Below are 72,089 nucleotides of genomic sequence, written 5' to 3'. Positions count from 1 at the left end.
TGGAATTCTATTACGAAATGTAGTAAAGGAATTTTGCTGTTTATGCAGAAAAACACCTGTTGATGGCGGAAACAGAGAGGATATAAAATACAGTCGGCAATAGCAAGAAAATGATTTCTGAAGAAGAGGAATTTATTAATATATGTTGTAAATTTAAGTAGTAGGAAATTTTTCTGAAGGTTTTCGTCTGGAAATATCGTGTGTCTAGGGCCTCCCGTCGGGTAGACCGTTCGCCGGGTACAAGTCTTTCTATTTGACGCCACTGCGCCGACCTGCGCGTCCATGGGGATGAGATGATGATTAGGACAACACAACAACCAGTCTCTGAGCTCGTGAAAATCACCGTCCCAGCCGGGAATCGAACTCGGGCCCTTAGAGTTGACATTATGTCGCGCTGACCACTCAGCTACCAGGGGCGGACTTCACGATAATGAAACGTGGCCGATAAACAGGTCAGACAAGAATAGACTAGAAGCTTTCGAGCCATGGTATTATGAAAAATGATGACGATTAGATGGTTAGAGGGAATATCTAATGAAGTGGTACTCAGTCAAGTCAGAAAAAAAAGAAATTTTTGGCACAACTTTGGTAAAGGAGGAGGTCGATTGTTGTTGTTGTTATTGTGGTCTTCAGTCCAGAGACTGGTTTGATGCAGCTCTCCATGCTGCTCTATCCTGCGCAAGCTTCTTCATCTCCTAGTACCTACTGCAGCCTACATCCTTCTGAATCTGCTTAGTGAATTCATCTCTTGGTCTCCCTTTACGATTTTTACCCTGCTCGCTGCCCTCCAATGCTAAATTTGTGATCCCTTGATGCCTCAGAACATGTCCTACCAACCTGTCCCTTCTTCTTGTCAAGTTGTGCCACAAACTCCTCTTCTCCCCAATTCTATTCAATTCTTCCTCATTAGTTATGTGATCTACTCGTCTAATCTTCAGCATTCTTCTGTAGCACCACATTTTGAAAGCTTCTATTCTCTTCTTGTCTAAACTATTTATCGTCCATGTTCCACTTCCATACATGGCTACACTCCATACAAATACTTTCAGAAATGACTTCCTGACACTTAAATCTATACTCGATGTTAACAAATTCCTCTTCTTCAGAAACGCTTTCCTTTCCATTGCCAGTCTACATTTTATATCCTATATACTTCGACCATCATCAGTTATTTTGCTCCCAAATAGCAAAACTCCTTTACTACTTTAAGTGTCTCATTTCCTAATCTAATTCCCGCAGCATCACCCAACTTAATTCGACTACATTCCATTATCCTCGTTTTGCTTTTGCTGATGTTCATCTTATATCCTTGTTTCAAGACACTGTCTATTCCGTTCAATTGCTCTTCCAAGTCCTTTGCTGTCTCTGACAGAACTACGATGTCATCGGCGAACCTCAAAGTTTTTATTTCTTCTCCATGGATTTTAATACCTACTCCAAACTTTTCTTTTGTTTCCTTTACTGCTTGCTCAATGTACAGATTGAATAACATCGGGGAGAGGCTACAGCCCTGTCTCACTCCCTTCCCAACCACTCTTCCCTTTCATGCCCCTCGAAGTCGATTAGTAGGTCATATTCTGAGGCATCAAGTCTGCAACAGTTTAATAATGGAGGCATGCGTGGTGAGTAAAAATTGTTTACGGAGAGCAAGGAATAGATGTAAGTAGGTTCAAATATATGTATATAGCAGCAGTTATACATAGATGAAGAGGCTGCCTCGGCATAGAATAGAGAGGAGAGCTACATCAAACCAGTCTTCGGACTGAAGACCAAATCAACATCTTAATCCATTCACAAAGCTGTTCCGATACAGCGCAAGCTACTATTTCGTTCACTGCGCGATAGTGGAGCATTGTAACGAGGGCAGCGTGTAAGTACAGGAACAAGGCTGTGTTTTTGCGATGTGCAAATAGTCCCTGTGGCGACAGCGAGAGCTTTCGCGGACGAAACTCTTTCCCAGTACAAGAGGGGCTTACGACGAACCGGGCGCGCCTCTACGGCAATCCGCTTACGGGATCTCTCTCCCAGCACAGGCGCCGCCAACAATGCTACCTGCCGCAGACCTGCCACACAAATGCATGCTCTGGTTTTTAAAATGCGTCGCCGTACCGAGGCAGGAGCTGCTGTTCATAAAGTTGAAAACCGGTGAAGAAATGGGAAGTCCTATAGAAGGATGTTTTTAAAAGCGGACGACCGAAGCGCATTGCTAAAATAAATACGCAAGAAAAGATATCCGTGGGGAATACCTACCGGGAAATGGTATGGAATTTTCGGAATTTATATGCGTTCTTTTTCACAGCCTACAACGTCTTTGTTTTAAGGTTGCCCAGAGAACCTTGTAATGGATTCCCCTCAAGGAATGCCGCATCTAATATATCGACTACCATATTTGCGACCCACCACCGCCGTAATAACCTACTGTTAAGTACTAATCATCTCGCTCTTTCTTATGCTTTTATTTACGTACGAAGGGCTAATTTATGAGGGGCCTTCAATAAGCAATGCAACACATTTTTACTGGAAGCAGGTGGTTTTGTTCATCACACCAGCGCACGATTTTTTCCCCACTCTTCTGGCTACAAAACCCTATTTTTGAACATAATCTTCGTTCAATACGACATCCTTAAGGGGCCTTACTTAAAGGTCCTGTATGCCCGAATGGTACCACCCTACAGGGTTATTACAAATGATTGAAGCGATTTCACAGCTCTACAATAACTTTATTATTTGAGATATTTTCACAATGCTTTGCGCACACATACAAAAACTCAAAAAGTTTTTTTAGGCATTCAGAAATGTTCGATATGTGCCCCTTTAGTGATTCGGCAGACATCAAGCCGATAATCAAGTTCCTCCCACACTCGGCGCAGCATGTCCCCATCAATGAGTTCGAAAGCATCGTTGATGCGAGCTCGCAGTTCTGGCACGTTTCTTGGTAGAGGAGGTTTAAACACTGAATCTTTCACATAACCCCACAGAAAGAAATCGCATGGGGTTAAGTCGGGAGAGCGTGGAGGCCATGACATGAACTGCTGATCATGATCTCCACCACGACCGATCCATCGGTTTTCCAATCTCCTGTTTAAGAAATGCCGAACATCATGATGGAAGTGCAGTGGAGCACCATCCTGTTGAAAGATGAAGTCGGCGCTGTCGGTCTCCAGTTGTGGCATGAGCCAGTTTTCCAGCATGTCCAGATACACGTGTCCTGTTACGTTTTTTTCGCAGAAGAAAAAGGGGCCGTAAACTTTAAACCGTGAGATTGCACAAAACACGTTAACTTTTGGTGAATTGCGAATTTCCTACCGCCCAGATTCGCACATTGTGTCTGTTCACTTCACCATTAAGAAAAAATGTTGCTTCATCACTGAAAACGAGTTTCGCGCTGAACGCATCCTCTTCCATGAGCTGTTGCAACCGCGCCGAAAATTCAAAGCGTTTGACTTTGGTCATCGGGTGTCAGGGCTTGTAGCAATTGTAAACGGTAAGGCTTCTGCTTTAGCCTTTTCCGTAAGATTTTCCAAACCGTCGGCTGTGGTACGTTTAGCTCCCTGCTTGCTTTATTCGTCGACTTCCGCGGGCTACGCGTGAAACTTGCCCGCACGCGTTCAACCGTTTCTTCGCTCACTGCAGGCCGACCCGTTGATTTCCCCTTACAGAGGCATCCAGAAGCTTTAAACTGCGCATACCATCGCCGAATAGAGTTAGCAGTTGATGGATCTTTGTTGAACTTCGTCCTGAGGTGTCGTTGCACTGTTATGACTGACTGATGTGAGTGCCTTTCAAGCACGACATACGCTTTCTCGGCTCCTGTCGCCATTTTGTCTCACTGCGCTCTCGAGCGCTCTGGCGGCAGAAACCTGAAGTGCGGCTTCAGCCGAACAAAACTTTATGAGTTTTTCTACGTATCTGTAGTGTGTCGTGACCATATGTCAATCAATGGAGCTACAGTGAATTTATGAAATCGCTTCAATCATTTGTAATAGCCCTGTACTTATCGACGTCGGAGCCAACGTCTTACTGAATCAATAACCTTCCCATGTTCGATTTACTGGAAGGTGCGAGTTCCCGGCTGTAGGGCGGATGAGGAAGAACACTGCAACGAAATTGTGTGAGCTCCTCTCGGGAGCGCAGATTTCTGTGAGGCCTTGCGTGTTCATGGAGAAGAATTTCATTTGCATTTTTGGGCGACGAACACGATGAAGTAATTTCTTCAATTTTCTGAGGGTAGCCCAATACACTTCAGAGCTGATCGTCGCACCGTGAGGAGGACACCAAACGGAATGACTCCTGCAGATTCCCAGAATCCTGTCACCATGACTTTACCGGCTGTGAATGCGGTTCTGAACTTTTCCTTTCTGAGGGAGTGGCCGAGAGGTTCTAGACGCTACAGTCTGGAACCGCGCTACCGCTACGGTCGCAGGTTCGAATCCTGCCTCGGGCATGGATGTGTGTGATGTCCTTGGGTTAGTTAAGTTTAAGTAGTTCTAAGTTCTAGGGGACTGATGACCTCAGAAGTTAAGTCCCATAGTGCTCAGAGCCATTTGAGCCAACCGTCGGGGAGAGGTTTTGTGGTCCCACTCTATGGATTGCCGTTTCGTTTCCGCAGCCTTGTTGTGATGTTGATAGATGTCTTGGCCAACGACTCACCATGCTTTTGTTCACTGTCTGGTCTCTGTAAACGTTCTGCAAGCGCCTATGAATATCACGCCGGGTGATACGCCAGTATGGCGATGACGAATACACGCTTCCAATGTGCGTTCACCGCGATGTCGCCAAACACGGATGCGACCATCACGATGCTGTAAACAGAACCTGGATTCACCCAAAAAAATGACGTTTTGCCATTCGTGCACCCAGGTTCGTCACTGAGTACACCATCGCAGGCGCTCCTGTCTGTGATGCAGCGTCAAGGGTAACCGCAGCCATGGTCTCCGAGCTGATAGTCCATGCTGCTGCAAACGTCGCCGAACTGTTCGTGCAGGTAGTTGTTGTCTTGCAAACGCCCCCATCTGTTGACTCAGGGATCGAGACGTGGCTTCACGATCCGTTACAGGCATGCGGTTAAAATGCCTGTCATCTCGACTGCTAGTGATACGAAGCCGTTGGGATTCAGCATGGCGTTCCGTATTACCCTCCTGAAGCCACCGATTCCTTATTATGATAACAGTCATTGGATCTCGACCAACGCGAGCAGCAATGCGTCCATACGATAAACCGCAATCGTGATAGGCTACAATCCGACCTTTATCAAAGTCGGAAACGTGATGGTGCGCATTTCTCTTCTTTACACGTGGCATCACAACAACGTTTCATCAGGTAACGCCGGTCAACTGCTGTTTGTGTATACAGAAAGAACTGCTGCAGTATAACATAAGAAGGTAAAAGAAAGAAATTGCAATGAGACGAATAGATATCATTCTTTTACTCGAAGAGAATAATTAAACTGACGTCATCGTAATTCATGATAGTATCCTTGGTCATTAAAAAATGCGTAACATGGTTCTTAATAGGGTGTGTCTTCATCAGGGACAGCAATGAACGCTCTGTGGCGTGCTCCCGACTGGCCATAATGTTGGTAGAGGAACCTGTGGCAGATCGGAGTACTTAACACCCAACAGTCATTTTGGGGTATAAGACAATTGTGGTAAGCCATTAAATCGATTGAGACCTCTTTATTAAAATACTAAATTTCAAAAAAATTACGCCATATCAATATTTAGTTACCTAGCTTTATATATTGATAGAAAATTTTGAGATATCTTCATTTTCCCCATTTAGCCCCACACTGGCCGGGGGAGGGGGGGGGCGGGGAGGGCAACAGAAAGGAGAGAAGATTGTGGGCGTCTTGGTGGAATAGAGGGTTTTGTAGTGCAGGAATGATAACAGGGAAGGGGATACGTGGGTCAAGAATAATGACAAACGAAGGCTGAGGAGGGTTACAGGAACGTTGGATATATTGCAGGGAGAGTTCCCAGCTGCGCAACTGAGAGAAGCTGGTGTTGGTAGAAAGGATACAGATGTCACAGGCTGTGAAGCAGTCACTGAAATGAAGAACGTCGTGTTGGACAGTGTACTCAGCAACTGAATGACTCAGCTATCTCTTGGCCACAATTTGTCGGTGCACAATCACGCGGACAGACAGATTGTTGGTTGTCATACTCACGTAGAACGCAGCACAGAGGTTGCAGCTTAGCTAGTAGGTCACGTGACTGTTTAATGGGATAGGCGATGCTTGGGATCAGAGTAGGTTGTTGAAACTTCCTGGCAGATTAAAACTGTGTGCCCGACCGAGACTCGAACTCGGGACCTTTGCCTTTCGCGGGCAAGTGCTCTACCATCTGAGCTACCGAAGCACGACTCACGCCCGGTACTCACAGCTTTACTTCTGCCAGTACCTCGTCTCCTACCTTCCAAACTTTACAGAAGCTCTCCTGCGAACCTTGCAGAACTAGCACTCCTGAAAGAAAGGATATTGCGGAGACGTGGCTTAGCCACAGCCTGGGGGATGTTTCCAGAATGAGATTTTCACTCTGCAGCGGAGTGTGCGCTGATATGAAACTTCCTGGCAGATTAAAACTGTGTGCCCGACCGAGACTCGAACTCGGGACCTTTGCCTTTCGCGGGCAAGTGCTCTACCATCTGAGCTACCGAAGCACGACTCACGCCCGGTACTCACAGCTTTACTTCTGCCAGTACCTCGTCTCCTACCTTCCAAACTGTTTTCATTGATGAAGCAACATTTTTTCTTAATGGTGAAGTGAACAGACACAATGTGCGAATCTGGGCGGCAGAGAATCCTCACGCATTCGTGCAGCAAATTCGCAATTCACCAAAGGTTAACGTGTTTTGTGCAATCTCACGGTTTAAAGTCTACAGCCCCTTTTTCTTCTGGGCAAAAAACGTAACAGGACACGTGTATCTGGACATGCTGGAAAATTGACTCATGCCGCAACTGGAGACCGACAGCGCCGACTTCATCTTTCAACAGGATGGCACTCCACCGCACTTCCATCATGATGTTCGGCATTTCTTAAACAGGAGATTGGAAAACCAATGGATCGGTCGTGGCAGAGATCATGATCAGCAATTCATGTCATGGCCCCCACGCTCTCCCGACTTAACCCCATGCGATTTCTTTCTGTGGTTTTATGTGAAAGATTCAGTGTTTAAACCTCCTCTACCAAGAAACGTGCCAGAACTGCGAGCTCACATCAACGATGCTTTCGAACTCATTGATGGGGACATTCTGCGCCGAGTGTGGGAGGAACCTGATTATCGGCTTGATGTCTGCCGAATGACTAAAGGGGCACATATCGAACATTTGTGAATGCCTAAAAAAATTTTTGAGTTTTTATATGTGTGTGCAAAGCATTGTAAAAACATCTCAAATAATAAAGTTATTGTAGAGCTGTGAAATCGCTTCAATCATTTGTAATAACCCTGTATATTGAACTTTGCGCCTGGTTGTATTTTAGCTGTTGTAAGCATATGCCGAAGCAGGATAGTGAGCAAGCTATAGTTCCAGTACTGGAACCACTCTCGAAACTGTACTTTTCCGCCAGCTTTCCTTGCAGCGCCAGCCCTTCATCAGGTGTCCCTACCTGTTACAGGTATGTGTCGCGGGCAGCTGGGTGTGCAGGCACCGGTGTTGGTGCAGGAGCCCCCGGCGCGGCTGCGGTTTTCCAACTCCACGGGGGCGCAGCTCAGCTGTGCAGCAAGGGGCACCCCGCCCCCAGTTGTCGTCTGGCAACACGCGGACGGGTCTCCCGTCACTGCAGTGCCGAGGCTCAGGTAGGAAAAAGCTGCTGGCTATCAGTTATTGTCTCTCCAACACGTAAGAGGAAAATTGCCTCAGTTTTGTCTTATTGGTCATATAGTGCTTCAAAACTTGGGAACTATTAATGTGACTTCTCTTACTTAGAAAATTATATGAGCAATACGAGTCTTGAGGTTTTCATATTAAAGTTGCGTCATTGCGAAGTAGGTATTTGTGTGTATATCTATCTCAAGGTGGTTCACTGGGTAAGAGACTATAAATCTGAAAATCAAAGACTTTTTTACTGTCTGCCGCTTTATTTACCTATTGCATGATTTGTTAAAGCAAAAAATTGCAAACTGCAGCTTGGTTTGGAGTGCATGCCAAACAAAATGATCTGTGTTATCTGTCTGGGTAAGTCAATTCAGAGGCCAGAAGAAAACAAGGGCATACCGCCTGCAGTAAAACCATATCTAGCAAAACCCTGTGGTGTTCATACCAACTTTCAGCTTGAAGACAGATCTTGCCAGTTGTATTTCTCACTTGCTAGCCATCTGCGGTTGCTTCTAGTGCTTATCATGTAGACCGACTGTAGTCTGATATGGGCATATGCACTGGTGTCACATCAGCACATTTCAAATTTGCCACTTGACAAAGTAATAGGTAAAGTATCCGCTACAGTTATCTAATATAGCCCAGCAATGCAATTACTGTTGGGTGAAAAGTAATAAAAATAATTTCCTCAAAGCCATTCAGATTTGCATTTCCGTCACAATGCTCTGCACAGCAAGTTCCTCCCTCTACCCCCTAAAAAAAAAAAAGAAATAAAAAATTCATTTGAGTGCGAATCGAAGCCACAATGAACACCCCATTCTAAAGAAGTCATTTTCAAACGAGTAAGAAATATTTCGTTCTGCTAGAGAACTCCTTTGATCATATTATACAGGGTCAAGAACGTTTTATAATACTATTCATTTATGGCTGTGGTTACTTCAATTTTATGAGATTTCACTCTGGTATAGATCTTCTACGACTGCTATTTGTAGCTCATTTCAATCAAATGGGTAGGCGGTTTCTTCAACATACCCATTTCGATTCCGTGCTGCATGCTGGCACTAATGAATGGCCCGTCAGTAACGGGCCCGCTATCGACGAGACGAGCTCTAGTGTGCTTCCTTTCCTTATTCGACCCTTAATATGTAGAAACGATTTGTGGCAAACGATGTGACATATATTTTGTTCTGGAAATTATACCGGAAGCAAATATTAATTTCTGCAGAAATGGTTTGTGTATCACCAGTATAATCTAGAATTTGTTTTCCACAGCCCGCCTTATTATGTGTGGCGAAGGGTATACAGTGTAATAGTATTATTGCATAGACTTCCAGTTTCTTTTGCGAATGGTGTCTGTTCCCTCCTAGATTTATGGCCACGACACTTTTTGCGCTTATGTCCGAAACCGCGCTGCTGCTACGGTCGCAGGTTCCAGTCCTGCCTCGGCCATGGATGTGTGTGATGTCCTTAGGTTAGTTAGGTTTAAGTAGTTCTAAGTCTAGGGGACTGATGACCTCAGATGTTAAGTCCCATAGTTCTTGGAGCCATTTGATTTCGAAGATCGCATCGTACTTCCTAACAACACAAGCACTGCGTATTACATAAACAACTGAAACATATTGGGAATACATAGACAAAAAGACCCTTTATTGTATGATTACAAGATTGTAGAACAATCACTGGAAGCAGCCAATTCCATAAAATACAGTCATGGAAATGGGTATTCATACAGTAGGTGGTGACAAAACTACGATGGTGTGTTGGGATAGTAAATAACCCACAGCGCCGATACGAGTAGGTACGATGATGTAGCGTCAGACAACAATGTTCTTGGTAATGAAGCTTCCCGTATGCCATGAATCTATACTGGGAAAATAAAATATGTTACACTCCGCACGGTCTACGACAGGGCAAAACGTATTCATACAGCGGACTACTTTCAACCAAACAAACGGCTGACGCAGCCCCGGAGTGCATGCCACACTTGTGTAGTCGTGTGGCGGCCGTGAAGCAACACCACATCGGACGTGGCTACCGTGGAACAGCAGAATGGGCAGCAAGAGAAGGTAACGACCACTGAGGAACGAAACATCGCTGTCGCCCAATATCTTCAACACAAGTCGTATACCGAAACTGCGTACGTCATAAGACGAAGCCGAGCGACTGTGCAATCTATCATTAAGCGATGTAAGTACAGGCATGTAGTAACAAACAGTGAACGACACGGTCGTCCACAGAAGCTTACAACAAAAGAAACCACAGTGCTACTAAGAATCATCAAGAAAAACCCGAAAACGACAGCGTCGGCACTATCCGCATATGTACATGACCACTTCCGAAAAGACATCACTCTAAGGGCAGTTCTTACCATTCTCAATCGTTCGGGCTAGAGAGCCAGGGTCCCGAGACGAAAGCCCTACATCAGCAAAAAGAACAGGAAGTGGCGGATGGAATTCGCAAAACAAAACGTATCCAAGACAGCAGACTTCTTGGATACTGTATTGTTTACTGATGAAAGCAAGTTTAACATCGTGCACAATGATGGTAGGATCTTGGTCTGGAGAAGACCGACTACAGACCTCGAAAGAAACAACACTCAACCCACGGCGAAGCATGGAGGTGGTGGAGTGACGGTATGGGGCTGTATGTCAGCCTCCGGTGTCGGGAAATTAGTGTTTGTGGAAGGTACCATGGACAGATTTGTGTATATGAACATTCTCAAACAGAACTTACAACAGAGTGTTGACGCCTGGGGTCTTCCTAGAAATTATTACTTCCAACAGGACAATGATCCCAAACATACTGCGCAAATTGTCCGGCTGTGGTTGCTCTCCAACACTCCACACACTCTTAAAACACCAGCTCAGAGTCAGGACCTGAATCCCATCGAACCCTTGTGGGATGAGCTGGAAACACGAGTGAGAAGACACGACATCCGTAGCAACGCCTCTTTGAATGAGGCTCTCCTTCGAGAATAGGAAGGTTTGGTCCATTCCATGCCACGAAGGTTGCGAGAAGTAATACATCGGAAGGGTATGCATACGAAGTATTAAACATGTTCTGGCTTTGTTAGAAGTGTCCCTGAGCACTATGGGACTTAAGTTCTGAGGTCATCAGTCCCCTAGAACTTAGAACTACTTAAACCTAACTAACCTAAGGACATCACACACATCCATGCCCGAGGCAGGGTTCGAACCTGCGCCCATACCGGTCGCGCGGTTCCAGACTGTTGCGCCTAGAACCGCTCGGCCACTCCAGCCGGCTTTCTGTTGTTGCTGTTGTGGTCTTCAGTCCTGAGACTGGTTTGATGCAGCTCTCCATGCTATTCTATCCTGTGCAAGCTTCTTCATCTCCCAGTACTTACTGCAACCTACATCCTTCTGAATCCGCTTAGTGTATTCATCTCTTGGTCTCCCTCTACGATTTTTACCTTCCACGCTGCCCTCCAATGCTAAATTTATGATTCCTTGATGCCTCAGAACATGTCCTACCAACCGGTCCCTTCTTCCTGTCAAGTTGTGCCACAAACTCCTCTACTCCCCAATTCCGTTCAATACCTCCTCATTAGTTATGTGAGCTACTCATCTAAACTTCAGCATTCTTCTGTAGCACCACATTTTGAAAGCTTCTTTTCTCTTCTTATGTAAACTATTTATCGTCCATGTTTCACTTCCATACATGGCTACACTCCATACAAATACTTTCAGAAACGACTTCCTGACACTCAAACCTATACTCGATGTAAACAAATTTCTCTTCTTCAGAATCGCTTTCCTTTCCATTGCCAGTCTACATTTTATATCCTCTCTACTTCGACCATCATCAGTTATTTTGCTCTCCAAATAGCAAAACTCCTTTACTACTTTAAGTGTCTCATTTCCTAATCTAATTCCTTCAGAATCACCCGACTTAATTCGACTACATTCCATTATCCTCGAATTTGAAAGAGAGTTTTTCAGTCAACATTGTCAAAAGCTTTCTCTAAGTCTACAAATGCTAGAAACGTAGGTTTGCCTTTCCTTAATCTTCCTTCTAAGATAAGTCGTAGCGTCAGTATTGCCTCACGTGTTCCAACATTTCTACGGAATCCAAACTGATCTTCCCCGAGGTCGGCCTCTACCAGTTTTTCCATTCGTCTGTAATGAATTCGTGTTAGTATTTTGCAGCTGTGACTTATTAAACTTACAGTTCGGTAATTTTCACATCTGTTAACGCCTGCTTTCTGTGGGATTGGAATTATTATATTCTTCTTGAAGTCTGAGGGTATTTCACCTGTCTCATACATCTTGCTCACCAGCTGGTAGAGTTTTGTCAGGACTGGCTCTCCCAAGGCCGTCAGTAGTTCTAATGGAATGTTCTCTACTCCCGGGGCCTTGTTTCGACTTAGGTCTTTCAGTGCTCTGTCAAACTCTTCAAGCAGTATCGTATCTTCCATTTCGTCTTCATCTACATTCTATTCCATTTCCAGAATATTGTCCTCAAGTACATCGCCCTTGTGTAGACCCTCTGTACACTCCTTCCACCTTTCTGCTTTCCCTTCTTTGCTTAGAACTGGGTTTTCATCTGAGCTCTTGATATTCATACTAGTGGTTTTCTTTTCTCCAAAGGTCTCTTTAATTTTCCTGTAGGCAGTATCTATCTTACCCCTAGTGAGATAAGCCTCTACATCCTTACGTTAGTCCTCTAGCCATCCCTGCTTAACCATTTTGCACTTCCTGTCGATCTCATGTTTGACACGTTTGTATTCCATCTCCTGCTTCACGTACTGCATTTTTGTATTTTCTCCTTTCATCAATTAAATTCAGTATCTCTTCTATTAACCAAGGATTTCTACTAGCCCTCGTCTTTTTACCTACTTGATCCTCTGATGCCTTCACTATTTCATTCCTCAAAGCTACCCATTTTTTTTCTACTGTATTTTTCCCCCTTTCCTGTCAATTGTTCCCTTATGCTCTCCCTGAAACTCTGTACAACCTCTGGTTCTTTCAGTTTATCCAGGTCCCATCTCCTAAAATTCGCACTTTTTGCAGTTTCTTCAGTTTTAATCTACAGTTCATGACCAATAGATTGTGGTCAGAGTCCACATCTGCCCCTGGAAATGTCTTACAATTTAATACCTGGTTCCTAAATCTCTTTCTTACCATTATATAATCTATCTGATACCTTCTAGTATCCCCAGGATTCTTCCATGTGTACAGCCTTCTTTTATGTTTCTTGAACCAAGTATTAGCTATGATTACGTTATGCTCTGTGCAAAAGTCTACCAGACAGCTTACTCTTTCATTTCTTTCCCCCAATCCATATTCACCTACTATGTTTCCTTCTCTCCCTTTCCCTACTCTCGAATTCCAGTCACCCCCGACTATTAAATTTTCGTCTCCCTTCACTACCTGAATAATTTCTTTTATCTCATCATACACGACATTTCCATTTATCTGCAGAGCTAGTTGGCATATAAACTTGTACTACTGTAGTAGGGATGGGCTTCGTGTCTATCGTGGCCACAATAATGCGTTCACTATGTTGTTGGTAGTAGCTTACCCGCACTCCTATTTTTTTATTCATTATTAAACCTACTCCTGCATTACCCCTATTTGATTTTGTATTTATAACCCTGTAATCGCCTGACCAAAAGTCTTGTTCCTCCTGCCACCGAACTTCACTAATTCCCACTACATCTAACTTTAACCTATCCATTTCCCTTTTAAGTTCTCTAACATACCTGCCCGATTAAGGGATCCGACATTCCACTCTCCGATCCGCATAATGCCAGTGTTCTTTCTCCTGATAATGAGAACGCGTTGTGGTGGTGTTGGTGTATGAATACTTAATTCCCAGCGTAGTAGAGAACTTGACAGACGTTTTTGTATTTTGTTTTGTAAAGGCTTGTTCATTCTCGTTCTACATACCAGCATAGCTACATTGGTGACTGGCCAATGTGTATAGTGCATATCCAGTTAGTGTTTTTGGTTTCGTATTGTCAATAAAGGCAGTTTACTTTTCCACGCTCTAGCGTATGAATACTTATTTCCATTACTGTATCTTAGAGCATGTGTATGGTGTGAGCTGAAGTGGGACCACCAAAGAAAATTAATAGCGGATTACGCAGATGCCACACTGAGTCATTGAAAAAATCCTCAGGAAATGAAGTCCATCAATGAAAAAGGTTTCTTCCAAAATGCCCGTGCGACCAGTTTATGAATACTGCTCGTCAGTTTGGAATCCGCACCAGATAGGATTGACGGAGTAAATGGAGAAAATTTAAAGAAGAGCAGCACGTTTCATTGGTAATCACGAAAGCGCCACGGAGATGTTCAGTGGACTCCAACGTCAGACGCTGCAGGAGAAGCTTTCTGCTTCACAGTATGATCTACTTTTGAAACACCAAGAGCGTACTGTGGGGCGGCGGCGCTGTCTATTTACGAGAGCCTGAAAACTATTTTTGTGGTCAGTCAGAGAGCGATGGAGAACATACAGCCCACAGTTTCTAGTTTGCAAGTCCCCATTCTTCTTTTGCTGACTGAAAGAAATGCTCCTGCTCTCTATTTACTCGACGGGATCAGGAATTACAAATAAAAGTTTTGAGTTCTAGCTGATTCAATTATATTTAAGGACGTTTCAGACGCACAGCATAGTAATATTCTTGGTAATAATAATAGCAATGATGTCTCTATCCTAAACAGCACTATGAGCAGTTCAGAGACGACCTCTACGGGATGTTCCCATTAACTGGTCTTTCGCCCTGAGTTAATTGCTCGCCACAAAAGTGGAAAATAATCTCACCACTTTTCACGCGGATTTGTTAACATTATTGGCGGCACACAGACATTTAATTCCGCCAAATCTAACCGATTCAGGACGGTGCACAGTCCTCGCGAGTTAAGTTCCTATTCGTGAAACATGAGTTTAATTGCAGCCTGGCTGTGACATACGAGGCAGCGTGTAATCCGGCGTTGGACTGACGCGGAACGATTGATTGCTTGATGCGAAGTGTCTCTTTTTAAAAATCTAAATGTTACAGGACGGTGTACACTGTACAGTCCTCGCGAATTCACTTGCTACTCTTACCGAACACGCGTTTAGTACCAGCCTGGCTGTGACGTCGCCCGGAGGCAGAGCGTTTTCCAGCATCGACTGAAGCGGACCCACTGACAGCTGAGTGCGAAGTGAAGTCTGTCACTTCATCTCAGGCTGTATTTCTACATGGGCGCAACGGACGGCCGCAGGGAACACCTGCCGTCATCCATTCTATGCCCCTGTAGTAGCCTCTAAATGGCCGGTTTCTTGGACACACATTATTTCATAACACTGTCATGAATCAATTTACAATCTTCGTAGTTTTAGTATGAATGGTGTTAAGTTGGCTTTAATAACAGAAGACGTTTTAGCTCGCCTGCATTTAAACTTTATCGCCTAGAATTTATAGAACGGAACTGACAGTAGAACAATACCTCTGAACTGCATCTTTAAGATGTATAGATTGGTATTTGCATCAAAGACTTGAAACTCGTTATAGCTCTATTATTTAATGAGTTTCATCGCGTTCTGCAACCAGAACTTCCTATCATTAATATAAATGACAATCTATTACAAATAAGGACGTTTTTGTTCCAAATTTAGTTTTCAGTAAATTACCAGAAAACTAATAGAGGTAGCTCAGTGGCGTCACATACTTATTGTTTTTTCATTGTGTCAAATACCTCACCACTGCACCCTTTTGTTCGGTACGCTGGCTGAAATTATCAGCGACCAAAAAGCAGCTAATGTCGGTGGATCTTATTCCACTTCTACTGATTTATCCACTTTCTTCAGCCAAACCGAAGATTGTGGTGTGGTTCCTGAAGAGGGGCAGCAGCCTTTTCAGTAGTTGCAGGGGCAACAGTCTGGATGATCCACTGATCTGGCCTTGTAACACCAACAAAAACAGCCTTGTTGTGCTGGTACTGCGAACGGCTGAAAGCAAGGGGAAACTACAGCCGTAATTTTTCCCGAGGGCATGCAGCTTTACTGTATGGTTAATTGATGATGGCTTCCTCTTGCTATTCCGGAGGTGAAATAGTCCCCAATTCGGATCTCCGGGCGGGGACCACTCAAGAGGACGTCGTTATCAGGAGAAAGAAAACTGTGTTTCTACGGATCGGAGCTTGGAATATCAGATCCCTTAATCAGGCAGGTAGGATAGAAAATTTAAAAAGTGAAATGGATAGGTTAAAGTTAGATATAGCGGCAATTAGTGAAGTTCGGTGGCAGGAGGAACAAGACTTTTGGTCAGGCGAATACAGGGTTATAAATACAAAATCAAATAGGGGTAATGCAGGAGTAGGTTTAATAATGAATAAAAAAAATAGGAGTGCGGGTAAGCTACTACCAACAGCATAGTGAACGCATTATTGTGGCCAAGATAGACACGAAGCCCATCCCTACTACAGTAGTACAAGTTTATATGCCAACTAGCTCTGCAGATGATGAAGAAATTGATGAAATGTATGATGAGATAAAAGACATTATTCAGGTAGTGAAGGGAGACGAAAATTTAATGGTCATGGGTGACTGGAATTCGAGAGTAGGGAAAGGGAGAGACGGAAACATAGTGGGTGAATATGGACTGGGGGAGAGAAATGAAAGAGTAAGCTGTCTGGTAGAATTTTGCGCAGAGCATAACTTAATCATAGCTAACACTTGGTTCAAGAATAATAAAAGAAGGTTGTATACATGGAAGAATCCTGGAGATACTAGAAGGTATCAGATAGATTATATAATGGTAAGACAAGAGATTTAGGAACCAGGTTTTAAATTGTAAGACATTTTTTAGGTGCAGATGTGGACTCTGACCACAATCTATTGGTTATGAACTGTAGATTAAAACTGAAGAAACTGCAAAAAGGTGAGAATTTAAAGAGATGGGACCTGGTTAAACTGACTAAACCAGAGGTTGTACAGAGTTTCAGGGAGAGCGTAAGGGAACAATTGACAGGAATGGGGGGAAAAATACAGTAGAACAAGAATGGATAGCTCTAAGGGATGAAGTAGTGAAGGCAGCAGAGGATCAAGTAGGTAAAAAGACAAGGGCTAGTAGAAATCCTTGGGTAACAGAAGAAATATTGGAGTTAATTGATGAAAGGAGAAAATATAAAAATGCAGTAAATGAAGCAGGCAAAAGGGAATACAAACTTCTCAAAAATGAGATCAACAGGAAGTGCAATATGGCTAAGCAGGGATGGCTAGAGGATAAATGTAAGGATGTAGAGGTTTATCTCACTAGGGGTAAGATAGATACTGCCTACAGGAAAATTAAAGAGACCTTTGGAGAAAAGAGAGCCACTTGCATGAATATCAAGAGCTCAGGCGAAAACCCAGTTCTAAGCAAAGAAGGGAAAGCAGAAAGGTGGAAGGAGTATATAGAGGGTCTATACAAGGGTGAGGTACTTGAGGACAATATTTTGGAAATGGAAGAGGATGTAGATGAAGATGAAATGGGAGATACGATACTGCGTGAAGAGTTTGACAGAGCACTGAAAGACCTGAGTTGATACAAGGCCCTGGGAGTAGACAACATTCCATTGGAACTACTGACGGCCTTGGGAGAGCCAGTCATGACAAAACTCTACCATCTGGTGAGCAAGATATATGAGACAGGTGAAATACCCTCAGACTTCAAGAAGAATATAATAATTCCAATCCCAAAGAAAGCGGGTGTTGACAGATGTGAAAATTACCGAACTATCAGTTTAATAAGTCACAGCTGCAAAATACTAACGCTAATTCCTTACAGACGAATGGAAAAACTGGTAGAAGCCGACCTCGGCGAAGATCAGTTGGGATTCAGCAGAAATGTTGGAATACGTGAGGCAATACTGACCCTACGACTTATCTTAGAAAATAGATTAAGGAAAGGCAAACCTACATTTCTAGCATTTGTAGACTTAGAGAAAGCTTCTGACAATGTTGACTGGAATACTCTCTTTCAAATTCAAAAGGTGGCAGGGGTAAAATACAGGGAGCGAAAGGCTATTTACAATTTGTACAGAAACCAGATGGCAGTTAAAAGAGTCGAGGGGCATGAAAGGGAAGCAGTGGTTGGGAAGGGAGTGAGACAAGGTAGTAGCCTATCCCCGATGTTATTCAATCTGTATATTGAGGAAGCAGTAAAGGAAACAAAAGAAAAATTCGGAGTAGGTATTAAAGTCGATGGAGAAGAAATAAAAACGTTGAGGTTCGCCGATGACATTGTAATTCTGTCAGAGACAGCAAAGGACTTGGAAGAGCTGTTGAACGGAATGGGCAGTGTCTTGAAAGGAGGATATAAGATGAACATCAACAAAAGCAAAACGAGGATAATGGAATGTAGTCGAATTAAGTCGGGTGATGCTGAGGGAATTAGATTAGGAAATGAGACAAAGAAGTAAAGGAGGGTTTGCTATTTGTGGAGCAAAATAACTGATGATGGTCGAAGTAGAGAGGATATAAAATGTAGACTGGCAATGGCAAGGAAAGCGTTTCTGAAGAAGAGAAATTTGTTAACATCGAGTATAGATTTAAGTGTCAGGAAGTCGTTTCTGAAAGTATTTGTATGCAGCACAGCCATGTATGGAAGTGAAACATGGACGATAAATAGTTTGGACAAGAAGATAATAGAAGCTTTCGAAATGTGGTGCTACAGAAGAATGCTGAAGATTAGATGAGTAGATCACTTAACTAATGAGGAAGTATTGAATAGAATTGGAGAGAAGAGGAGTTTGTGGCACAATTTGACAAGAAGAAAGGACCGGTTGGTAGGACATGTGTTGAGGCATCAAGGGATCACCAATTTAGTATTGGAGGGCAGCGTGGTGAGTAGAAATCGTAGAGGGAGACCAAGACATGAATACACTAAGCACATTCAGAAGGATGTAGGTTGTAGTAGGTACTGGGAGATGAAGAAGCTTGCACAGGATAGAGTAGCATGCAGAGCTGCATCAAACCAGTCTCAGGACTGAAGACAACAACAACATCTCTATGGTGCGAAAAGTGGCAATTGACCCTGAATAAAGAAAAGCGTGAAGTTATTGATATGAGTAGTAAAAGAAAGCATCTAAATTTCGATTACGTTATAAGTCACACAAATCTGAAGGCTGTAGATTCAACTAAATACTTAGGGATTAAAATTACAAATAACCTGAACTGGAACGATCACATAGATAATATTGTGGGTAGAGCAAACCAAAGACTGCGATTCATTGGCAGAAGACTAAGAAGGTGCAAAAGGTCTACAGGTCTACCGCATCAGATGGGACTGACGGATGACATCGAAAAAGTCGTTTTGTATTATCGCGAAATAGGGGAGATAGTGTCACAGTCATGATACGTGAATTGGAGTGGCAATCGCTAAAACAAGGCGTTTTTCGTTGCGACGGGATCTTCTCATGGAATTTCAATCACCAGTTTTCTCCTCCGATTGCGAAAACATTCTTTTGCCACCCACCTACATAGGGAGAAATGATCATCACGATAAAAGAAGAGAAACCAGGGCTCGCACAGAAAAATTTAAGTGCTCGTTTTTTCCCGCGTGCTGTTCGAGAGTGGAACGGCAGAGAGACAACTTGAAGGTGGTTCATTGAACCCTCTGCCAGGCACTTTATTGCGAATAGCAGAGTAATCACGTAGGTGTAGATGTAGATGAACTTGGAGACCAAAACACTGGATCTCCACAACCAATCCCTGGAAACGCTTCATTTAAACAGTTACGATCGTTCATTCCAATTTTTGGCGGGGTGCCATCACGCTAAAACTACAGCTGACGCCGAAGACCAAGTGGAACATTTTCTAGTGCGTCAGACAAAGTATTCCAAAGAAACGTACGATACAGGGCTCATTCAACTTGTCCAGCAGACGGTAAGGGCCCAACAGCACTTCTCACATGATTCCAGCCCAGAGGTTTATGACAAATCGTGCCTGGAATTCACGTTCATGTTGACTTGTGAATTGGGCTCCGACCAATAATGGCTGTTGTGGAGGTTGAAAATACCTTTACGGGTGAAGTCAGATTCGTCAGTCCATTTTTTGAGTCGTAATCTTCTGGATGATTTGACGCGGACTGACACAAATTCGTCCCCTACATACCACGTCTTTTATAAAATGTTCGTTATCTCACACTGGATGCAAAAGCCGTTCACAAAACTGTACTCACCCAATGTTAGTGTTGAGTTACCGTGTAAAAGATATGGATGCATTTCTTCATTGTTCAACACTTCAACAATCAGTCTTCGAGGTGTCTGGAACTGGCTTGCAATGTCAAGAGTACCTCGCTGAGGTGATTGGTGAATAGTTTTATGAATTGCGTCCTCTGTTTGTGGTTTACGACTAGTCCTTGGATGGACTCCGTCCGTTACTTGTGGACGAAGAAGACCGGTTTCCCAAAGTCGTTGCGTTGCCCCAGACGACAAAAAACCGTCATATCGGAATGCTACCATTGAAGCATACGCAAGAGCAGCAGCAGTAGCTTCGTTATTGGATGCACCCAGCACCTAAAGCACATCGACGTAAGCCTCTTTTTGTGCTCCATCGTGAAGCCGCCCTACAAACAGGACCAGTTAAGTCCTGCTTATAAAAGACGAGAATTAGGGAACGGATGTCGAAAAAACAAAAAAGGAACCTGGCGCGGATTCCAACCATGGCTCCATGGTGGATGTCCCAGCAGTCTACTCAGTGAGCTACGACGGCTGGTACGGTAGTGGGAGGGGGGGGGGTAGTACACATTCCTCTATATCTCTATATATTCCGATCTGCTGCAAGATGTGACAGTGTTGCCAACTCCTCATCTACATCTACGTGATTACTCTGCCATTCTCAATAAAATGCGTGGCAGACAGTTCCATGAACCACCTTCAAGCTGTTTCTCTACTATTCCGCTCTCAAACGGCACGCGGGAAAAACGAGCGCTTAAATTTTTCTGTGCGAGCCCTGATTTCTCTTATTTTATCGTGATGATCATTTCTCCCCATGTAGGTGGGTGCCAACAGTATTTTTTCGCAATCGGAGGAGAAAACTGGTGATTGAACTTTCATGAGAAGATCCCGTCGCAACGAAAAGCGCCTTTTTTTAAATGATTTCCACTCCAATTCTTGTATCATGTCTGTGACACTCCCCGTTTTCACCCGTGTGTTTTCAAAATGCAAACGATCGTATTTTGCTAGATAAACTTTTCTCTTGAATCTGGATGAGGAATCTCATTCCGACCAAGTGTGCCATTCTTTTTACACCCTGTGTAGAGGCCACTTAACGTCAAACAGGACAGAGTTTCAACCAGCAGCAAATTTCGAACCCGCCAACATCTCAGGTGATTAACAGCTAACATTAGAAACTATGTGACTGAGGATTATGCTCAGTTAAGCTTGTGCACTGGAAAGCACTTATAAGACTAGCTTGTATGTACTGGTATATGTTCGCCACTTCCATAGTGACGCGCAACTGAACCTAAAGGTTCGATTAAAGCGACAGAAACTGGCTCATTTCCTTGTTTCGTGGTCTACAGTATCATCGTTAGATGTTACTATGTACAATACTATTCATAATATAATATTCAGCCGGTGCGGTCGCTTGGTTCTAGAAACTGGTTCACAATAGCGTGAGGGTACAAGTCTCGCCTGTGTTTCAGATGCTCTTCCGCATGTTCACGTAAGCACGTGAAAAATCATTAAAAGCAGGCCAAAAATCAGCCCAGTGTCTTATTTCATTATTAACTCCACACTTACCTGAACAGCCTGCCATCCGAGTCATTTCGTACTGTCTCCAGCTACAGAGACTTCAAATACAAAATATCATTTCTAGGAGCTGCCGCCGTTTCGCAATCTGATCGTAACCGCTCGCTTGCCTTCCCACTTCACCTCAAATCTGATTGTGATAATCGAAGTAACTAGGTCGTGACCAACTGTAAAAAAAAGACCGTGTGTACTTCGCCTCTATGTTTGAATAACAGCGGTTTCTGCCAAAACTTGCTCCACTGCGTTGCGTTTTGCTTAGGGGCTGCATTGCACATGTGCACCGTGCTTGCATTTCTCTTTCGTAAGAAATTTCAACAATCCGGGTAATGTGTCGCTGATGAATTTCTTAGAGACATGCAGAGGCGGAAGAGGACGGCGTAGTAAATTATTCCTTTCACCACAAAAGCCTTTTGTTTTTATGTTATTAGATAGTGTAGTAAACAGACGTCAAAAAACGGCCCGGTAAGGCGCGATTTAGTACACTTTGAGGCTATGTAACTGGACGTTTGCAGTTAATGTTCTGGTTCAAAATTCAGTAGTGGTACTTCCAAGTAACTGCACCCCCCCCCCCCCCCCCTTTTCTTTGCGATTTACATAAACTGCCGCATCTCCGAATTCAGTTCCAAAGACAGATCGCCTTATTGATTGGTTATATTCTGTGTTTGGGGATATACGAGGTGCATTCAAGTTCTAAGGCCTCCGATTTTTTTTTCTCCGGACTGGAAAGAGATACAAACATGCGCATTTTTTTAAAATGAGGCCGCGTTCATTGTCAATACGTCCCAGAGATGGCAGCACCGTACGGAAGATGGAATATTACCGCCAGCGGCGAGAATGAGAACTGTTTTCAATGGCGACGTTTTCCTTACTTGAACAGCGTGCAATCATTCGTTTTCTGAGTTTTCGTGGTGTGAAACCAATTGAAATTCATCGACAGTTGAAGGAGACATGTGGTGATGGTGTCATGGATGTGTCGAAAGTGCGTTCGTGGGTGCGACAGTTTAATGAAGGCAGAACATCGTGTGACAACAAACCGAAACAACCTCGGGCTCGCACAAGCCGGTCTGACGACGTGATCGAGAAAGTAGAGAGAATTGTTTTGGGGGATCGCCGAATGACTGTTGAACAGATGGCCTCCAGAGTTGGTATTTCTGTGGGTTCTGTGCACACAATCCTGCATGACGACCTGAAAATGCGAAAAATGTCATCCAGGTGGGTGCCACGAATGCTGATGGACGACCACATGGCTGCCCGTGTGGCAACATGCCATGTTGACGCGCAACGACAGCATGAATGGGACTTTCTTTTCGTCGGTTGTGACAATGGATGAGACGTGGATGCAATTTTTCAATCCAGAAACAAAGCGCCAGTCAGCTCAATGGAAGCAAAGAGATTCACCGCCACCAAAAAAATTTCGGGTAACCGCCAGTGCTGAAAACATGATGGTGTCCATGTTCTGGGACAGCGAGGGCGTAATCCTTACCCATTGCGTTCCAAAGGGCACTACGGTAACAGGTGCATCCTACGAAAATGTTTTGAAGAAGAAATTCCTTCCTGCACTGCAACGCACCCGCACATCGAGCTAACGTTACGCAACAGTTTCTTCGTGATAACAACTCTGAAGTGATTCGTCATGCTCCCTACTCACCTGACCTGGCTCCTAGTGACTTTTGGCTTTTTCCAACAATGAAAGACACTCTCCGTGGCCGCACATTCACCAGCCGTGCTGCTATTGCCTCAGCGATTTTCCAGTGGTCAAAACAGACTTCTAAAGAAGCCTTCGCCGCTGCCATGGAATCATGGCGTCAGCGTTGTGAAAAATGTGTACGTCTGCAGGACGATTACGTCGAGAAGTAATGCCAGTTTCATCGATTTCGGGTGAGTAGTTAATTAGAAAAAAAATCGGAGGCCTTAGAACTTGAATGCACCTCGCATTTCGTGACAGAAACCGGGTACATACCTCTGAATGCATACTCGATATAATTTTGGAAGCAGTGGCAGTTTATCAACCTCCTTGTATAGTGCGCTTATAGTAACGTATTTAGCCAGATGGTCGCATGGTCCAGAAAAAAATAGCTTTCTGAACAGAGTGTTGAATTACGTGGCACGGTGCTAACTTGCGTGTTGTTTCTCGCCGAAACCAGTGTTATTGAACGAGTGAATTGTTAAGTTAACAAACCGTAGAACACGGGTATTTTTGCTCACTGTCTTGCCTTCTATCCCTAACGTTGATCTTCATGCTTGGCTGGAAACGTTTCAGACCTCTTCACATCTTTATCGGCAGCGAGTGCTGAGAGCAGAATTGGGGCCCTCAGCTCGGCTGCAGACCGTCGTATCAGTCAGACAGCCCGCAGTGAGTGGACAGTGGGGAATTCGGCGGCCACTGTTTGCCCCGCCGTGTTAGCTCAGCAGTAACGTGATGGCTGGAGTTTGCACAGCGCATGCGCCGAGGCTCCGTGGACAATCAAATTAGTTCAGCTTGCGTCGCAGCACTAGGCGAGCAGGCCGTTACTCACACTGTGTAACCAGCATTGGCTGCACGGACATTCGAATATGGGTCCGCGACCAAAAGATACACGTAGCAGGGCAGTAAATGCAACAACAAAATTTTTAGTAATACATATCCTCTAACACAGAGAAAAGACGCACCACGAAGGAATTATCCGGATGGGTCGGAACTCAGTACATGTGATGCACGTGTGCAGCCAAACAAATGATTACATTTTAAGAAAAGTTGGATCATTTCCCGGAGAAAAACAGCTTCACAAACTGTGCAATTCAATAACGCGTTGGTACACCGATGGCCCTTATGCAAGCATCTGCTCGACTTGATTGGTTGATAGAGTTGTTGAATGTTCTCCTGAGGCATATCCTGCCAAATTCTGTCAGTTTAGCGCGTTACATTGTCAAAATCCCGAGCTCGTTTGAGAACCCAGCCCATAATGCTCCAGACGTTCTCAACTGGGAAGACATCCGGAGCCCTTGGTGGACAAGTTAGGATTTGCCAAGCATGAAGACAAGCAGTAAAAACTCTCACTGTATGCGAGCGGGCATTATCTCGGTGAAATGTAAGCCCATGGTGACTTGCCATCAAGGGCAACAAAATGGGGCGTAGAATATCGCCGACATACAGTTGTGATGTAAGGTTCCAGTGGATGACAACCAAACGGATCCTACCATGAAAACAAATGGCACCTCGGCCCGTCAGCCCTGGTTGTCGGGCCATATGGCCGACGAGACTAAAAATCTACTCTGTAGGAATCAGCATGGGTTTCGAAAAAGATGGTCTTGTGAAAACCAGCTCGCGCTACTCGTCCACGAGACTCAGAGAGCCATAGACACGGGTTCCCAGGTAGATGCCGTGTTTCTTGACTTAGATAACAGAACACAGCATGTCATTCTCAATGGAGAGAAGTCTTCCGAAGTAAGAGTGATTTCAGGTGTGCCGCAGGGGAGTGTCATAGGACCGTTGCTATTCACAATATACATAAATGACTTTGTGGATGACATCGGAAGTTCACTGAGGCTTTTTGCAGATGATGCCGTGGTGTATCGAGAGGTTGTAACAATGGAAAATTGTACTCAAATGCAGGAGGATCTGCAGCGAATAGACGCATGGTGCAGCGAATGGCAATTGAATCTCAATGTAGACAAGTGTAATGCGCTGCGAATACATAGAAAGATAGTTCCCTTATCATTTAACTACAAAATAGCAGGTCAGCAACTGGAAGCAGTTAATTCCATAAATTATCTGGGAGTACGCATTAGGAGTGATTTAAAATGGAATGATCGTATAAAGTTGATCGTCGGTAAAGCAGATGTCAGACTGAGATTCATTGGAAGAATCCTAAGGAAATGCAATCCGAAAACAAAGGAAGTAGGTTACAGTACGCTTGTTCGCCCACTGCTTGAACACTGCTCAACAGTGTGGGATCCGTACCAGACAGGATTGATAGAAGAGATAGAGAAGATCCAACGGAGAGCAGCGCGCTTCGTTACAGGATCATTTAATAATCGCGAAAGCGTTACGGAGATGATAGATAAACTCCAGTGGAAGACTCTGCAGGAGAGACGCTCAGTAGCTCGGTACGGGCTTTTGTTGAAGTTTCGAGAACATACCTTCACCGAGGAGTCAAGCAATATATTGCTCCCTCCTCCGTATATCTCGCGAAGGAGACCATGAGGACAAAATCAGAGAGATTAGAGCCCACACAGAAGCATACCGACAATCCTTCTTTCCACGGACAATACGAGACTGGAATAGAAGGGAGAACCGATAGAGGTACTCAGGGTACCCTCCGCCACACACCGTCAGGTGGCTTGCGGAGTATGGATGTAGATGTAGATGTAGATGTAGATGTAGAGAGTCAGCTTGTTATCCCACCGTTGCTCAGGGTATCTCCACACGCGTCTTCACTCGTCATTGGGAGTCATTTCGAAGCAGGACTAATTGCTGAAGACAATTCTACCCCAGTCCATACGATTACAGGCTGGAGACGCGTCTGGAGATGCCAAGGACAGCGATTGGATGCCAACGTAGCTTTCGTCCGCCATACGGATCAGCAACCATGAGTAATGGTCTGGAGTACTATTAGTTTTTATAACAGGACCCCTTTGATTGTCATCCGCGGTACCCTTACAGCACACTGGTTCGTCGACAATATTCTGTGCCCCATTTTGTTGCCCTTCGTGGCAAGCCATCCAGGGCTTACATTTCAGCAAGATAATGCGAGCCCGCGCACCAGAGATTGTATTGCATGTCTTCGTGCTTGCTAAACCCTCCCCAACTGAGAACGTTTGGTGCATTACGGGCTGGGTGCTCAAACGAGCTCGGGATTTTGACGATCTGACGCGCCAGTTGGACGTTATTTGGACACCAACTCTGCCCATCAATTCCAAGCCAAGTAACTGCTTGTATGAGGGTCAGAGGTAGATAACGAGCTGTTGACTTGCACAGTTTGTGGAGCTCTCTCTCTTCAATAAACTATCCAGATTTTCTGAAATTGTAATCATTTGTTTGTCTATACATATACACCCAACATACCGATTTCCGCCCCATTCGTATAATTCCTTCATGCGTCGTTGTTTTTTTTTCCTTTTTTTTTCTTGGAGAGTATTTTGCACTTTTGGGTCAACTATTCGCCAGAATGTGTCCTTTACACGTTACTATTCGTCTTTAAGGGCGTGGCAGTCCCTTGTTATCATTACTGGGCAGTGAGTGCATATGTATTCTTTGACAAAGGAATAGCGCCAAAGGCGAACAAGTGGGGAGGGGACTGAGTCGCAGCTACAGTCGGTTTCCAGCCATTCTTGCCATAAACTCAGGAGCCACTCCATCGACAATTTTTTGGAGATTGTTCAGGGATGTATCCTGAGAATTTTGGTTAATAGGACGCGTGGTCTTTGGTATCCCGTTACTGAAAAATTTTATTTCGTTGTATCTGTAATAAAAAGCAATGTAGATGTCGGCTGTATGCACTTCTCTTCAGCCTCAAGTTAGCATTCAGTACTTCTCGCTTCTTTCTGAGGTTTTTTCTTTGGAAATGTTTAGACGCATACTCACCTAGCGACAAAGTTGCGGAACAAGAGTCGCTGGTCAAGTTCAGGGTTATTCTTCACCTGATCCCTCGTGTTCCGCGACTGTGGTGATGTAGAAGTCGCACGTCTCGCGGAAACCGGGAACATGTGACAATGGTGCGCGACTTATTGTAGTCGGTACGTTTACCGAGCCAGTTTTCACTTGCATGCCACTGTGACAACATTGAGACTAACTGAAGATTTTGGTCCCTTCCATGTCTTTGGGATGAGGCACCCCAAGTACCAAAAAACAGAAGCAAAAAGAGAGATGCCATGGAGTATTCAGCAAAAAGTAGGAAATGTCACAACACGACAATGAAAAATACATAATTTAAAGTCATAACACAGTGAAAAAAAACGAGTAATAAAGGTGGTTATCTGAAGGAAGAAAGAAAATAAGATTTAAACTTAAGGTCCCATCGACGTCGAGATCATTAGAGATGGAGCACAAGCAAGGAAGTCGTCCGTGCTCTTTCGAATGAACCATTCCTGCATTTGGCTAAAACGATTGAAGAAAATTACGCAAACATAAGTCTTGATGTCCAGACGGGATTTTGAACCATAGCCCTCTCGAACACGACTCGATTCTTCTCCGGAAAAGTCAAGTTGGTTTATTTACCACCTATTACAATTAATACTAGAAGGCATGATGCGAATAAATTAAAGACAGCGGACGAACCCGAATAGAAATTTCACTACACGACTGAGAAATTCTTTTTGTTTTTCCTAAACTTAGAAATAGGATTTTGTGGAAGGTTGGCTAATTTAATTGAGCAAAGTGCTACATCACTTGAGATAACAATACCTCCATTCATCGCCACCAACATTTCATAGCGCAAGTAGCAGTCATTCATTCTCTTCTCCTTCTTCCTTTCTTTACACATCGAAACACAGTGAAACTACTGTTCTGAATTCATAGACCGCGCATAACCAAATTGTACAAGTACTGATAGACAAATCTGAGTAACAAACAGGCTTGTCGCCGATATAGTTGTTTTCTTTAAAAAGTCATTATTGATATAAAATGTATTGTCAACAAAAATAACTTTACTTCTTGCCTTTACAAGGCCTTACGGTGGCATGATTATGGCTTCTGGTTTTTGAGACGATACATGAAATCGCCTGTTTTGAAATTCATAATGAATGCATCGGGCTGGCGAAATATCCACCAATGACAAGAAACCGCAGTATGACCATCTGCAAATGGGTTTCAAAGTCAGCAGCGCACATTCTTAAAAATAGTGATATTCCAGTTCTACTTTCTGGAGAAGATTCGTAGCAATAGTAATCCTTGCCGGCCGGAGTAGCCGTGCGGTTCTGGGCGCTACAGTCTGGAACCGAGCGACCGCTACGGTCGCAGGTTCGAATCCTGCCGCGGGCATGGATGTGTGTGATGTCCTTAGGTTAGTTAGGTTTAATTAGTTCAAAATTCTAGGCGACTGATGACCTCAAAAGTTAAGTCGCATAGTGCTCAGAGCCATTTGAACCAATAGTAATCCTTCCTGGAAATAGAGTTCTCTTCCAGCAACGCTTACCTTTAGCCGGCCGGAGTGGCCGTGCGGTTAGAGGCGCTGCAGTGTGGAACCGCAAGACCGCTACGGTCGTAGGTTCGAATCCTGCCTCGGGCATGGATGTTTGTGATGTCCTTAGGTTAGTTAGGTTTAACTAGTTCTAAGTTCTAGGGGACTAATGACCTCAAAAGTTGAGTCCCATAGTGCTCAGAGCCATTTGAACCATTTTTGAACGCTTACCTATACTTTATTATATTAATAATGTTAAATTAATTAAGCAAAAATTAAATGCACTGATAGCAAATTCTTTGGACATCAGGTTCTGATTTCCGAAGTGCAAATGACTCCTATGGCGTGGAAGCGTGACTTTGTGTAGTGACTGTCGAGTTAACAATGCATCATGACCGTCTGTATGTAATGTCGCGCGACTTAGTCACTTGGTGTGTACGAGCAGTTTCTCTTTCTTTTTTCTTGTTTTTCCGTCATCAGTCTTCTGACTGGTTTGATGCGGCCCGCCACGAATTCCTCTCCTGTGCCAACCTCTTCGTCTCGGAGTAGCACTTGCAATCTGTGTCCTTAATTATTTGCTGTATATATTCCAATCGCAGTCTTCCTCTACAGTTTTTGCCCTCTACAGCTCCCTCTAGTAGCACGAAAATCATTCCCTGATGTCTTAACAGATGTCCTATCATCCTGTCCCTTCTCCTTATCAGTGTTATCCACATGTCGCTTCTCTCTCCGATTCTGCTCAGCACCTCCACGACCCTTAGCCGTACGTTAACAGTGACATACAGGTGTAAGAAGAGATAGTTATTTTCATTTCACAATTTTATCAAAATAATTCTTATCACCTCAGCAGTTAGTTAAATAATAAATATTGCAGAATATTACACAAGTTCGCTAATTTTTCATTCACAATGTATAAAACCGCCTGCCATTAACCAATGGGACAGACATCTAAACCTAGCGCATCGCATGGAGGTCAGTCCCAACCAGCACCAGTAAACGTAGGATAATCCAACGCGATGACAAGTGTTCATGTGAGATGAGGCCTGGAATTACTCTGCAAAAATTCTCGATGCATGGCCGATTCTCCAACACTTTCTGTGTGGAAAATAAACTGATCCAAAATTGCACCTGTTTATCTATTCTCGCATGACAAAAAAAGAAAGGTTCAAATGGCTCTAAGCACTATGGGACTCAACATCTATGGTCATCAGTCCCCTAGAACTTAAAACTACTTAAACCTAACTAATCTAAGGACTACAGACAACACCCAGTCATCTCGAGGCAGAGAAAATCCCTGACCCCACCGGGAATCAAACCCGGGAACCCGGGCGCGGGAAGCGAGAACGCTAAGCCATGTCTCCGCAGTGTCCTTTCTTCCAGGAGTGCTAGTTCTGCAGGGTTCGCAGGAGAGCTTCTGTGAAGTTTGGAAGGTAGGAGACGAGGTACTGGCGGAATTAAAGCTGTGAGGACGGGGCGTGAGTCGTGCTTGGGTAGCTCAGTTGGTAGAGCACTTTCCCCGCGAAAGGCAAAGGTCCTGATTTCGAGTCTCGGTCCGGCACATGGTTTTAATCTGCCAGGAAGTTTCATATCAGCACACACTCCGCTGTAGAGTGAAAATTTCATTCTAGACTATCTTCATTTGTCATCACATCTGGCCATCTCACATTTAAAACATGCTGGAAACAGCGGTTGATAAAGACTTGGAGTGGTTAGTCACCTTCCAAGTTTCGCAACGATAAAACAGAACAGCCTTCACATTGCTATAGAAAAAACGCAATTCGGTCTTCTTTGAGATGTTCCTATTTCTCCAAACAGGGTACAGTTACACAAACGCACCATTTGCTTTGCGGATGCGACTACGGACGTCCTCCTCAGCGCCTCCTGTGGCCGTGACTGTACTTCCGAGATAGAGGAAAGATTAGACCTGTTCTATGTCCTCTCCATTAATGGCCAGAATAGTCGTGGTGGTCGAATTTATCAGCATTTCTTTGGTTTTGCGAACATTTATCTTGACACCTGCAACTTCTGCCTCTCTCTGAAACCTGGCCAGTTTCTCTTCGATGTCTCGATATCGTTGTGCCATTAAGCAGATGTTGTCTGCTAAATCTGGATCTTCGACCCCATCCCGCATCCCCTATTGCACACCTCTCTTCCGTCCCCCCCATCACTCTCTTCATCACATGGTCCAAAACCAAAAGAAATTGTGTTGGTAAAAGAATACCCTGATGGGAGGCGCAGGTCTAAAGTGCTCCCCATGTGCTTGTTGCACAATACGACTGTGGTGTGCGTACTGTAGGACCTTCGGTACACACACCATCAGATTATTTTACTTCTCGCTCTAACGAAGTAGGCGAGTGTCAGCAATATGTCTCGTGGTCTTATCGTGGCGCGTTTATCTTCTGCCGTTAGGTCAGGCAATAGAAATGCCACTTGCATGCTTCGAGTAGCAGATTGACGGTGACCAACTTTAAACAGACCTTGATTAATTTTCACACACATTTATTAAAATAATAACAAGCATAAAAATAACTTGGTTCTGGATGCTATTTACAATTGACAATCTGAAGTTCCTTTGGTCTTGGTACGTTAATCTTATTCTCACATATCTCTGATACTTGACAAAGTGTCTGTACATTTCTCTTCATGGCTATGAACAGGAATATGATCTTATTAGGCACTGACTGAAACTTGACTATAGACTAATGCAGACTAATGCAGACTGACTAATCGGAGGTCTGTACACACGTTATAATACCTAGAGCGTTCATGTATCACTGCACGAGTGTGATCCGCGAGGAGAAAAAGTTCTACGTTAGCAGCAATCTCATTGGCTGCATTACATATTAATGCCCAGATCGGCAGAAGCAGAATTTGGTCCGTCTCTAAGGCAGCGCCATCTCGTATTGCGGAGATGGATGAGCGCTGCGCCTGTGCTGTTGTGCTTAGCGGGGCGCGCTCTAGTGGAAACGTTGTGTACGCGCTGACTACGCACAACTATGTACGTGTATGAAGTTACATGGGCATCTGACCATGTCCTCCGGGCCCTTTATTTTTTGTCATGCGATATATATATATATATATATATATATATATATATATATATATATATATATATATATGCGGTTGGTCAACATAAAAAAGACACACTTTCTGCGGAGCTATGAACATAGTTTATTGTGCTATTTTCCAGTTGGAGCCAAGAGATAAACTTTTTTAAATGGAACAATAGTTGTTTCTATCGCGCTCTGGGATCGTTTAAACCAACTACGTACAAATCAGTTTAAATCACATTCCTGTCACGTTTGCTTTGGGAGGTACAGCACTTCAGAGTTTCAGGGGCGGATACCACACGCCGTACACAAAGCAAAGCGCCTTCTAAAGGTTCTGTGGGCGAGATCGCCGCCGGTGTCACAGAGCGACAAGCTTCTTCGGTGTGCTCTTATACTGTCGTCCGTATACGTGATAGGTCGAACAATACTAACAAACGGGATTCAGTGTGCCGCGGTTACTGAGGTCGGATGGAGATGGCAGACACGTACAACGAGTACGTTGACACGTTACTGATGCTCTTGCAATGCAGCAGCCATGGCGAGTGCGTGAGGTATCCTAGGAGGAGAGCTCCGGCAGCCATTACGTTCTTACGTGCTGAACAACGACTTCGGGAAAGAAACAGCTTGGGAAGGCGCAGCAGTAACAGACGAAGTCCTGCAAGAAGTGAGCAGACGGAGGTGCTTGTTTTAGTTGCAGTACACCACGATCCCCGTGACAGCTTACGAGGTGTTGCTGCGGTCGCTGCTACCAGTCTTACGTCTCTGTGGCGTATAGTGCAGAGTCACAGGTTTCAGCCGTACCGCCTGTCACTGACTCAGGAGCTGCATGGGGACGTTTCCAGCCGAAGAGTTACGTTCTGTAAATGGGCTGTAACAAGTCCACGCTCATAAATTATGGTGCAGTGAACCGTCAACATACTGCGACTGCTGGCGCATCTGATTCTCTCTCTCTCTTTTTTTTTATTCTTTATTGATTTTCAATTCCCCCGAAGTGGGCGGGCTGGCGGCAGCTTAGTACGCTGCTCTACAGCCTACAGACTTCTTTTAAAAATGGAAGAAGAAAGGAAACAAGGAAAACAGGCGATAAAACGGTGACTTAAAGTGTAAAATGGCGGAAAAATGCGGAAAGTTAAAGCAGAAAGCAAAAAGGGGTTGGCAACGTTAATAAAATACACAGGAATCAGACAAGTAACATAGCAGACACACAATTAAAAAACATGGCGACGATTCCCTCTCTCATTACAGCTCCTTATATACACGATTGTCATGGGCAGTCACCCACGTTTTGCTGTTCAGCGCCAACTGTCGGACATTTTGTGAACTTCGCTTTTTTTTTCCTTTTGTTCTAATAAAACCCCATGTCATTCCAGGCATGTGTGTCAATTTTTGCCTCTCTATCTGCATTATTCCGTGATTTATTCAGTTTTAAAATTTATACAGACTTATTGATCACCCGGTACGTGTATGCGTCTCAATATGCGTAGGACCCGCGCGACACGTGCGAAACCTGCGCGTCGCGCTGTAGTGTCGTAGTGTCGTGTCACGTCACACGTGCTGTACGCGTCTCAGTTCGCGCCGAGCCTAACTGTGGTGCCACTGGCAGCCTTAGCGTACGACCAGAATTTCTCTGGGGTCTTGTGAAAGATAATTCGACAATATTCTGCTACGGCAGTCACTGTAGGCTTGGCGCATCGCTCTCTTGCACTGCTGCTCATGTATAAATTCTGCCCCTGAGCCAACAGTGTATTATTGTCGTGATAACAACAACAACGTATGGTATGATGTGTTGGTCTCGACATCAAAAGGAAGGGAAGAGCCAGTAGAAGGCCATTATTCACCGAGGAAGCAAACACACGCGCACACACACACACACACACACACACACACACACACACACACACACGCACGCAGACAGACGCGGGTTCAGAATGGATGCTGACGCCGGCCGCCATACATGATGCAGGGCGCACAGTAGGCTGGCCTGATACATTATTCCCGCGGCCCTTTCCCTCTGAACGGCGTTCCTCCCTTCCCTTTCCGTCGCTGCCCTTCCTTTCTTATGGCCGCCGTATATTGGCGCCGCGCCAGACGTCAGCATCTCCGCCAAACAGAAACGTTCTGCCTGACTGCCCACACTAACCGTATACCCCGCTGGTAGCTACATCGAAGTCGGCGCTTTGTAGACGCTAAAGTCACCCTGAAAGCGAGTAGCTCACAATTTTTTTGTGACAATAATATTCACAGCAGTTTCTTGTGAGAATCAACGCACCTATTGTACAACTGTGAGTTGTTGCTAAGAAACTCCGTACTTCTAGTATCGACAGGGCCTAATCATATCTATTATTTCTGAAGCCAACATCCCTTTCTCTCAACGCACAATAATCATATAGGGATAAATGAGGTGCCGCTAGAAAGGTTTTTCAATGGTCTTCTGACACTGCATACCAATTTTGCATTAAAACTTACTACCTGTGTAAAATATAACACCTAAAAGAGACTTTTATCTATGATAGGAGAAACGGAATCATGGATGCCCAGGTTCACACCAAAATTTTACGAAGATAACTTATTAATCACTAATAAGGAAGTCTGTTTTCATGAATAACATTTTTTGTTTTAAATTACTTATTAATCGCATAATTTGTAAACATCATTGTGATAGATAATAATCGCGATCACTGCACTAGTCCATTACCTCTGCCCGTCGCATAAGTTGACTGTTCTAAGCAAGTATGCTATCCGAGTGACAAACATATTTGTCATTAGAATGAGATTTTCACTCTGCAGAGTGAAAATCTCATTCTGGAAACATCCCCCAGGCTGTGGCTAAGCCATGTATCCGAAATATCCTTTCTTTCAGGAGTGCTAGTTCTGCAAGGTTCGCAGGAGAGCTTCTGTAAAGTTTGGAAGGTAGGAGACGAGATACTGGCAGAAGTAAAGCTGTGAGGACCGGGCGCGAGTCGTGCTTCGGTAGCTCAGATGGTAGCCGGCACGGTTGCTCAGCGTGTTCGGTCAGAGGGTTAACAGCCCTCTGTAATAAAAAAACTGAATTAATCGATCAACAATGAACTTAAACGGATGTCTTACGACGTCCGCCCAGAACAGATGCTACGAACAAAAGCGAACAAAGCGAGATTAAAAAAAAAAAGAAAAGAAAAGATGGTAGAGCACGTGCCCGCGAAAGGCAAAGGTCCCGAGTTCGAGTCTCGATCGGGCACACAGTTTTAATCTGCCAGGAAGTTTCATATTTGTCATTGTTGCCTTGAAGTGTGATTTCCCTATTGCTCCTACGACTTAATGCGCTTACTGTAACTGAAAATGTTTGTCGAGTTAAAGTTATAAGTTATGTGGAGCTATTGTCAGTCCCTGATCTCTCCCTGTCGCCAAAGCGGGGACGAATATTTCGAATGCAAAACACATTTTCGGACACATGGTAATGTACTTTCCCTATTCATCACGTTATAACACAGAAACAAATTACCGTACGAGGACCAAAATTGATAGCAGTAATGTGAAGCACATGAGGAAGAGAAATAATGCTGAATCAACTCGATTGAAACACTTAACGAGCTGCTGCGGTACATCATACCATTACATACCGGTAACCTTACTGCCACAAAAGGGGCTCAATATTGCGCCCATCGGTGTGCAGAAGAGTGTGCAAGCGCAGGATTGCGTTCTGCACAGCAGAACGAAGCATGTCCGTAGGTGTGCTGGCTACCTCTCTTAATATGCTGCGTTCCAGATAAGCACGTGTGAATGTTCCCCTGGTAAAGCCTGTTCTTCAGGTACCCCCCAAAACCAGAAATCACAGGGAGTGAGATCAGGTGATCGTGTCGACCAAGCATTTGGAAACGATCGTCTGATAATTCGATCGTTTCCAAATGTGTTTCGGAGAAGCAAGTGACCTTCACAAGTGATGTGCGGTGGGGCCCAATCTTGCATGAAAACTGCTGAGTTCAATGTGTCTTTCTTCTGTAGGGCGGCTACGACATGCTGCCATAGCGCAGTAACACTGGCCTGTCACACTGCAAGTCTTGGTTCTTGAGCGCCAGCCTGTTCAAAAAAGAATGGGCCAATGACGAACGTAGCCGTGATTCCATACCATTTGGTTCAAATAGCTCTAAGCACTATGGGACTTAACATCTGAGGTCATCAGTCCCCTAGACTTAGAACTACTTAAAACTAACTTAACCTAAGGACATCACACACAGCCATGATGGGGGCAGGATTCGAACCTGCGACCGTAGTAGCAGCGCGATTCCGGACTGAAGCGCCTAGAACCGCTCGGCCACAGAGGCCAGCATACCATATGGCGACACGTTCACCATACAAAGGGACTACATGACCAGTGACTGGAGTTGTAGATCCCAACAATCGGCAATTCTGTGTGTTCATCTCACCCGTCAGAGAAAAATTAGCTCCTCAACTTCAGCCCTTGTGAGAAAGTGGAGAGCGAAATCAACAAGTTGTGCGTCCCGTGGTGCAAGTTGCTCTGCTATATGGATTCGAAATGATACCATTTGAGAATGCTTCAAAGCACCTTCCGTACAGTGGACCACAGAATGTTCAACAGTCTTGGCACAGCACGCGCACTGCCTTACGACCGGGCATTGCATGCAGCGTTGTCTGCCATAGCGATAGCGATTACATCACCCATCTGTGGTGCAACCGGTAGTCGGTCTCTTTCGAAAGCGACGCCCAAGTCTCTAGCAGATTCAAACTTGTTCCACATGCTCCGCGCAGCAGATGGAGAAAGAGGACCCTTCCGTAATCCTTTCATCTGGCTATATTCTCGAAGTGCAGCTGCAGCATTACTGATGTTTTGATAACAGAGCTTCACCAATGATGCCGTGCCGTTGTGGCCGAGCGGTTCTAGGCGCTTCAGTCCGGAACCACGCTGCTGCTACGGTCGCAGGTTCGAATCCTTCCTCGGGCATGGATGTGTCTCATGTCCTTAGGTTAGTTAGGTTTAAGTAGTTCTAGGGGGACTGATGACCTCAGATGTTAAGTCCTATAGTGGTTCAAATGGCTCTACGCAGTATGGGACTAAACGCCTGATCCGGCCGGAGTGGCCGTGCGGTTCTAGGCGCTACAGTCTGGAGCCGAGCGACCGCTATGGTCGCAGGTTCGAATCTTGCTTCGGGCATGGATGTGTGTGATGTCCTTAGGTGAGTTAGGTTTAATTAGTTCTAAGTTCTAGGCGACTGGTGACCTCAGAAGTTAAGTCGCATAGTGCTCAGAGACTGAGGTCATCAGTCAACTAGACTTAGAACTACTTAAGCCTAGCTAACCTAAGGACATCACACACATCTATGCCCGAGGCAGGATTCGAACCTGCGACCGTAGCAGCAGCGCGGTTCCGGACTGAAGCGCCTAGAACCGATAGGTCACAGCGGCCGGCTATGTCCCATAGTGCTCAGAGCCATTTGGAACACATTTGAACCTTTTGGCCAACCTCATATTGACACATCAACAAGTGCACTGCGACTGTCCAGGTGTGTGAGACCATGAATCACGATGACTGATCACGGCACGTGGTGGCCATACTTGGAACCGGACCGTGGTGCTGTGACGCATGGAAATCAAGCACCCCGTACTCTGGACATTATTGCTAAATGCTACCAAGTTTGGTACTTGTACGGTAATTTTTTTCCGTGTTAAAACTTGTTAAATAGGGAAACTATAATTATAACCAACCAGTATATACAAGAAAGTACCATAAATTCGAGACTATTATTTCACGTCGTTCGGTTCATTTTTAAAGATGTTTTCGCGTCCACAACTACCCTTATCCCAACGACTACACCAATTCCAAGTACTGTGGTTATTTAAAACTATAAAAGTGCCTAAAGTTTCACGTGAGTTCCCTTATAAATTATTAACAATACGATATTAGTTACAGAAACTGTACTTTAAACTCCAGACGTACACGGCTGAAAACTGAAATTTCTTGAATTTTATCCATAGTGGATGCTGTCGAACTCCGTGACTGCTACTTTATGGGGTTGTAGAAACATATCCGCTACCAGTCACAATAAAAGGTTGTTTATTCATCACACGACCGGTTTCGGGCTTGCGCCGATCTTCAGGTGTTCATACATTCAATTACATGTTTGTACTGTTGGAGACCACTGTAGAAATACAAAAAATTATTTGCTAGTGACTACATAGATGCAAGTGGGACAATTGTAAGTGGTAAGGCAGCATTTGACGAAAACACGAGGTGCATTGAAGTTCTAAGGCCTCCGATTTTTTTTCTCCGGACTGGAAAGAGATACAAACATGCGCATTGTTTTAAAATGAGACCGCGTTCATTGTCAATACGTCCCAGAGATGGCAGCACCGCGCGGAAGATGGAATTTTACCGCCAGCGGCGGGAATGAGAACTGTTTTAAATGGCGACGTTTTCCTTACTTGAACAGCGTGCAATCATTCATTTTCTGAATTTGCGTGGTGTGAAACCAATTGAAATTCATCGACAGTTGAAGGAGACATGTGGTGATGGAGTTATGGATGTGTCGAAAGTGCGTTCGTGGGTGCGACAGTTTAAAGAAGGCAGAACATCGTGTGACAACAAACCGAAACAACCTCGGGCTCGCACAAGCCGGTCTGACGACATGATCGAGACAGTGGAGAGAATTGTTTTGGGGGATCGCCGAATGACTGTTGAACAGATCGCCTCCAGAGTTGGCATTTCTGTGGGTTCTGTGCACACAATCCTGCATGACGACCTGAAAATGCGAAAAGTGTCATCCAGGTGGGTGCCACGAATGCTGATGGACGACCACATGGCTGCCCGTGTGGCATGTTGCCAAGCAATGTTGACGCGCAACGACAGCATGAATGGGACTTTCTTTTCGTCGGTTGTGACAATGGATGAGACGTGGATGCCATTTTTCAATCCAGAAACAAAGCGCCAGTCAGCTCAATGGAAGCACACAGATTCACCGCCACCAAAAAAATTTCGGGTAACCGCCAGTGCTGAAAAAATTATGGTGTCCATGTTTTGGGACAGCGAGGGCGTAATCCTTACCCATTGCGTTCCAAAGGGCACTACGGTAACAGGTGCATCCTACGAAAATGTTTTGAAGAAGAAATTCCTTCCTGCACTGCAACGCACCCGCACATCGAGCTAACGTTACGCAACAGTTTCTTCGTGATAACAACTTTGAAGTGATTCCGCATGCTCCCTACTCACCTGACCTGGCTCCTAGTGACTTTGGCATTTTCCAACAATGAAAGACACTCTCCGTGGCCGCACATTCACCAGCCGTGCTGCTGTTGCCTCAGCGATTTTCCAGTGGTCAAAACAGATTCCTAAAGAAGCCTTCGCCGCTGCCATGGAATCATGGCGTCAGCGTTGTGAAAAATGTGTACGTCTTCAGGGCGATTACATCGAGAAGTAACGCCAGTTTCATCGATTTCGGGCGAGTAGTTAATTAGAAAAAAAAATCGGAGGCCTTAGAACTTGAATGCACCTCGTATATCTGTACTTACTAAAAGATGAAGCACCATTATTACAGCTATGCTGTGGTGATAGTTTTGCTACTTATGCCCGCATCTCGTGGTCGTGCGGTAGCGTTCTCGCTTCCCACGCCCGGGTTCCCGGGTTCGATTCCCGGCGGGGTCAGGGATTTTCTCTGCCTCGTGATGGCTGGGTGTTGTGTGATGTCCTTAGGTTAGTTAGGTTTAAGTAGTTCTAAGTTCTAGGGGACTGATGACCATAGATGTTAAGTCCCATAGTGCTCAGAGCCATTTTTTTTTTGCCACTTAGTTACACACAACGAATACGAGGAATCGTTTTGCCTGCACATGTACGCAAATATTTTCCACTGTTGCGAAGTAATCCATCAGTGGCAGAGGAGATTTTGGTGCAGCATACTTCATAGCTTTTAGCACCACAATACCACAATGTTTTATGCTGCAGGTGTTTGCTCTAATAAACGAAGTCCAGACTATTTTTACGCTTCCTTCTTTTGCTTTCCCTCTCCTCATTATCTTCAGCCACCGTATTACTTCACTGTTCATTTGAAATATTTTCCATTTAGATACGTTCAGGTCACAAACGTCATTGAACAGCGATATGCACATATACAGATGGCGGTAGTATCGTGTTCACATCATATGAAAGGGCAGTGCATTGGCGGAACTGTCATTCGTACTCAGTTGATTCGTGTTAAAAGTTTTCCGACGTGATTGTGGCCGCTCAACGGGAATTTATAGACTTTGAACGCGGAATAATAGTTGCAGCTAGACGCATGTGACGTTCCATTTCGGGTTATCCCTAGGAAAACTCAGAAATCAATGTAGGACGTACGACGAGCGTGTCCGTTTGGACAGTGAGGAGAAATTTGGCGTTAATGGACTATGGCAGCAGACGACAGATGCGAGTGTCTTTGCTAACAGTATGGCATCACCTGCAGAGCCTCTCGTGCGCTCGTGACCATATCCGTTGAAGCCTAGACGGCTGGAAAACCGTGGTCTGGTTATATGAGTACAGATTTCGGTTGATAACAGCTGATGTTAGGGTCCGAGTAAGGCGCAGACTCCACTAAGCCATCGATCTAAATTGTCAACGAGACACAGTGAACGCCGGTAGTGGCTCCATAATGGTGTGGGCTGTGTTCACATGGAGTGGACTGGAGCCTCTGGTCCAACTGAATCTATCATTGACGGAAAATTGTTCTGTTAGGCTACTTGGAAACGATTTGCAGCCATTTGTGAATTTCATGTTTCCAGACATGTTACTATAACTCTCATGCTGCTAAATGTAAATAAATAATGTACTGTTTTACCTATACAATACTAAAAAATGTAACAACTTTGTAATTAATGTAACAGTATCCGCTCAAAAACTCACAAAATCAGTGTCTCTCTGTACTAGTGTATAAGGCGTTTCAGTTGTATAAGTCAATATACGATCTTTTTCCAAACACAGGACATGTTCAAATCTTACGATATATCATAGCATCTTTGATACTCATACGTTTGTAAGCACTTTGTTTGTATCATAATATGTGGTGCGTGGTAGAAATCTTTTCTGTGACAAATCTAAAGTGTTCAGTGAGAAAAATTTACGTGTGCAACGATACGAATGCAGTGGGAATGTATTCACGTCTGTTGGACGAATGTTATGAAAACAAACACTCCAAACTGACATTTCACGTCAGTCACATCCAATCCAATGAAAATCTGTAACGCAACCATCTGTGTGTGGCGAGCATATAATGATTTATTATTTATATTTTATGACAATTAATCTGTAAAAGAACGCACCATATGTTGTAAGGAAGGTATGTACACCGTCTGAAGCTGAATCACAACGATTCGAAACCAGTAGTGGTACCTTCGAATAAAGGAACTGAAAGTAAATTTGTGGCTGGTTGCTGTCCCAACACCGTCAACATTTGTCTTCAAATAACAGCCACGGTCTTCAACCATGTCATCATATGACAAAATTGCATCAACATCAATTCTTCCCAAATCGCCGTCCTAAAATTTTGCTTTTACGCAGTTCCGACGCCATATTTCAAAATGCCGGCCTTTTTGTTACCTCGCCACTTAGTAGCTCGACGCCAATACTACCGCTTTCCGTTTCGGTTTCACTCATTTTTCGCAACTTCCAACAAACAAAAATAACAGAAACACGCAGAAGATCCATCTTGTCAAGACGGGAACGCGGTATCACCTGAACGGCACACGGGTGCCACCTATCTTTCTGATTGCGCGTCAACGGGCGTTTGCCTGCCTGCGTCGATAGACTTTTTTCATAAACGCTGTGTTAACAAGAGTCAGAACGCGCTCATGTGACGGATTTTAAGTCGAGCGTTAGGTGTCTACACGAGCGATCTTTGGTAGACGCATGGTGGTGTGCATTTTGATGCTTTCAGGCTAAAGAGCCTGCGATATCAACAAGAATTAATTAAATTTCCCTCGGTTTGCTTATAATCTTGTGGAAGAGGCTGACGTCATGGCAGCCATTGCTGTTGATCCCAGTGCTGGTGTTAACTCTATCGGCCACTGTGAGTAACCTGTATAATGACTGACCATCTAGCATGGCCCGTGCTTACTTGGACTTGTAACGAAAGCTGCTGTTGCCAAATAACGGATGATTATAATGAAGGTGCAACTGTTGACGGTGAGGACAGTAATTCCCGTATGGCAGAGGAACCTGGTAATAAATATGCAGATGTGTTAATGCAGAACAGACTTACGCATGAAAAAATTGGTTCCAATTTTGGCCACAAACTGCAGAGTTGGCTCTGTAAATGCAAGAAATATGGCCGCGCGGGATTAGCCGAACGGTCACGGGCGCTGCAGTCATGGACTGTGCGGCTGATCCCGGCGGAGGTTCGAGTCCTCCCTCGGGCATGGGTGTGCGTGTTTGTCCTTAGGATAATTTAGGTTATGTAGTGAGTAAGTTTAGGGACTGATGACATTAGCAGTTAAGTTCCATACCATTTCACACACATTTGAACATTTTTTCTTCTTTTTTTTTTCTAGAAATACACTACTGGCCATTAAAATTGCTACACCACGAAGATGACGTGCTACAGACGCGAAAGACAGGAAGGCAAACGATTAGCTTTTCATAGCATTCACACACGATCGACGCCGGTGGCGACACCTACAGCGTGCTGACATGAGGAAAGATTCCAACCGATTTCTCATACACAAACAGCAGTTGACCGGCGTTGCCTGGTGAAACGTTGTTGTGTTGCCTCGTGTAAGGAGGAGAAATGCGTACAATCACCTTTCCGACTTTGATAGAGGGCGGATTGTAGCCTATCGTGATTGCAGTTTATCGTATCGCGACATTGCTGCAGCCGTTGGTCGAGATCCAATGACTGTTAGCAGAATATGGAATCGGTGGGTTCAGGAGGGTAATACGGAACGCCGTGCTGGATCCCAACGGCCTCGTATCACTAGCAGTCGACATGACAGGCATCTTATCCGCATGGCTGTAACGGATCGTGCAGCCACGTCTCGATCCCTGAGTCAACAGATGGGGACGTTTGCAAGACAACAACCATCTGCACGAACAGTTCGACGACGTTTGCAGCAGCATGTACTATCAGAGACCACGGCTGCGGTTACCCTTGACGCTGCATCTCAGACAGGAGCGCCTACTATGGTGTACTCAACGACGAACCTGGGTGCACGAAAGGCAGGTTCTGTTTACAGCATCATGATGGTGGCATCCTTGTTTGGCGACATCGCAGTGAACACACATTGGAAGCGTGTATTCGTCATCGCCTTACTGGCGTGCCATTGGTTACACGTCTCTGTCACCTCTTGTTCGCATTGACGGCACTTTGAACAGTGGACGTTACATTTCAGATGTGTTACGACCCGTGGCTCTACCCTTCATTCGATCCCTGCGAAACCCTACATTTCAGCAGGATAATGCACGATCGCATGTTGCAGGTCCTGTACGGTCCTTTCTGGGTACAGAAAATGTTCGCCTGCTGCCCTGGCCAGTACATTCTCCAGATCTCTCACCAACTGAAAAGGTCTGGTCAATGGTGGCCGAGCAAGTGGCTCGTCACAATACGCCAGTCACTACTCTTGATGAACTGTGGTATCGTGTTGAAGCTACATGGGCAACTGTACCTGTACACGCCATCCAACTCTGTTTGGCTCAATGCCCAGGCGTATCAAGGCCGTTATTAGGGCCAGAGGTGGTTGTTCTGGGTACCTATTTCTCAGGGTCTATGCACCCAAACTGCGTAAAAATGTAATCACATGTCAGTTCTAGTCTAAGATATTAGTCCAATGAATACCCGTTTATTATTCTTCTTGGTGTAGCAATTTTAATGGCCAGTAGTGTATGTACAGAAATGTTTCCACATGTATGGACTGGGAACCGTACGTGGATAGAAAAAGTCAAATAAGTGAGAAAGACATAACGTTGGTTTTACTACTAACTACCGTTTACACAATTTGTATGAGCACCGGAGACGTCGATAGGGTACTGCATCCGTAAAACGATGTGACCAACAGTTGCTCGCAGCAGTTCCAGTGGAATCTAAGCAACGTTTTCCTGCATACTGGCCATCAGATCAGGTCAAGACCGAACATCTTCCTGGTAAATGCGTTTCCTTAGGTATCCCCAGAGCCAAACGCCACGTGGATTAAGACTAGGTGATCTTGTAGGTTATGCGTCTGGAAAACCTGTAGAGATAAAACGGTTGTGGAAGGTTACATTAAGGAACTCTTTCATTGGGCGAGCGACGTGAGGTGTGGGCCTATTTTGCACGAGAACAGTAGTTTCAGACACTTGCGTTCTTCCATTGCAGGAGTTACCTGCTGTACAAGGAGGTCTTGGTAACATGCAGACACCTGAATGGCCATGTGAGTGTGTTCTCTTGAAAAAGAACGGACCGAGAATAAAGGTGTTTGTGAATGCACTCCACTCAGTGCTACACCAAGCTCACCTGTGTTTCCAACCCCATGTGTTTAAACCATTTAGTGAACTCTGGCCCCTCCTTAGACCTTTCAGTTGGCGATACTCCGTCAATGCAGCATTGTAAATACTGTCGTTCACATAAAACAGTTACACTAACGGTGTATGGCCTCTATTCTCGATAGCTATATTGGTCACTGACGTTATGGCACGTTATTTGACAGCATGCGTGTCATGTAGTCATACAGTGTATGTGCCACATTTGTATCTGGTGGCCAGTTTTATTTCAGTGTAGATCTGTTCCGTTTTAATGCATTAGCATGTCTACCAAGTTTCTCCAAAAACTGTGTCCGTACAGGCCTCGGAAGGCCCGACGGAACCGACCGACAGCCGTGTCATCCTCACCCGGTAGGTGTCACTGGATGCGGATATGGAGGGGCTTGTGGTCATTGCGCCGCTCTCGCGGCCGTTGTCAGTTTTCGTGACCCGAGTCGCTGCTTCTCAGACAAGTATCTCCTCCATTGGTCTCACGAGGGCTGAGTGCACCCTGCTTGCCAACAGCGCTCGGCAGACCAAAATGGTCACCCATCCTAGCTAGGCTCTGCAGTGCTTAACTTGGGTGTTCTGAGGGGAACCAGTGTTACCATCGCGGCATGGTTATTGGCATCAACTTCCTCTGTCAGACAATAATTACAGCCCAAAATGGACCTCCGTCAGTAGCTGCGCTTATAATCGCCCGGTACCTAAAAAGTCCTTACAAAGTGTAACTATCATACCTCGTAGATTCCGCCAAAATTCCGAAGCAGTTTTGTCGCCTCGTTTTCCTTGTCGAAGCACTTGTCTGAACCTTTTGTCTGTCGACTTCGTGCAGTTTATGAGGCAAGGTAATCTTGCTGACGAGGCGAGTGGGTACTAATGTCCGACTCCAGTCCAGTTGCCTGATGGTCCAAATTGCTGATTTCTAACGTAAATTCATAAACTACAACGTGCTGAAGCGCGAAAATATTTTCTCATGATGGCGAACAAAATTTCTGATTGGTCGGAGATAAATGGCGGAAACGGGAACTGCAAACAGGGCACGGAAGAACCGCTTACGCCGACGGACAGACAATTTATAGTTCGTGAGTGTGGTCGTGAAGCTGAAGAAAACACAGGAACGGCCAGTTTGCTTCCTGGAATAGTAGAAATATCCAGTCCACTGTGGTGTGGGAACAGCACTGCTGCATGTGTTTGTTTAACGGATGCGGTGTTTCCACTGTTTTACCTTCCGGCTTTGTACATTGCACTGTGTAAACAGAGCTACAAAACCTGGATGTCACGGCGAATTCCTCGAATCTCGGCGTCGAATACGTGCAACAGGCTGCGTTTGTCTTCCATTACAGCGTCGTTGTTTACTCGTCACTAAATAAACTGTCCACACTGAAACTTCTTTCTTCGTTGTCGGTATCACCATTTACATGGGTAAACTTGTACACCACGTATAAAAACGTACACTGGCTTTGTGTGTACAGAAATGCATGTAATACTCGCAACACAAGATACACGTTATATTGTTACCTAGGGGCACTAGACACAGAGAGGATTCAAAGATACATGTTTATATCGAAGATGGCAGACACCTAAGTCGATTGTTAGATTGATCCCAAATGCTCATCTTCATTCACTAATACGGGAGCTACAGACGATTTCTTGTGTCTGGGGAATTTTTCCCGTCTTGCACGTGGCAAGTCTTTTCCTAGTCCTACATGAGCTGTGATTACAGCCTAAAAGGCTGACATAAGGGACTACGACTTTTATCATCGCAGGTGCTCTCTAGTAACTGTAAAGAACCATAGAAAAGTCCTGTCCTGAAGCAGCACTTTCCGGAGAAGTGAGCATGAGACGGGAGGGGGGGGGGGGGGGGGGAGAGCAGGATATGATATGGCCAATTGAGAGGCCTTAAGGGGAGCCGGAGGTGATAAAATCCAAAAAATTACGATTTTTTTGCCACCGTAAATTAATTGGAACATTCCTCTTTAATGTAAACTTTGAATTATTGTTCTACTCGCCCTAGAAGTGGAGTTATTACCATTTTCCCCCCACGGCCGGTGAATGCATCTAACCGACACCCCCGGGAGGTGTCCGTGGACTGCTGCGTCGGCTATGGGCCGCTTAGTGTGACGTCACTAGCACTGCTGGACGGCCTTGTTATCCCGGGGGTGTCGATCTAACACCCTCTCGTGACTTCCTGGCGAACTGCTTGGGATTTTCTCGGCCTGTTACGCATACAGCGCCTTATGTTACGCATACAGCGAGTGTGCAAGGGTTGGCTACATTGTTTTCTGTGACAAATATTACCCGTATTTCCTTACAGATTACTCCTATTTTCCTCAGAATTTCGAACATCGTGCTCCATTTAATATTGTCGCACACTTTTGTTCTGGTTACGATGCCACGTTTTAGTAACCGTGTATATAAGAAGAGGAAGAACGTAGGGAAAAGAAAATTAACACTAATACCAAGTTGCGATACTACAATGACTAAGAGCGCGGAACATCGTCTCTTTGCTGTTTACCGTTTCGAATTAGTTCAGTGTTGCGCCTGTTGTTGGTAGTATTATACTTCTTGTGTAAAGCGGGTAATATGCAGTATGTACAAGAATCAGGAGGGAACAATAAAACCAATTTTTCATGACTTATCACAGCCAGAATTGTTACACAAATGTCTACACGGAAAGACGCAGAATCCTAATGAGAGCGTAAACAATTTGATTTGGAAAGTGATTCCTAAAAGGGTGTTTGCAAGCATAAAAACACTGCACTTTGGCATTTATGATGCAATAGCAACCTACAACCAAGGGAACAGTGTGAAGAGTGAAGTTCTGAAGGCATTAGGATTTACAGCTGGGGTGAACACTGTACGAGCACTAAGAAATATTGACAGAGAAAGGATAAGAGGAGCAGAAAGAAGAGAAAGGCATATGAAGTATGATGGAACAACAGGCCAGAAAAGAAGACAGAAGAGGAGGCTTTTGTAGGATGAAGAAGAAGACCCTGATAATCCATCCTATAGTGCAGGAATGTACTGAGAAACTTTGGTAGCCATTTCCCGTAAATTAGAATTTTTCGAATATAAGGAACATTTTCTCAAAATCCACTCAAGCTAGAGACATGAAATTTTTATACAGCACTCCTAGCGGTCAAACTTACATTGTAACACAGCCATTTGGCAATATGTTCAGTAGTTTCATTTCAGTTTAATTATAAAGCAATTATTTGTAAAAAAAATTTGGGTCATTAATAAAAAAATAATTAGAAGGAAACTAGAAAAGATACTCCAAAATCCCTCTGTCATAACTGCAAATTTTTCTATTTGGTAGTTTATTCATGAATGTTCCTCAAACTTAGTGATTTTAACATGGGCAGCATAGGCACCTCCGGCTCCCCTTAATTCTAGGCCTGGATGCCTGAAGGACCCAAATGTTAGCCGCGCGGTCTGGAGCGCCTTGTCACGGTCCGTGCGGCTTCCCCCGTCGGAGGTTCGAATCCTCCCTCGGTGGGCATGGGTGTGTGGGTGTGTGTGTGTTGTACATAGCGTAAGTCAGTTTGTTAGATGCAGTGTGTAGGCTTAGGGACCGACGACCACAGCAGTTTGGTCCCGTAAGACGATACCACAAATTTTTTTCCCACATGTTAAATAATTCCATGGGATGCTTGCAGCTCTCGTAAGTGTAGGAGGGAATGCTTGTGCCTTCCGGTATGGATGTTATCTTCCAAAGTGGTCGTCTTTTCGGTAGGCACGAGTTGGTAATCCAACCTGATCAACGGGTCTACTTTCTCAATACAGAAGGGCTTACAGTCACTTGAAAGTATATTCCTGTGTGTGCGTTTAGCATACGGACGAATCAGTCTTCTGGTTTGTTTGATGTGGCGCACCAACCTTTTCATCTCAGAGTGGTACCTGCATTCTCCGTCCTCAATTATTTGTTAAATGTATTCCAATCTCTGTCTTCCACTACTGATTTACCCTTTCCAGTTTCCTCTAACACCATGAAAGTTATTCTCTAAAGTCTTAACGGATGTCCTATCATACTGTTCCTTCTTCTTGTCAGTATTCTCCTCCCCAGTTCAGCGGAGAATTTCGTCATTCCTTACCTATTTTTTCTACATTCTTCTGTATCACCACGTATCAAATTCATCGATTCTCTACCATTCATGATCCATACTCCATGTTCCACTACCATATACTAAGGATAGGAATGGCATCAGCGAATCTTATCACCGATGTCCTTTCGCCCTGAATTTTATTTCCGTCTGATCAGCAGATGAGAAAGACTGCAGCCGTTGCAGCCTACTTCGTTCTTGGTCTTTCAATCCAATTGCTCCCTCTTGCTTCTTGCACATATAGTATATTATTCATATTTCCCTATATCGTACTCCCACTTTTCTCTGAATTTCGGTCATATTGAAATATTTAACATTATCGAACGCTTTTTCCACGTCGCAAAGCCTATTAACGCTTTTTTGATTTTTTTTTCCAGTGTTGCTTCCATTGTCACGTGTAACTGCAGAGCCTCGCTGCTGCCTTTACCTTTCCTGAATGAAAACATCATCATCTACCAGATCCTCAATTTTCTTTTACATTCTTCTGCTATTATCCTTATCAGCAGCTTCAATGGATTAGCTATTAAGCTAATTGTGAGACAGTTCTCGCACCTGACGGCTCTTGCTATCTTCATAATTGTGTGGATGATGTTTTTCCGAAAGTCTGATGGTATATCGCCAGCCTCATACAACACACGAACGTGAATAGTCGTTTTGTCGCTATTTCTCTCATTGATTTTAGAAATAACGATGGATATTTATCTTTCCCTTCCTCCTTATTTGACCTTAAGCTCTTCCCTGTTGACTACTGTTTCTTTTATCACGTCATATCCTCCCTCTCATGCACACCTTCAATGTACTCTCTCCACCTACCCGCTCTCCCCTCAGAACAGTTCACTGTGAATACATCATTACACTCTCCATCCTACCATCCTTCCTTTTAATTTCACCAAAGGTTGTTTTGACTTTTGTGTATGCTGAGTCACTCCTTCTAACAATCATTTATTTTTTATTTCTTCACATTTTTCATGTAGCCATTTCGCCACAGCTTTCCTGCGCATCCTATTTACTTCATTAAAAAGTCACTTCTACTTCCGTACTCCTGAATTTCCCTCAACGTTTTTCTACTTCCTTTTTTCCTCTATCAACTGAAGTATTTCTCCAATTACCCATGGTTTCTTCGCTGTTACATTCCTTGTACCTATGTTTTCTTTCCAACTTCTGTGATTCCCCTTTTCAGAGTTGTCTATTTCTCTTCAACTGCACTGCCTACTGAGCTGTTCCTCATTGTTGCATCTATAGTCTTAGAGAACTTCAACCGCATCTCGTCATTCCTTAGTACTTCCGTGTCCCACTTCTTTGTGTATTGTTTCTTCCTGACTAATATCTTAGACCGATGACCGTAGCAGTCTGGTCCCTTTAATCCCACAAACCAACCAACCACCTAATGTCTTAAACTTCAGCCTACTTTTCATCGCTACTATACTGTGATCTGAGTCTACGTCTGCTCCTGGGTACGCCTTACAACTTACAATCCAGTATTTGATTTCGGAATCTCTGTATGACCATGATGTAATCTAACTGAAATCTTCCTGTATCTCCCAGCCTTTTCCAAGTATACCTCCTCCGCTTGTATTTCTCGAACAGAGTATTCACTATTACTGTCTGAAATTTATTGCAGAACTCAATTAGTCTCTCTCCACCACTGTTCCTTGTACCAAGCCCTTATCTTCCATAACCCTTTCTTTTCCCTGTAGCAGTATTCCAGTCCACTATGAGTATTAAATTTTCAACTCCATTTACGTTCTGAAATACTCGTTCTCATCTACGTACCTGGAGTGTATCAACTCACAACCTGAGTACCTGGAAAAGTCGCTTATTCCAGCAAGAGCCACAGGATCTGCCGAAATGCCTCTCTGCATAAGTGTCATTGAGCAGACACGTGACTGACAGTGATAACAAATTCTAAAATAACCAAAGTGCTGACATTTGGATGCGCTTCTCTCTGAGGGGATGTGACGTATCGAACATCACGTCACAATAAAGGTCCTGTGACACGTTATCCGTGGGACACCTGTGTTCCCACAACAGCGATACAGCAAACACCAAGACACAGCAGACGGAAACAGCCTCGCGTGTGGCGTGTCGCTGCCAGTCTCGCTACGGCCAACTTCCAGATGCGTTATGTATTTACTGGAGACTAGAAAGAGGTGTGGCTCGCCCTCCAAAATAGAATGAGAAAGATTTTGTAGCGCAAACACGTGTGAATTCCAAAAGAGCGGTTTTTAATTTTTTACTAAAAAATTTAAAGTTTTACTGTGAAATTGACTACAAATACCAACGTATCACTACTTCACCTACCTCAAACAATTACAGGCTGTCCAAAAATTGCGTTTACAAATTAAGGCTTTAATACCTTTAAAATTATACTAGATATTAACAGATGGTTTTCAACATGATGTAAGGTAACTCACGAAGTTATGTTTCCTCTCTCATACACATCAGTGCGTGCAGCCTCTCAAATGCGTTGTCACTGCGTACCTTCAAGTCCTATAGCCCTCTATAGCTGATGCGGTACACCAGGAACAAATCTGTTTGTGTGACTCCAGAGGATCATGGCGGCCATCTCACAAAAGCATCTCGTGCAGTGTACCCAACCGGAAACCTTTCATTTCGAAACTGATGGGCATTTAGAGACGAGTACCTTGGTGACCCACCCTGCCGGAATATGATATCAGGTTGCATGTTTTCCGATTGTGGTTCAAATGGCTCTGAGCACTATGGGACTCAACATCTGTGGTCATCAGTCCCCTAGAACTTAGAACTACTTAAACCTAACTAACCTAAGGACATCACACAAATCCATGCCCGAGGCAGGATTCGAACCTGCGACCGTAGCGGTCACGCGGCTCCAGACTGACGCGCCTAGAACCGCACGGCCACATCGGCCGGCTTCCGATTGTGGCATAGCAAATTCTTGCAGAGCGACGTGACGCAGTGATTAGAACAATGGACTCGCATGCGGGAGGACGACGGTTCATACCCGCGTCCAACCATTCTGATTTCGATTTTCCGTGAATTTACTGAATCGCTTCAGGGAAATTCCGGAATACTTAGTTTGAAAGGGCACTTCCGATTTCCTTCCCCATCCTTCCCTAATTCGAGCTTGTGCTCCGTCTCTAATGACCTCGTTGTCGACGAGACGTTAAACACTAATCTCCTCCTCCTCCACAGAAAATTCTTGTAATATGTCCAGGTAAACACACCGTTGACGGCAGAGTCGATGAAAAAGAATGAGCCAATGATGCAACTATGCATCGGTCAGCACCAAATATTGACCTTGGAACTGTTATTTTCAATTTCAAATCTGACTTGAGCACTCCGTGAAACCCATATACGAACGTTTTAACGATTTTGTTTGCCTGATACACGAAACACTGCCCTGGTGGAGAAACAAGTGTTTTCCAAAGAGTCATTGTTTGCGTCAGTCTTGTCTACTATATGAACTGCAGACTGTTCGTACTGAAATGTGTCTGTGGGCTTTAATGGCTGAATCATCTGCGCCTGGTACGGATATAGCGATGTTTCTCATTTCCAACTAAGTCCCGATTTTGCCGGATTCCTTACTAACACCTGTAGTGCTTTGTTCACGTTGGCGTTATCAGGTTTTAAAGTTCGGTCTTGCGTCAAAATGGTGACACCTGGAAGTTAAAAATATTTTGTGAGTTATCACACGTTGAAAACCATTTGTTAATATCTAGTATACTTTTGAAGTCAATAAGTTGTAAAGATAATTTATGGACAGATTTTATTTTTACGGACATCAGAGAACTTGAAATTTCCCTTTCTGTGTATACCGATCAGCCAGAACATTATGGCCACCTAAGTAATAGCCGCTATGTCCACTTCCGGCACGGATAACAGCGCCGACGCGTCGCGGCATGGAATCAGCGAGGCCTTTGCATGTCGCTGGAGGGAGTTGGCACCACAGCTTGACTACACACGAGTCACGTAATTCCCGTAAATTTCGGAGAGGGGGGGGGGGGGGGGCGATGAACTCTGACGCCAAGCTCCGTCGCGTCCCAGACGTGTTCGATCGGGTTCAGATCTGGCGAGTTGTTGGAGCGCCAGCACATCAATTGGAACTCGCCACTGTGTTCCTCAAACCACTCCATCACAGTTCCTGTCCATGACATTGAGCATTATCTTACTGAAAAATGCCTCTGCCCTCGGCAAACATGATAGCCATGAATGGGTGTACGCTGTCTTCAACCAGTGTACGATACCCCTTGGCCGTCATGATACGTTGCACGAGTTCCTTTGGAGCCGTGGATATCGACGTGAACGTTCCCCAGAGCACAATGGAGCCGCCGCCAGCATTTCTCCGTCCCGCAGTACAGGTGTGAAGGAGCTCTTCTCCTGGAAGACGACGGACTCCCGCTCTCCCATCAGCATTATGAAGAAGGTAACGGGATTCATCAGACCATGCAAGGTTCTGCCACTGTGCCAACGTCCAGTGCCGATGATCCCGTGCCCATTTGAGTCGCAGTGCCGATGTCGGGATGTTAACATTGTCGAATGCATGGCCGCGCGGGGTAGCCGCGTGGTCTCAGGCGTCTTGTCACGGTTCCCTGTCGGAGGTTCGAGTCCTTCCTCGGGCATGGGTGTGCGTGTTGTCATTAGCGTAAGCTAGTTTAAATTAGATTAAGTAGTGTGTAAGCGTGGGGACCGATGACCTCTGGAGTTTGGTCGCATAAGACCTTACCACAAAAAATTTTCGTACACATGGGTCGTCGGCTGCGGAGGCCCTTCGTTAGGAGTGTTCGTTGGGGACTGTGTGTTCAGACAGTTTCTACTCTGCCCAGTATTAAAGTCTCATTTTAGTTCCGCCACAGTTCGCCGCCTGTCCTGTTTTACCAGTCTGTCCAGCCTACGAAGTCCGACATCTACAATGAGGGGTGGCCGCCAAATCCCACAACGTCTGGATGTTCCTTCACCACGGTTTCCTCATGTGTTGAAGACATGCACCACAGCACTGCTCGAACATCCGACAAGTCACGCAGTTTTCGAGATGCTCTTGCCGAGACTCCGGGCCAGGACCATTTGTCCTCGGTCAAACGCAGATAGAACGGGCGTCTTCCCTGTTCCACACACGGACAGAAGGATCACTGATATAACATTAGCCGTGTTTATGTCTGACTAGCAGTCATTCGCCGCCAAGTGACATTGCTAGCGTCTGGATCAGTTTACATCGATAGTAGGTCGATGGTCACACACTTTTTTTTTGTCATCAGTCTACTGACTGGTTTGATGCGGCCCGCCACGAATTCCTTTCCTGTGCTAACCTCTTCATCTCAGAGTAGCACTTGCAACCTACGTCCTCAATTATTTGCTTGACGTATTCCAATCTCTGTCTTCCACCACAGTTTTTGCCCTCTACAGCTCCCTCTAGTACCATGGAAGTCATTCCCTCATGTCTTAGCAGATGTCGTATTATCCTGCCCCTTCTCCTTATCAGTGTTTTTCACATATTCCTTTCCTCTCCGATTCTGCGTAGAACCTCCTCATTCCTTACCTTATCAGTCCACCTAATTTTCAACATTCGTCTATAGCACCACATCTCAAATGCTTCGATTCTCTTCTGTTCCGGTTTTCCCACAGTCCATGTTTCACTACCATACAATGCTGTACTCCAGACGTACATCCTCAGAAATTTCTTCCTCAAATTAAGGCCGGTATTTGTATTTGATATTAGTAGACTTCTCTTGTCCAGAAATGCCTTTTTTTGACATAGCGAGTCTGCTTTTGATGTCCTCCTTGCTCCGTCCGTCATTGGTTATTTTACTGCCTAGGTAGCAGAATTCCTTAACTTCATTGACTTCGTGACCATCAATCCTGATGTTAAGTTTCTCACTGTTCTCATTTCTACTACTTTTCATTACCTTCGTCTTTCTCCGATTTACTCTCAAACCATACTGTGTACTCATTAGACTGTTCAATCCGTTCAGCAGATCATTTAATTCTTCTTCACTTTCACTGAGGATAGCAATGTCATCAGCGAATCGTATCATTGATATCCCTTCACCTTGTATTTTAATTCCACTCCTAAACCTTTCTTTTATTTCTACCATTGCTTCCTCAATGTACAGATTGAAGAGTAGGGGCGAAAGGCTACAGCCTTGTCATACACCCTTCTTAATACGAGCACTTCGTTGTTGATCGTCCACTCTTATTATTCCCTCTTGGTTGTTGTACATATTGTATATGACCCGTCTCTCCCTATAGCTTACCCTTACTTTTTTCAGAATCTCGAACAGCTTGCACCATTTTATATTGTCGAACGCTTTTTCAGGTCGACAGATCCTATGAAAGTGTCTTGATTTTTCTTTAGCCTTGCTTCCATTATTAGCCGTAACGTCAGAATTGCCTCTCTCGTCCCTTTACTTTTCCTAAAGCCAAACTGATCGTCACCTAGCGCATTCTCAATTTTCTTTTCCATTCTTCTGTATATTACTCTTGTAAGCAGCTTCGATGCATGAGCTGTTAAGCTGATTGTGCGATAATTCTCGCACTTGTCAGCTCTTGCCGTCTTCGGAATTGTGTGGATGATGCTTTTCCGAAAGTCCGATGGTATATCACCAGACTCATATATTCTACACACCAACGTGAATAGTCGTTTTATTGCCACTTCCCCCAATGATTTTAGAAATTCTGATCGAATGTTATCTATCCCTTCTGCCTTATTTGACCGTAAGTCCCTCAAAGCTCTTTTAAATTCCGATTCTAATACTGGATCCCCTATCTCTTCTAAATCGACTCCTGTTTCTTCTTCTATCACATCAGACAAATCTTCATCCTCATAGTGGCTTTCAATGTATTCTTTCCACATATCTGCTCTCTCCTCTGCATTTAACAGTGGAATTCCCGTAGCACCGTCGCTTTTAATTTCACCGAAGGTTGTTTTGACTTTCCTGTATGCTGAGTCTGTCCTTCCGACAATCATATCTTTTTCGATGTCTTCACATTTTTCCTGCGGCCATTTCGTCTTAGCTTCCCTGCACTTCCTATTTATTTCATTCCTCAGCGACTTGTATTTCTGTATTCCTGATTTTCTCGGAACATGTTTGTACTTCCTCCTTTCATCAATCAACGGAAGTATTTCTTCCTGTTACCCATGGTTTCTTCGCAGCTACCTTCTTTGTACTTATGTTTTCCTTCCCAACTTCTGTGATGGCCCTTTTTTGAGATGTCCATTCCTCTTCGACTGTACTGCCTACTGCGCTATTCCTTATTGCTGTATCTATAGCGTTAGAGAACTTCAAACGTATCTCGTCATTCCTTAGTACTTCCGTATCCCACTTCTTTCCGTATTAATTCTTCCTGACTAATGTCTTGAACTTCAGCCTACTCTTCATCACTACTATATTGTGATCTGAGTCTATATCTGCTCCTGGGTACGCCTTACAATCCAGTATCTGATTTCGGAATCTCTGTCTGATCACGATGTAATCTAATTGAAATCTTCCCGTATCTCCCGGCCTTTTCCAAGTATACCTCCTCCTCTTGTGATTCTTGAACAGGGTATTCGCTATTACTAGCTGAAACTTGTTACAGAACTCAATTAGTCTTTCTCCTCTTCCATTCCTTGTCCCAAGCCCATATTGTCCTGTAACCTTTTCTTCTACTCCTTCCCCTACAACTGCATTCCAGTCGCCCATGACTACTAGGTTTTCGTCCCCCTTTACATACTGCATAACCCTTTCAATATCCTCATACACTTTCTCTATCTGTTCATCTTCAGCTTGCGACGTCGGCATGTATACCTGAACTATCGTTGTCGGTGTTGGTCTGCTGTCGATTCTGATTAGAACAACCCAGTCACTGAACTGTTCACAGTAACACACCCTCTGCCCTACCTGACTATTCATAACGAATCCTACACCTGTTATACCATTTTCTGCTGCTGTTGATATTACCCGATACTCATCCGACCAGAAATCCTTGTCTTCCTTCCACTTCACTTCACTGACCCCTACTATACTAGATTGAGCCTTTGCATTTCCCTTTTCAGATTTTCTAGTTTCCCTACCACGTTCAAGCTTCTGACTTTCCACGCCCCGACTCGTAGAACGTTATCCTTTCGTTGATTATTCAATCTTTTTCTCATGGTAACCTCCCCCTTGGCAGTCCCCTCCCGGTCATACACTACTAGCCATTAAAGTTGGTACACCAAGAAGAAACACAGATGATAAACGGGTATTCATTCGACAAATATATTGTATTAGAACTGACGTGTGATTACATTTTCTCGCAATTTGGGTGCATAGATCCTGGGAAATCAGTACCCAGAACAACCACCATTGGCCATAATAACGGCATTGATACGCCTGGGCATCGAGTCAAACAGAGCTTGGATGGCGTGTACAGGTACAGCTGCCCATGCAGACTCAACACGATAGCACTGTTCATCAAGAGTACTGACTGGCGTATTGTGACGAGCCAGTTGCTCTGCCACCATTGACCAGACTTTCCCAATTGGTCAGAGATGTGGAGAATGTGCAGGCCAGGGCAGCAGTCGAACATTTTCTGTATCCAGAAAGGCCCGTACAAGACCTGCAACATGCGGTCGTGCATTATCCTGCTAAAATGTAGGGTTTCGCAGGGATCGAATGAAGGGTAGAGCCACGAGTCATAACACATCTGAAATGTAACGTGCACTGTTCAAAGTGCCGTCAATGCGAACAAGAGGTGACCGAGACGTGTAGCCATACCACCCATACAACCACGCCGGGTGATACGCCAGTATGGCGATGAGGAATACACGCTTCCAATGTGCGTTCACCGCGATGTCGCCAAACACGGATGCGACCATCAAGGTGCTGTAAACAGAACCTGGATTCATCCGAAAAAATGACGTTTTGCCATTCGTGCACCCAGGTTCGTCGTTGAGTACACCATCGGAGGCGCTGCTGTCTGTGATGCAGCGTCAAGGGTAACCGCAGCCACGGTCTCCGAGCTGATAGTCCATGCTGCTGCATACGTCGTCGAACTGTTCGTGCAGATGGTTGTTATCCTGCAAACGTCCCGAGCTGTTGATTCAGGGATCGAGACCTGACTGCACGATCCGTTACAGCCATGCGGATAAGATGCCTCTCATCTCGACTGCTAGTGATACGAGGCCGTTGAGATCCAGCACGGCGTTCCGTATTACCCTTCTCAACCCACCGATTCCATATTCTGCTAACAGTCATTGGATCTCGAGCAACGCGAGCAGCAATGTCGCGATACGATAAACCGCAATCGCGATAGGCTACAATCCGACCTTTATCAAAGTCGGAAACGTGATGGTACGCATTTCTCCTCCTTACACAAGACATCACAACAACGTTTCACCAGGCAACGCCTCATGTCAGCACGTTGCACGTGTCGCCACCGGCGCTAACCTTGTGTGAATGCTCTGAAAAGCTAATCATTTACGTATCACAGCTTCTTCTTGCTGTCGGCTAAATTTGGCGTGTGTAGCACGTCATCTTCGTGATGTAGCAAGTTTAATGGCCAATAGTGTAGTATTGTGGCTGATTAATGTTGTACACGATACAGCTGTATGGAGCAACCAACACTTAATGATGCTCTGGGAGAGACTAGAGAGAATCGTGTAGGTGTTGTAACGCTGCCGTTGCAGGATGAGCCAGTCCAGTCGCTACCTCTACGTTTCTGCTCTTTCCACCAGTGCGGGCTGCTTCTGTATCGTATCACCAGTCGCATCGTTTATCTTATTGCATATCGTACCGCCCCAGTGAGAAATGCCTACAGTCGTCTCACCTGTCACAACGAAACCTAGCGTGACCTGTGTTCATGGCTTTCCCTTCCTCGCCAGCAAATAGCTCCGGCTGAGCGAGCCGCCGTGTCTATCTGGCGAGCAGCGGAGCTCCGAGTCGGCGTGTCTGTAGCGACGCTGGTCCCAATTACGTTAGTGGTTGCAGCCGGCGTATCTGCCACGGGCAACTCCATTCATCTCGCGACTGCTCCCCTCAAAGGGACAATGCGGGCGCAGCACAATGCCGCGGGCGGCGCTCCCTTGTGATAGCGCCTAGCCGTGCGTCAGCTGCCGACTGCTCCTCCGTCTCAGAAAGGCGTCTTCCAAAAGAGTAATCCGATGCGAAGGGCTCTCTCTCTCCTTCGCGTCTTTAGAAGGGGGGGGGGGGGGGCGGTGGGGTGGGGGGGGGGGGGGGGGGAAGGAAAACTGTCACATCAGACGCGTCGATTTCTTCTACCAAAGACTGCGTTTGTGCCAGGTTGTAGCTGTTGAGTCTGCAAGTAGAAAACATAGTAGCTGTCCTAATGTAAATACGACTAGCAACTTGCTGATTCTTCTGTTGTTTCACAATGGGCCATCACATACGCTAATCAAAGATTTCAAGTGTTCAAAAATGGTTCAAATGGCTCTAAGGAACTTAACATCTGAGGTCATCAGTCTCCAAGGCCTAGAACTAGTTAAACCTAACTAACCTAAGGACATCACACTCATCCATGGCTCTAAGCACTTTGGCAATTAATATCTGAGCTCATCAGTCCCCTAGGCCTAGAATTAGTTAAACCTAACTAACCTGAGGATATCACACTCATCCATGCTCGAGGCAGGATTCGAACCTGCGACCGCAACAGCAGTGCGTTCCGGACTGAAGCGCCTCGAACCGCTCGGTCACAGCGGCCGGCTTTCAATGTGTCTTAAATATGTTGCAGAGGGAACAATCGTGAGTATCTGGCTAGAGGCGCTTAGTTTCGTACAAAATAATTGATATCGAAGTTGTAAGCGTACAAGCTACACCTATAACACTGAGTTGTGGTTCGGGCAAGCGAGTATAGCACTCGAGACTGAGGGTCACAGCTACCCAGCTGGAGGTTGAATTCAAGTCTTAACGCTGTTCTTTTTTTCAGTTTCATCGTACAGAATATCATTAAATAGTATACTTGTTCCCAAACTATTGAGTCATTTTAGCCGTAGTAATTTCATTAATAAATCATTTATTACAGCATACTTTCTTCAAATACGTATTCTGTCTGTAGCTCTTAGTTGAAATTCCAAGTATTTGCACACCTGCAAAGAGTGTCCAACGATGCACGCGGAGTGATTCCAGATAGAGATGGTAGTCCCCATCCCTCATTTTGACCTCTATCATGTAATTAGTACCGATGAAACCAGCTACCAGTACCAATCGAGGTACTACAGATCCCTTGCAGGACAACGAGAGAAAACCGATTTGAACAAGGTCGGCCATTCCTCCACAGCAAAGTATACCATAAGGCAACGCCCTTGCCGCAGTGGATACACCGGTTCCCGTGAGATCACCGAAGATAAGCGCTGTCGGGCGTGGCCGACACTTGGATGGGTGACCATCCAGGCTGCCATGCGCTGTTGCCATTTTTCGGGGTGCACTCAGCCTCGTGATGCCAATTGAGGAGCTACTTGACCGAATAGTAGCGGCTCCGGTCAAAGAAAACCATCTTAACGACCGGGAGAGCGGTGTGCTGACCACACGCCGCTCCTATCCGCATCCTCAACTGAGGATGGCACGGCGGTCGGATGGTCCAGATGGGCCACTTGTGGCCTGAAGACGGAGTGTAAAGTATACCATAATAGTGTTAGGAAAGATATTTTCTGGCGCTTTCCTACGTATGCTGGAAACCATCCGACAAATTTGGTTGTAACCTTAAAAAAAGAGTTGACTCATAAATTAAAAAATTGGGGAAGTCCACGAAAAGCTGTACGAATAACACAGGCGAACGATGTAAAATCTTTTTTGCTGAAAATACCTAATTCTTAATTTTTTTAGGGTGGGAGATCCAATTATGATTCCAGAATGAGATTTTCACTCTGCAGCGGAGTGTGCGCTGACATGAAACTTCCTGGAAGATTAAAACTGTGTGCCCGACCGAGACTCGAACTCGGGACCTTTGCCTTTCGCGGGCAAGTGCTCTACCAACTGAGCTACCGAAGCACGACTTACGCCCGGTACTCATAGCTTTACTTCTTCTTTACTTCTTTACTTTTGTTAAATTGTGGTGGATTTGTGATTAAAAACACCAAAGAAACATTACAGACTTTCTGAAAAAGGTTTATCTACAATACTCTGGATCTAAACTTGGTGATCAAGATAAATCCTGGGCACCGCATAAGGTATATTACGTGTGTTGAAGATCTGAGAAAATGGTACAAAAAGGAGAAAAAATCCTTTAGATTTGCTGTTCTTGTGATATGGAGGGAGCCAAGAAATCTTTCCGATGATTGCAGTGTTGATATTACTGGTCATAATTCGAAAAACAAGAAGGTAATAAGCTACCCTAACCTTCAATCCGCCATCTGACCAGTAGGGCATGGTGTAGGTTTGCCTGTTCCTGATTTAAATTCCATTGGAACAGAACTATTTTCTGATGTACAACACGATTTAAATGAACTAGATGATGATGAATTCCATTGTAATACAGAAAGCCTGGAGCCCAAATTGTTTGCTCAGACCGAGGAATCTGGGATTAACTAAAGTAAAAGCTGAATTGCTTGGCTCTAGATTAAAAGAAAAGAACGTATTGGCAGTTGGAACCAGCATATACGTGTATGAAAAGAGAGAGCAGCAATTTTTCAAACTTTTTCAACAAGAAGGTGATTTAGTGTACTGCTCAGATATTCCCGGTTCAATGACTGAGTTTGGTATTGAATACAAAAAGGAAGACTGGAGGCTGTTTATTGATTCATCCTAAACTAGTTAAAAAAATGTTTTGTTACACAATGGTAACATGTATGCACCTATACCTGTTGGACACGCTGTACATATCAATAGTGCTAAATAATATTCGCTATTCTGCTCATGGTTGGATGATATGTGGCGATCTAAAAGCAACATGCATGCTCCTTGATCAGCAATATGGCTGTGAAATTCCATGTTTCTTGGGTGAATGGGACAGTAGCGCTAGGGATCAACACTGGTGCCGAATGAACTGGCCTGTGAGAAAAATTTCAAAACCTGGTGAGAAGAACAGTCTACGCGAAAACCTTGTAGATCCAAAAAACGTACTCCTACCACCTCTACATATAAAGTTAGGCCTAATGAAACAGTTTGTAAAGGCTGTGCCTAAAGTTGGACCATGTTTTAAGTATCTCTGCCAAACGTTTCCACACCTTTCAAAAGCTAAACTAAAAGAAGGCGTCTTTGTCGGATCTGACATTAGAAAATTGATGTTTGATGTTAACTTTGAATCCACAATATCCTTAAATGAGAAAGAAGCATGGGTATCATTCAAGCAAGTCGTTACAAAGTTCTTAGGACATGAAAAAGACCCAGAATATGTTTCTATTATAGCTACAATGTTGAAGAAGTTTAAAATTTTAGGATGTTTAATGAGCCCGGAAGTTCATTTTTTGAACAGTCACCTTAATTCCTTCCCGAACAATATGGGAGATGTTAGTAAGGAGCAAGCAGAGAGTTTTCACCATGACATGAAAGTGATCGAAAAACGCTACCAAGGCCCCTGGAACAACAAAATGATGGAGGACTACTGTTGGTCACTTCACCGAGAAGTTCAGCAAGCGACTCATCGTAGAAAAAGTTACACAAGAAGCATCAGAGGAAAAAGAGAAAGCAAATACAAACCAATTCCAGCTGACAAGTAAAACCTCTATTAACACATATCATTGTTTCAAGTAGCTTACTGTTAAAACAAATCATGCTTATGTTGTAACAAAGCGTTTCATATTAATTTCCCTGTTTACCGTATAGCATAGGGTTTTTATACTATATAATAAAAAGCATATTGCTTGAAAACCAAGGCTAGATTTGGATTCAGCTCATACAAATCTATAAAGATCAGCTATAAAAGTAACAAAGTTTTTCAAAAAAAAATTTTTTTTCGTTGGCCTGTGTAATTTTTGTAATCTGTCATTCTTCTGTTCGTGGAACAAGACGAATTTACTAACATGACTGATTCGTGAGGAAGGCCGTCTGATCAGACACTACGATTAAAACTTTGTAACTGAAAGGAAAACTCCTGACTTACTAAAGATTAATGGAGAAATATTTTCAAGGAAAGATTCCATAAAAATACGTTCTATAATCCTGCGTCAATTTAGTGCACTTGCTTTCACATTAATTATCAAATATGCTTAGTTTACGTCCAACTTGACCGAAGAAAGAACAGACTTTTTGAATTCAGATGACCTGTGTTTTGCAATATCGTTTCTGAAAAATCCCTGTGCCTGCAAGGCAGCAGCTTTCATTAAATGTGTGTGGTGTTCCACGAATTTATGTTTCGGTTGCTTCTTTCAAATACCATCCGCAGCGCACAGCATCCACAGCAAGCGACGCAAGAGAGAATGTGACTAAGGCAATACTGCAATCTATTCTGTAACAAACGGAGTACATATTTTAAAAAACTGTGCTGTAATGATTGATTTATTTATGAAATTACTATGGCGAAAATAGTTCCAACCTTTTGCCAGTAGGGCTCCGGATTGTAATGCATCACGTGGGGGCGGCGTAACGTAGCTCTGTCGGTGTGTGAAAACTGAAAGCAAGCATTCGGATAGTTCGTCCACACATGTAGCACCGTCTCCTTCAGCATGACAATACCGGAACACACACGAGCGCTGCGACATCTGCAAGAAATCGACGCCTTGACCCCACTCTCATTGGTATCCACCAAACAGTCACGATTTCACCCCATCCGACTTTCATATGTTTCCAAAAAAATGAACGCCTTCGAGGGCGAAGGAATGCAAACAGAGGTGAGGTTGTGGCTACGTCAACAAAGTCAAACATTCTACAGTGACAGATCAACAAACTGGTCTCTCGTTGGGAGAAACATGTTTATCGGAAGGGTGAGTATGTCGAGAAATAAATATGTGGACATGAAGAGTAATAAAAAATTGTTAACTAAGTTGCATTCATGGCTGAAGGCCCTATTGACCAGAAATTCAAATTATTTGTCGGCTGAAGGCCCCAATAGTAATAACTCAAAACACAATTCGACGGCTGAAGGCCTGGATAGCAAATTCTGAAGAATGAGTTAAACTTCTCCAAGAGATACTAAAATATTATATAAAGAGACAATCATCAAATTTTCACCATTAACAGACAATATGTAATTAAAATGTTTAAGACAAATTGCATTCACGGCTAAAGGCCTTATTGAGAAAAAATTCAAATTATTTGTCGGCTGCAGGCCCCAAGAGTAATAATTCAAAATTAAAATATTTTTTTAAATAAAAAACTATTTTCACAATCTGACCAAATCAAGAGAGAAGTGGGCCTCGGACAGTGCTCCAAGGATCAACCTGGGAAATTTCGCTCAACTTCGTAAACGATAAGACAGGCAGCCAAGAGTTGCATATACTTAACCAGATAGCAACTCAAACCAGTGACAGTTTAAATGCAGGCCAACACTTGCAAAATCTACCTAACGTCTGATAACCAATACAATGATGGAATAACCCAGGCAAGGCAGAACCGGCGGACAGCACTGCGTCTTCAGAATCTGGTGTATAGAACATCCAGAAGCAGAAGGAACCACTATGACCAAAGTAGTCCAAAAGAAATAAATATCCGAGCCACAATCAAGGAGGCTGTCGAACTACATGCCTTACCGGAGAGCAGCAGCAAGGCAAGGAAAGGTACACTGCCGCGAAAATACGCTAACATCCAGGGCAGGTAACTGGGACGTTTGTGGCCACTAGGCAGAAAAATACCGCTGGTTGAACTTGTAACATTATGTGATTGCCTTATCATTTGAAATCATTCGCTAATCGAGCAGTCGCTCGGCAACAGCTACAGTTAGCAAATAAAGTTGCGAGAATGTAAAAGGTGAACCACCTGTGACGTAACTTGTTTATTGTCGAAGCGCCGTCAGAGATGCTGTGAGTTATTGACTTTGAAAACCACGGCGCGAAAAACGGACAGAAGAAGAACACTGTTACACTTTTTTTTTATGTACGAGATATTCTCGATGAACAGTTACACATTCTTCTGTCGTCTCTTGTAACTTGTGTCGGACGCGCATGTCTTGCCGCCGTATTATTATCGTCAAAAGTAATATTATTTTAGTGTAAAGTAAAAGTGCAATACTTAAAGTGCAATACTGCATAGCAGTAGATTTATTGTGCGACGTGTATGTGAAAACGTCAAAGCAATTATTTTTATTACGAGAAGAGAAGTGCCAGTCAAAACGGCATCCATGTTAAATCTTTCATTGCAGTGTAAGTTCATCTATTAATTGCCATAAATTCAGATTTAAATGGAATTGGTGTATGGACTATTTATTAAGTGTAGAATATATGTCTCACTCGTTCATGAAGTTTTAATTTTCTTTATGTTTCTGCCAAATAGAGAGTTCACAGTCACGAATTCTTTCGTCGAAATCGGACGGAAGTTGTATGCGGCGAAATATTTTCTCCGCGCCATATTCTACTGGTAAATGCATGATAAACTACGGTCCCTTAGGAAATTCATGTTGAGCTATCCAAAAATAATTATATTTTGAATAGGCATTTACTCTCCTCTGCAATGCAACTTCCGACTGATCAGACTATCCAACAAGAAACAGCCGCACACGGCCGGCGTTCGCAAATATATTTCCACCGCTGATTGTAGCTATATGTTACAGCACAAAAGTAAACATATTGTTATAATTAGCGATTACGAACGGGGACATTTATAACTGTATGTTTATGTATACACATTACGTAAACATATCGTTATAAACTTCATCCATAAACACAAGGAATTCAATGATTAATAATGAAAGGTGGAGGATGGCTAATTAATTTCGCCAACTCCAAACACTCCTCTCGTTACTCTTCATCTCAGCGGCCATGCAAGCATCAACGCATGAACAAACGGCATGATCTCAGTATAGTGGAGGTTTCACTACTGGGTTAATGTTCACTCAACTCAAACGTCGTGAGTCCGGTGGAGAACGAGGTTGTGGCCCTTGCAACTACAGCCCTCGATCCAGCAGTGCCTGCATGCTGCCAGCGGTCCCGGCATGTCCTCGTGCTGCAGGACCTCACTGCTGCTCCATCCCAACCAAACTTCCGACACACTCCGACCCGGAAAAACTTGACGTCCTTCCAAAGATAGCATTACGATACTAGATATCGATAACCGCTGCTGCTACCACTCTCCGGCAGACAATGCTAGCAAACGGAGTGGCGCCAGTAAACACAAGAAGAAAACGAGACGCCACTATCCCTATTACACGATGCCAACCCACCAACAGCACCAACGCGGGCCGCAACACGGCTCAAGTAAAGAGGTAAAATGTTATTAAAATTGGTTTTATTTAAAAAGCTTTGATAGTTTTCACATTAAAAATTCGGAGCCACTACTTTTCTACAAGCCATCGTAAGAACAATGAAATATCAGGCTGTAAAAGGTCTAAGCATCAGAGTAGCCAATAGCAGATGCAGAACATTATCTGCAAGAAGTTTGTGTAACGTGACAGCGTATTATCTGGATTTCATCGTATAAACTAGTACTGAAAACAGAGAGACAGGTTCTTCCAGTCAGTCGTCTGGTAATATCCCAAATCCTTCTGTATTAGAATTCACGGAATCTACTTTAGACCCGAGTCGGTCATCTCCGACTGATGAGGAGTTGATCAACGACAGCATACGTGAAGTCATACAATTCCTACGCGTCCACCTTCGACAACACAGCTGTTTACAAAAAAAATCATCAAATTTTCGTACCACTCCGACTGTCGTGTCACCGTCTTGACAGTAATACTTCGTTTACCGTGTTCTGTTCCTATCTGCATCCGACAGCCGATACTTGACACTCAGCAGAGTCGTTATTGGTAACTCTAACGTATCGGTAGCGATGAATTCTTTTTCTTAGAAACTACTCACAAACACTAAGCACAGTCTGCTTCTCGCTGCTTTTTAACGGCTTCTGACGCCTATGTGTGACTACAGGACACTTTCATTGCTTATAGGAACGGGAACGACTTACGGGACACAAAAAGCGGTTGTCAGATAAGGTCTGAAATAAGATGATGGATGATGGATGGAGATGTTTGTATGGGTGTGCGACAGCAAGGTCTTCAGCACCCGCGCGAAAACAGATTGACAAGAGTGTCGGTAAAATACAGAAAACAGAAAGATAAAACTGCACGTAAAACACAGGTAACAAAAGTTGGAAAACTGTTATGCTTGTGGTGTGCACATCCCTATCCGCCATATTTTAACAGGGCGCGCTTTATATCGTGATTCAAGGGCAGAAGCCTCTATTTTAGCTGATGATGCGACGAGTGTGACTAAGATTTTAAAGTTCTGTGATGTTTCTGGACTCTGGAATAGGCTTTTAGGCTGGAGTTTTAGTGCGTTGCAGAGTGGCCGGCTCCTCCTTTCCATCTTGCGGTCAGACGACCACATTCATCTGCTCTATCGTTTTAGCTGTTTGTATCACTTTCTTCCTGTGCAGTTTATGTTTTACCACTGACGTAATACTTCGTTCCGAGCTTATGAAACAAGAGCCACACGGGTTGAATATTTAAAACGGCGTACGGTAAAAACAGTGAAACCTTTCGATGCTTTCCGTATCTCATTATCTCACTGTAATGAAATTAACTGATACATAAGCGGTATTTATTTTCATTTTCGTTACATCAGATGTAGGCACCCTGCACCCGACGACCAATAAATAATGATTATTGCTGGTGTCCTAAGGCGTAAATATCGAGAAGGAGATAAAGTGTTTAATAAAAAGTGAGAAGAGAGATACTTTTTCATATTTTGAGTGCGACAGTAAATCAGTGTATATGACGGTGGCTGGATAGCTAGAAGGCTTTGCTTACCCACGTCAGCTATCGCTTGAAAATGGCGAAATAGTCGAAACTGGCCAATGGAGCGAAATAGACCATAATGCTATTTTGTCTAAAACTCACATGGTGAGACCGTGGCTGTGTACAATTAATGAAGGTCAGTTCTTACAAAGAAGAAAACGGCAACCAGCCACTATGGTTGCTGGTTGCTGTTTTCTTCTTTGTCAGACAATAATTACAGTCATAGGCACGAGAAGTTGTCATTCCGAAAATTTTTCTCGACTGTGGCACCTGGCCGGAGAATTACTTTGTTCAGTTTCTAAAAAGTACAGATAAATAAACTGATATAATTTACAAAGTAATTATACAAGACGCTTTTAGTTTCTGCACCGAAGGCATCGACTGTAGCCATTCGCCTAAGGAGACGTGTTCTATTCCCGGTACCTCCTCGGATTTTTCTGAGATAGGGAGATCTGGAACTACGTCCACTCAGCCTAGGATTCATCTGCTGGTAACAACGGCTGGATGAATTGGCGACATGCTGTTCAAGTGTCCCACTCTAATAGGCCACTCCTCGTACTGCCTTTTAGGCAGAAGTTGGCCGATCAGAACATCCCTGAGGTCTTAAGCGTGGGCCGCGCAGGGTAGCCGCGCGGTCTGGGACGTCTTGCCATGGTCCGCGCGGGTCCCCGCGTCGGAGGTTCGAGTCCTCCCTCGGACATGGGTGTGTGTGTGTTGTCTTCAGCGCGATTTAGTGTAAGTTAGATTAAGTAGTTCCTAAGCTTAGAGACCGATGACCTCAGCAATTTGGTCCCATAAGACATTACCACAAATTTCCAAAAATTTCGTTACGCCTGAGAGGCGTACGTTCACGTTTTTAGTATCTCTTCCAGGTTCAAGAATAAGCAACTATCTAGGTGTATTCTCTCTCAAGCGTGCAACGTGAAGCTGCCCACCGATAAAACATGGCAATCTCAAACTTACGCCACTGAACGAGGTGGCGTCGTGGTAACCCACTGGTCAAGCACTCGGGAGGACAACGGTTCTGGTACAAAATGTGAGACGCTAAGGCTTTCCCCTCTTGGTCAGAAACACTCACGTTCCTTTCCCCTCCTGAATTTTCTGGCAGCAATTATAGTGCCGTATTGAGGAAGTGCCGCCGAGCGTGTAACCTCCCCACCGTAACTTTCAAAGAAATAAGGCAATACTTAATAGAAATGGGAGCCAAGTGTAACCTCCCCACAAAAATTTTAAAAGAAAAGGACGATACTAATTAGAAATGCTGATGGACATGGCTCTATGCGTAACCTGCCCACAATGAAATGTACTGACAATGGCAACAAAAATGTGAAATTCGCAATCTGACTCAAATATAAATCCTTCAAAAATTAAAGTCCATTTAGTGACAAGAAAATTCAATTAAACCGAAATATCGGTCTTTGGCCCTGTGTAAAACAATCAGAATTAAAGTCTTACCTCAGAATAAATGGATGTCACATATCTGCTCTTGTTGTTGCGCACCGCTTGGAGGAACTGCATTGCAAATAATAATATTCTCCTTTTTTTTTTGTAATTCTAGTGAAATTTTTCTTCAAAAAGAAGTGGAATGAAATGGGAAGTGCAACGAGATCTTTAGTTCAAAAAAAATTAAACTTTTGAGAAAATGCTTTTGAAATAAAAAATTATTATTGGGAGACTTGTTGGAGAATAATTACAATAAATAAAAATTTTTCATTATCTAATGATTATATTAATTAACAGTATACCTTATTCCTCATCTTGACCATTGTTGCCGACCGCCTACATCACACAACCGCACTGGGCTGCTACTACTGACCGACCGCTCTGCATGACGACTACAGACTGAGTACTGCTCTCAACTAGACAGAGCTACAGACTCGCAACGACTGACTGACTGCTACTCTGCATAGCGACAACTAACTCGCAAAGACTACTACTGACTGAGAACCGTTCGCAACACTCGCGCGGTCAAGCGCATACTCTCTGGTCACAGATGCTACAATGCCTCGCCATCGCTGCTGCGTTACATACGTGTTTCATAACCCTCCACTCGGGGGGCAAAAAATTTGGCAGCGATGGTGAGTCATTTGGACTTGCCAAGCGCGGCAAAATTTTTCTTTAATTAACAAAATCCTACAACTTACAGAATATTTAAATGTTGTGCACACGCACTAAGTACAAAATATATCAGACAAGGACAAAATGTGAATACTAAACATAGTAGCAAACCAGAAAAGTATATACAAATTATTTGACAGATAACAAAGTGCACAGGCACTGAAAAAATTCTTTAGCATATGCAGAACAAATAAACAGACTGGCAAGAATAATTAGATGTAGTACATAAAGTAAATGTTGTGCACACGCACTAAGTACAAAATATATCAGACAAAGACAAAATGTGAGTACAAAACATAGTAGCAAATCAGAAAAGTATATACAAACTTTTTGACAGATAAAGTGCACAGGCACTGAAAAAATTCTTTAGCATATGCAGAACAAATAAACAGACTGGCAAGAATAATTAGATGTAGTACATAAAGTAAATGTTGTGCACACGCACTAAGTACAAAATATATCAGACAAAGACAAAATGTGAGTACAAAACATAGTAGCAAATCAGAAAAGTATATACAAATTATTTGACAGATAACAAAGTGCACAGGCACTGAAAAAATTCTTTAGCATATTCAGAACAAATAAACAGTCTGGCAAAAAATATTATGTTGACAAGTGTACATGCACTGAAAAATGTCTTTAGCATTTTCACAACAAATAAACATAATGGCAAAAAAAATTCATGTCCAAAGTGCACATGCACTGAAAAATGTCTTTAGTATTTTCACAACAAATAAACATAATGGCAAAAAAAATTCATGTCCAAAGTGCACATGCACTGAAAAATGTCTTTAGTATTTTCACAACAAATAAACATAATGGCAAACATCATGTCGACCAGTGACATAAGTGTACTCACACTGGAGTTTAGCGAATCGAAAAATGTATAACCTATGAACATAAATGATGTTACCAAAAAAAAATTTTTTCTTTATGTGACAAGAATCAGGATAGGAAAGGGAAGGATTGCATCATGGTTGTAGCACTTTAGATTGCACACAGCTGCTCTGAAAGTCCATATCTTTCCACAGTAGTACAACACCAAGTGACACAACTTGAAGTTCTTTTCCCATCAGAATTTATCAGTGTAGCCAAGACACTGAACTGTCGTAGTAATGTTCCATGTTTTCATTTTGGCAGTACATTAGGTACACCAAACAGTGGGACCATAATAATGTCTTCATCGCTCATGGTGGTGGACAGCATGTCGTGTCAACACCACACTCTTACAAGGCACACCAACGTAGAATTAGTGCAAAACCAAATATAGTGCTCCATGATCACTGGGATAAACAGGACAAATGGACATTGCAGTAATTCAGGGTAGTCAGCTTATGAGGTGAAGGACATCAAGTCACATAATATTGACAATTACAGTCTTCATGAGTAGTTTGTGGCATTCACAGCCTAGTTATTGAACATTTCTGTACCAAGTATGTAGTATTACAGAAAAATGTTCATTAATTGTTTTACACAGAATCAGTAGCCTTCTTTTCCTGGTTACAAAGCATTATGAAATAATCGCATTCTTTTCAGTTACAGAGTATAATCAAGAATCATTAACCTTCTCCTAATTACAGTTAATTAATCATTTGTCTTTAATTAATCATTTGTCTAATTACAGTTAATTAATCATTTGTATAATTACAGTTAATTAATCATTTGTCGTTAATTAATCATTTGTCTAATTACAGTTAATTAATCATTTGTCGTTAATTAATCATTTGTCTAATTACAGTTAATTAATCATTTGTATAATTACAGTTAATTAATTAATCATTTGTCATTTCAATATACTAAGAATTATTAGCCTTAATTAATTACAAAGCATTATTAAACAGTACCATAGTTAATTAATTATGTGTCATTCCAATCTATTAAGAATCATTAGTCTTTTCCTAATTACAAAGCATTATGAAACAGTCACATTCATTTCCAACAACAAAGTATCAACATTGGAAACAAGAGCTAATCAATGGCATAATTAATAACAATTCGTGGAGTGACATTAATTATCGGCACTCAGTGGCCAGCAAGTATTGAATAAAATCATCATTCAGTATTATTCAGATTATTACGAAGTCATTATTAAAAATCAGTTAATTACAGTCAAATCATTAGTAATCACAGGCATTACAATAAACAGTGGCAGTTATTAGCTAGTGACAAAGCATTATTTTGAATATAGTCTCATTAAGAGGTCATTACTCGAGTGACATGCTATTCAGAGTTGATCAGTATTATTCAGAATTATCATAAACTAGTGACATTATGTGGGACTGGTAATACATTTTTTGGTAGCAATGCATTGCGTTGGGATCGATAATTAATTGCTGAGGCATAATACTTTTTGCTTTTGACCTATTGCTGCAAATGAGGATAGGTAACGTCATTCGTCATGAGTCAGCTGTAGCAAGATTATGTAACAAGGCAGTACATGTGATCACATTTATAAATGATAAACACAAATGGGTAAAAAATATAAAAATGCAAGTACTACAACAGGTATAAAAAGTAACAGGTTTAGTAAGTGTCATGAAAAACTTCTTCTGGAAAAAATACAAAAACGGATTATTGACCTGAAAGAAGAAACGCACACTATGCTGAAAAGTAGTGAACTTCGAATTAACAAGTAGTGAAATGTGTATAAAATGTGTTCCATAGCTGTCCTTTCCAAAACTTTCCGTCATCCTACTATGCAATGTAACCCCTGCTGTCAAAGCAAACCGCAACAAATACTTAAATAACTACGTGGCATAAAGAAAAAAAACTTCATTATCCATATCATCATAACTTCACCATTATCATCACCTGTAAAGAAAAACTTCATTATTCATAATACCATTTCCTTCATCATTATTCATCAGTATTCACTATCATCTGCAAAAAATCACTTCATTACTCATTACATAACTATTCCTTATCTCTAGCATATTTCATCACTAAAACT

The sequence above is a fragment of the Schistocerca serialis genome, chromosome 1, assembly GCF_023864345.2.
Source record: "Schistocerca serialis cubense isolate TAMUIC-IGC-003099 chromosome 1, iqSchSeri2.2, whole genome shotgun sequence".
NCBI classification, from domain to species: domain Eukaryota; kingdom Metazoa; phylum Arthropoda; class Insecta; order Orthoptera; family Acrididae; genus Schistocerca; species Schistocerca serialis.
This window is presented reverse-complemented; position numbering follows the sequence as displayed.